This window comes from Suncus etruscus, chromosome 3 (genome assembly GCF_024139225.1).
Source record: "Suncus etruscus isolate mSunEtr1 chromosome 3, mSunEtr1.pri.cur, whole genome shotgun sequence".
Taxonomy (NCBI): domain Eukaryota; kingdom Metazoa; phylum Chordata; class Mammalia; order Eulipotyphla; family Soricidae; genus Suncus; species Suncus etruscus.
In genome coordinates this window covers 159,526,856-159,598,944 of record NC_064850.1, presented here as the reverse complement: position 1 = coordinate 159,598,944, position 72,089 = coordinate 159,526,856, and the positions used below count along the sequence as shown (strand labels likewise).

Below are 72,089 nucleotides of genomic sequence, written 5' to 3'. Positions count from 1 at the left end.
TATCTAACAATATATAGTTTGGGGGCAACAACCAGCAGTGCTCAGGAGTTACTCCTGGCTCTGCACTCAGAAATAGCTCCTGGCAGGCTTGGGGAACCGTATGGGATGCTGAAAGTTGAACATGAGTCTGTCCTGGGTTGGCTGCATGCAAGGCAAATGCCCTACTGCTGTACTATCTCTCTGGTCCCTGTATCTATCAATATTATTTCAATAAACTTTTAAATAATTTGAAACTATCAATATTATTGCAAGAATTTTTCATTTTTACTCATTTGACTTGTATTAGGATGGTTTATATATGACTCAAAATATAAGTATTTTCAAGCATCCAAAAATAAAGTACACGAAAATAGCATATGGACTGAATAACAATCATAATTATATTTTGGGTTAATTCTTAAGACTTCACTTGTAATGTTTACTGTAATGCTGTGTATATTGTATCATTATTCATCATTAGTCTTACTGATGAAGCCTTTTCTAGTTTCAATGTCTACAGTCAAATGTCTGAGTCATAAGCAAATGGGTAAAGCATTTCTGGAGTTTGCTGAATGCCATATTTTATGCCTCATGTGAAGATATGAAAAGCATGTTTTATGGCCACAGATGTTTTTGAATGGAGTGTAAATTGTGACATATATGGAAAAATCCCTACAGAGAGCTACCTGCATTTTTAGTCTATAATTATTTTTTGTGTACCCAATGTAAGATCATAAATTGAAATAGGAACCAAACAAAAGCATCAAATGAAAATAAGCACATATTTTATTTTTTTTCTTCTTTATTTGAACATCTTGATTACATAAGTGATTGTGATTAGGTTTCAGTCATGTAAAGAACACCCCCTTCACCAGTGCAACATTCCCACCACCAATGTCCCAAATCTCCCTCCATCCCACCCCACCCCTTCCTGTACTCTAGACAGGCTTTCCAGTTCTGTCATTCATTCACATGATTATGGTAGTTTTCTGTGTAGTTATTTCTATAAATGCACTCACCACTCTTTGTGGTGAGCTTCATGGAGTGAGCTGGTGTTCCAGCCCTCCTCTCATTGTCTCTGAGGATTGTTACAAAAATGACTTTTATTTTTCTTAAAACCCATAGATGAGTGAGACTATTCTGCGTCTCTCTCTCTCCCTCTGACTTATTTCACTCAGCATGATAGATTCTATGTACATCCATGTATAGAAAAATTTCATGACTTCATCTCTCCTGATGGCTGCATAATATTCTATTGTGTATATGTACCATAGTTTCTTTAGCCATTCGTCTGTTGAAGGGCCTCTTGGTTGTTTCCTGAGCCTGGCTATTGTGAATAGTGCTGCAATAAATATAGGTGTGAGGAAGGGGTTTTTGTATTGTATTCTTGTGTTCTTAGGGTATAACCCTAGGAGTAGAATAGCTGGTTCGAATGGGAGCTCAATTTCCAGATTTTTTTTTTTTTTTTTTTTTTTTTGGTTTTTGGGCCACACCCTGTGACGCTCAGGGGTTACTCCTGGCTATGCGCTCAGAAGTTGCTCCTGGCTTCTTGGGGGACCATATGGGACACCGGGGGATCGAACCGTGGTCTGTCCTAGGCTAGCGCAGGCACCTTACCTCCAGCGCCACCGCCCGGCCCCTTTTTTTTTTTTTGGTTTTTGGGCCACACCCTGTGACGCTCAGGGGTTACTCCTAGCTATGCGCTCAGAAGTTGCTCCTGGCTTCTTGGGGGACCATATGGGACACCGGGGGATCGAACCGCGGTCCGTCCTAGGCTAGCACAGGCAAGGCAGGCACCTTACCTCCAGCGCCACCGCCCGGCCCCAATTTCCAGATTTTTAAGGAATCTCCATATCGCTTTCCATAGAGGCTCTACTAGACGGCATTCCCACCAGCAGTGGATAAGAGTTCCTTTCTCTCCACATCCCTGCCAGCACTGAATTGTTCTCATTCTTTGTGATGTGCGCCAATCTCTGCGGTGATAAGCACATATTTTCTTTGAACGGATATGCATATATTACATACTTATATGTACATACTATGTGTACACACGTAAATAAATATATAAAACAGGGACCTGAGGGATAGCACAACGGTAAGGCATTTGCTTTTTGCACACAGCCGATCCAGGACAGATGGTGGTTCTAATTCCGGCATCCCATGTGGTCCCCTGTGCCTGCCAGAAGCGATTTCTAAGCACAGAACCAGAAGTTAACCCCAGAGCGCTGCCAGGTTAGACCCCCAAACCAATAAATAAATAAATAAATAAACAAAACACCATGCAGAAACAAGCAGAATAGATTATATTTTTCATTAGAAGTTCAGAAAAGAAAAAAAATAAATGAAGCTCTGTTTTCTTGTTAATATAGGGTGCAGTATCAGAATGAATGATGTAGATTGAAAAAGAGGAATAAGACCTTTTCAATAATCAGGGCCTTATTGAAGTGGAAGCCTCCCACACAATGCCTGATTAAATGACTGACATTTTCCTATTTTTTTTTCACATGTTATAAGGAATTCAGAGACTTGCCCAATTTTATGTAGTAAATTGGAAGGTGTATTCTTATGTTTTATTGAGATCAAGATGAAAAATTTGACCCTATCATTGAGCTCCTACTTACTATCTGCAGAGTGCATGTGCCATCGGGCATCTTGTTTAGGAGGAAATGAGTTCTTGTCTTCTTACCTTACATTCCTTGAAAAAGGATTGTTTGGGACAGTGAGTTTTTGGAGAATTTAAAATTTGTTGTGTTACCAAGGACTCTGTTAGGTGAAGAATATGCTTAAAGCCCTTTATCTTTTGGAAGAAAAGAATCCATCTTAGAATTTTCTTAATATCACCCTGAAAACATTGGTGGAAAGAGGTTAACATTGGTGATGGAATTGGCCCTGATTCATTGTAAACTTGAAACCCAACCATGAAGGACTTTGTAAATCAAAATGGTTTCAATAAAAGAAAAGAAAAGACACAATTTTTATAACATAATAAAGGGAAAAGGAAATAAAAGGGTCATAATTTCCAGGGTTTGTGTGTATGGCTAAAGATGCATATGGGCAGGTAATTTATAGATATGAGTCAAATTATTTTCAAAATAGCACCCTCATAAGAGTACCATTATTATCTATGTTCATGACAAACTAAAGGCATACAAAATTGAGGACACCCAAAACAGCATTTACTCTTCATCCATACAGCTTTCAGCTTTCTTTCTCTTTCTCTCTTCCTTCCTTCCTTCCTTCCTTCCTTCCTTCCTTCCTTCCTTCCTTCCTTCCTTCCTTCCTTCCTTCCTTCCTTCCTTCCTTCCTTCCTTCCTTCCTTCCTTCCTTCTTCCTTCCTTCCTTCCTTCCTTCCTTCCTTCCTTCCTTCCTTCCTTCCTTCCTTCCTTTCTTCTTCTTTCTTTCTTTCTTACTTTCTTCTTTCCTTCCTTTCTTTCTTTCTTCTTTCTTTCTTTCTTTCTTTCTTTCTTTTTTCTTTCTTTCTTTCTTTCTTTCTTTCTTTATTTCTTTCTTTCTTTCTTTATTTATTTATTTATTTCTTTATTTATTTATTTCTTTCTTTTCTTTCAAGGTCATTATGTATAGAACTATGTACCTAAGTACAGGCGAATTTGGTGATTCTTTCCTGTTCCTAAGCACTTTTGCCATTGATAAAAATCAATGTTCCAATAATTTTCCTAACAGAAGGTATAGTTTGAAACAATCTGGAAAACCTAGACTTCTGGTATTATAATTTAAGGTTACTCCTAAGTCATCAGAAGATCCTAGCTAAAAGCACTGCTGTTATTTCACATGAATCTTTGGTTTCTAACTCTCATGGTCTCAGTCACTATGCACAGTATGAGAAAAAAACTTCTTATATCAACATCCAGAAGTTAACTTTTTGGCACATGTTTTTCCTGGGTATGTGGTGCCTGAGCACACGTGGCCTGCAACTTCCCCCTTGAGATGTCTACTTTCATCTTGAGGTGTGTACTGGGACTTTCTCCACCTTTGAAGAAGTCTGTGTTCTCTCTTAAGCATGTTACTCTCTTCCTCCCTTTCTTCAGAAATTCAAATAAAACCAGTTTTTACTTCAAAAATAAAAATTGGGTTTTCTTATTTCAAATACTTGGGTTTTTGCGAGGAATATGTAAAGACAGTTGAATGCCTAGGAAAAATATGAACACAATAAAACCTCTATATTTCTCAACATAATAGTTGAGCATAATTCAGTTCCCAATGGCACAAACTTACAGCTGTAAGGACAGCACACTTGGGGCCTCCAACATGCTCACTCAGCTTCTCAAGTGTTGAACAGGTTGGAGCTGTTCTTCAACTTTTTACTCAACCTTGTGCAATTGCTACCTTCCATATCTCAGGAAAATGTAAAATTGGTGTTTGCAGAATCCCTTAAAGATCCCTGATAAAAGATGTTACTCTAATAAACTGGTTCTGGATTATTTGGCCTCTTTGGTGTCATGAATTGCATTCTCTAAATGCAGTGTACGATGAGATGAGGTTTAACTTATGTTTGGTAGTATCTTCAATGAGTTTCTTTATTTGGAATCAGCAAATGTTTAGTCAATTCATAGTGAGAAATGTCCTATGTGATTGTTACTTAACAAGAAACTAAAACTTGTTCTACTTGTACAAAGACTGAATCATATTTTAAGTAGGGATAAGCACCACTAATACATGCCAAAGCTTGTTCAATTGGAAGAGACTTGGAAGAGACAACCACACATAGAGAAGATTAAATCTATCAGCTCATCCAAAATCATTCATCAGCCAATTTAGTAGAAACTTTGGTTTTATTTTACTTTCTTAAATCTTGCAAATGCTATAAAAATTTGTGTCATTTTAAAATTTAAAAAACACGAGAAACTAACATTTCTATTTAGATTTTATTAAATTTGTTATTATTAAAAGAGAATAATATTATTAAAATAATATAGAGAATAATTTGGCTGATATATCTCTATTTTTCAATCTCCTTTAGTTTTCTGACTGGGTCATTTTTCTTTTGACTCAGTTATACTTTGGATGATTTTAAGTAAACTGGTAGCACAGTAACTAGAATATCACAGTATATTATTTAATTTAGCAAAATTTATTTATACTTGTGGATTTTCTATAATTATATTTAAAAATATAAACTAGAAAACCTATCTCAAATTGGAAATGATTATACTAATTTATAGCAAGATATTTACACAAATATTATAGCTAGGAATATCAGTATGAGTATAAAAGCAAAATTTTCAGTTTGTTAAATTTTCTATTGAGGTTTGATTAGTGATACCAATTTGGGAGGGCACCTAGTAGTTTTCAGGACTTACTCCTGACTGTGATCAAGGATCATTCTTAGCAGTAGTTTAGGGACTGTATATAATTTCGGGACTGAATTAGGGTTAGGCTGCATGTGAGGCAAGTTTCTTAATCCCTGCACTATCTGTATGGTCTAAACTACACCAATATTTTTGAGTTATATAATTTTGAGTCATTTCTTTTGCAGAAAGAGGTATTTTTCTTTTCTTTTTGTTTTGTTGTGCTATTTTGTTTTTATTTGAAATTTTTCACCTGTTTTTGTCACATGAAAGAAAACATTTGGCTCAAAGATAAACTCATTGTTTATATCAGCATAATGGTACCTCTTATTAGATCATTTCAGTAATAAGAACATTTTGTAACTATTTTAATACTGCTAGCTCCCCACATACAACAGTTACAAAAATCGCAAAATATCAGTTTGAAAACTTCAGTGTACAGAAATTCTACTTGTTTGTCAAACACATAGTTTTTATTTGAATTCTTATCTTCCCAGATCCCAAGACAGATTTATCTGAGATCCAGAAAGTCAGGTTTATCAAGCACCTGGTGTTTCTTAATGTTTTAAAACAGACACTACGCTGAGAACATTTCTTCATTATACAAAGATAGTGCATACTGAAAATTCAGGTGTGGAAAAAGGAGCAATAGAATGATTCTTATAGATTGTTCCAGAGTGATAGAAAGCCATAGATATATTGGACCAACATTGCATGCTTTAATCTTCTGCCATTTCACTTTCTTAGCAAGTCCTCAACTTTTCCACTACTCTATATGTCCATCACCTTAGATCCAGTTTCTCTGTCTTTCTAGGATGACAAATGATAAGAGTTTAAGTTCCTTTCAGAAGGGATAACAGGGTACTTTTGTAATGTATTCATCATCAATTGCTCACCTATTGGTCAGAGAAGAATAGCATACTAATTAAAGTCAGTCTACTTTAATTCAAATCCTGCGTCTAGCATGTGCTAGCTATGCACCCTCAGGTAGTCACTTCAAATTTTCTTTATAATAGTTTCTATGTCATAGGCATGTTGTGAAGAGTAAATAAATTAACAAGTGCAAAACAGCATGAGTAAATCGTCTGAGCATGAGATCAGCATGAGGAAAATGGCTAACTTAAATACAAGTTTGTTTGGGGGGCGGTTCATTGGGCCACACCTAATATTGCTCATGGCTAACTCCTTGCTCTGAGCTCAGGGATCATTCAGGAACTGTATAGGCAGCATCAGGGATGAAACCTGGTCAGCTGCATTCAAAGCAGCTGTATTATCTCTCCATCCATAAATTTAAAATGGGATTCTTTGTTATATTTGTTTAAGCTATTAGATATCTGTGTAAGGCTTTGAATCTTGAATTTAAGGATGAGTGGAATCTTTTCTTGAATCTTCAGGAGCCCTTTGGTGTCCCTATATAAACATAAATGCACAGCTAACATAAGTAATCAATTTAAAGAAGATGAGAGAACATTGTGAATGGAGGACATGAGGTAATTTGAACGAGACAAAGTTTTTTTTTATCAATGTGTAAAATGTACTAAAAATAGTTTCAGAGAATGAAGTGATAGTACAACTGGTAGCATACTTATCTTGCATGCAGTTGACTCAGATTTGATCACCAGGACCCAACATGGTTTTCTGCTTATGCCAGGTGTGATCCCTAAGAACCAAGAATAAGCCTTGAGCACTGCCCTAAAACACAAAAATTGGTTTTTGCAGTTATAAAATTGTCTTGGTAGCTAATCCTAAAATATTTTTGTTTTGTTTTGACCTAAGAAGAGAAGAACATTGTTTTAACATTCAATATTCTTCTCATTCTATAAGGCAAGCTCATATTTGTCTCATTAACTGGTCAACATCCTTACAGGTGGTTGCTTATAATGATGTTATCTGTGCATCTGGCACCTAAGCTTTGCCTTAGGAGAGAAATACCTTGAAAACCTGTAAGTGAATTTAAGGTGTGGGCCTCAAACAACAAAAAAAAAATAATGAAACAAATAAAAATAGATAAATAATTCTACCTTAGCAAGGAGCATGCATTTTAGAGGAGAAAAAAGAGAAAAGAAGAAGGGGAGAAATGAAATTTAAGTGGGTAAATGTAAGACAAACTTTTTTTTGTCTTTTTGTTTATTTGTTTTGGGGCCACACCCGGTGATGCTCAGGGGTTACTCCTGGCTCTGTGCTCAGAAATCACTCCTGGCTTGGGGGACCATATGGGACGCTGGGAATCAAACCCAGGTCCATCCTGGATTAGCCTCACGTATGGTGAATACCCTATCTGTGCTATCGCTTCAGCCCCAGGACAAAGTTTTGAGAAAGACAAATAATACTAAGACATTTGTGCCACATGATTGAATAAATTATGACTTTTTAGTGCTTTTACTAGCTTCTGTAAGAATGTTTGATTTTGTTGTCTTTGCTTCAGATTCTATAACTCAGTCATCTCTAAACCTCCTATAATGCATGTTGTATCCATATACATATTTCTACAAAGTAGTATATTCACGAAGGGTTGGGACTCTAGAAGCAATTGTGACCACCCGCACAGTGGCACACAGAAAGTGGTCAAGGAACTTCACATGGTGGTTTCAGGGAAGGGCATGGAAGGCTCTGGCAAAGCAGAATAGGTTAGAACACTGGAGCCCGGTGATCCTAGCTCCCATCCCAATTTAGTAATTCATGTGAGCATGAAAGTGCAAACACACACACACACATACACACATGCATATAATTAACATTAAATAAGAGGATTAAAAACCTATTCTTCAGAGTTAGGTTCAAAACTGCTTAGAAGAAAGCAGAGTTCCGACTAATTACATACATTAAGATAACCCACCAACTCTCATTCTTATTTTGGTTTTGAGTTAATATATAATAAAACAGGCAAGATTCTTAAATATTTATAATATAGAGGAACAAAGCCCTTGTTTATTTTATTTTGTTTGTTGTTTTGGGCCATACCCATCATGCTCAGGGGCTACTCCTGGCTATGTGCTCAGAAATCTTTCCTGGGTTGGGGGACCATATGGGATGCTAAGATCAAACCCAGGTTCATCCTGGGCAGCTGCATACAAGGAAAATGCCCTACCACTCTGCTATTGCTCCAAAAGTGGAATACATTCTTTTTATTATTTATTATTTATTTTTAAAAGTATTCTTATGTTTGTTTGGTTGGTTTACTGGGGGCCACACCCAGCGGTGCTGGGTGGTTACTCCTGGCTCTGCTCTCAGAAGTCACTCCTGGCAGGCTCAGGGGACTATATAAGATGCTGGGGATCGAACCCAGGTCTATCCTGGGTTGACAGCATGCAAGGCAAAAGCCCTATCACTGTGCTATTGCTCTGCCCCCCCCCAGAAGTGGAATACATTCTAGGTACAATGGAGTGCAAATTAAGAGACAAACTCATTTAAGGGGCACAGAAGAAAATCTGAGGCAAAATGTACTTTCCTTGCATGACTGAGGCCACAACTTTGATTCCCAGTTCTTCTGCTCACACGCAATGAGAGTGGTGATGGCAATTCTGGTAAAATTCTGGTATGCAATATCCAAAGCATCACGACAAGGTGTTAGCGAGTATTGCAACCAAATTGTGTTTGCCTTCAGGAACATCTTCAGGAACCATCACCTTCAGGAACACCTAAAGTAAAAGATGAACAAGTGTTACAGAGAAGAACAAAACCCAAGCAGGCATGTGTGTGATCACAGCTAGAGTGCACAAACACTGATCATCACAATAACAAGAGCAACAAAAAAAGGGAAACAAAGGCGGGAAAATAAATTAATTAACTTTAAGCACATCATAAGAATATTCTTTCAAGGGGAGGTATTGTTGTTATATGACAGATCTGGTCGTCTCATGTATGCCCAGCACAGAGCCACATTGTACATGCACAAACTGCAGGACTTTCCCAGTCTGACAGCTAAAATGTTTTTTGTTTATTTTTCTTTATGGTGATAACTCAAGATCTGTTTTTTGTTTGTTTGTTTTGTTTTTGTTTTTGGGCCACACTTAGCAGTGCTCAGTGATTACTCCTGGCTCTACACTCAGAAATCGCTCCTGGCAGGCTCAGGGGACCATCTAGATTTCTGGGGATTGAATCCAGTTCGTTCCAGATCAACAGTGTGTAAGGCAAATGCCCTACCACTATGCTATCACTCTGGCCCAACTCAAGAACTTTAAATATTCACATGCTCTATATTCAATCTTATTATATAAACAAACTTGTCTGTGTGTGTTTGTATGTAAGAGTGCAAGACAGAATAAGCATAAAAATGTCATATGTTAAGTGTATACTCTTACACGTATTATGACTTAAATCTCCCAAGAACTTACCAAGTATAGATATCAGTTTGATTTCCATATAAACCAGAATGCTGCAGCACCATTAAGTTAATTCTGTTGCTCAGGATCATATACCTAGTAACTAGAGGGGATGGATATGGTAAAAATATTACCAATGCTAATGCACAGTGTAACATTCCATTCCTCACCCTGGCAGATGCCAAAATGTCCTCCTGTTTGACTTTGGAAATGGGAAGATGGTATTGGGTTTTTTGTATGACAGCACTAAAGTTAAATGTTCACTAGGAAGACCAGGGAGTAGGAACCTAAATAATAGGCATAGAAAGAATGTCTCATCTGAGTGCTTAGAACTAGTGATAGTAAACAGCAAAACAAATGTTTGTGCTCCAGAGTGTTAGAGTCAGGGCTTTTATTCATAGGACTTAGTTGCTATCTACAGTATTTGTTTCAAGCTTAGATCCATTTAAAGCATTTGGAAATAGAATAGAAAAACCTTAAGGATGAAATGTGGTAGTTCTACTTTAATTCACATACAAAAAATGCTTATTAGTACTGCTATAACTTTATTCTAGTAAGTGCAGTTATATTTACAATAGGAAAACAGACAGAATTTCAATAAGGATTGGAAGGAGTAAAGGAAAGTTGTTCTTTCTGAAGATAATATGATCACCTACAGAGTAAGGGGCATGGAATAATAATTTAATAAATAAAGAGGTTTTTTTACTTGTACTTCAAAGGCAGCTTTGTAAAAAAATTTTTATAATTATAAATTTTTGTGCCTTCTTTACATGTTTTGAGTATGAACCTCAAGTTTTTATATGTTCTAATAATATAAATTGAACAAATAAAAATGGATTTCCATCAATTATAGTGCACAGCATGCTAGGGGCAGAAATACTTATTATGAACAAGTGGCTAGATTTTAGCTATAAAAAAGAATAATTAAATTTTTGGTCTGTTAAAATGGCATAGAGGAAATTAAATATTTATAAATAATATATTACCAGACTAGAGTATTTTTCTTTTTATATCTCTTCTTCCCTTATTTTTGTTCTTCTTTTTCCTCTTTCTCACTCATATACACTTAGAAAGAGGTACATAAACATACATACACAAAGTATATGGGTCCAGGAAGTAATTTTATGTGAAAAAAAAACAAGAGGATTTCTTTCTGAGGGACATAGCCTCACTCTAGGCCACTCAGAGGACTATGCTAGAAGACTATGGTAGATTTTATCTTCACCTACCTTTGCCCTAGCACCTGACTCAAGACACAATCCAAATAAACACGTATAGTATATTTGTAGCAAACAGCTTATTATCTAAAGCAATTCCAATAGCACCTAAAATAGGAAACAATAAATTTAGAGTCATAGTTTGTGTCTAAGCTAAAAGATAAATTTTTTTTAAATGTAAGACCTATTCATATAATATTAACAGACTTTAAATACTGTATTATGTAAAGCCAGAGTGATAGCGCAGTCCTAGGGTGTTTGCCTTGCAGGCGGCTGACCCAAGATGGACAACAGTTCGATCTCTGGCATCCCATACGGTCCCCCAAGCCAGGAGCGATTTCTGAGTCCATAGCCAGGAGCAGCCCCCGAATGTGACCAAAAAAATCACACACATGAAATAAATACTGTATTATGCAATGGACACTGGGAATGTGGAACTTAGGTCAGTAAGCTCAGTGTATGATATTCTTCCTTTGTCCCCTCCTCCTTCTTCCCACTCCCCCTCCCTCCCTCCCTCCCTCCCTCCCTCCCTCCCTCCCTCCCTCCCTCCCTCCCTCCCTCCCTTTCCTTCCTTCCCCTTCCTTTTCCTTCCTTCCTTCCTTCCTTCCTTCCTTCCTTCCTTCCTTCCTTCCTTCCTTCCTTCCTTCCTTCCTTCCTTCCTTCCTTCCTTCCTCCCTTCTTTCTTGCTTTCTTCCTCCTCTTGCTTTCCTCCTTCCTTCCTCTTACTTTCTTCATATATTTAAATCCATATCTAGTCAAAGGTTAGCTGCTCATATATTGAAGGGCCAGTATTTGGGCTTTCAATCCTATTCCATTGATCTGAGAGATTGTCTTTCTACCGTTTCACATCATCTTGATTACTAATGACTTGACAGTATGATTTAACGTTGGACAAAGAAAGACTCAGAGATTACAACAATTAAGGGTGTTTGACTTACACTTGGCTATCCTGGATCCAATTCCTGGTGCCCCACGGAGTCCTGCAATAGTGATCCCTGTATACAGAGCCAGTAGTAATTTAAGTGTGGTCCAAAACCCAAAACAAAACAAAAATATAATAAAATAAATATTAAAAAGTTGGGGAGAAAAACCTTCCAAATTCTCTTTCCTCCTTTACAGGATTGCCTTGGCTATTTAAGATGATTAATTTCTGCACATACATTTTACAGCAATTAATTTATGTCCTTGAAAAATAATATAGTAATTTTTATGAGGAATATATTGAATCTGTATAATGCTTTGAGTAGAATAGTTGTTTTAACAATGTTAGTATTTCCAATACATGACTGGGGGTTGTATTTTCATTTCATAAAGCCTTCATCTATCTCATTTAGTAACCATAATGTTGTCTTTGTATAAGTCATTTACTTCCTTTATTGAGTCATTGACAAGATTTAGGTAGGGGGTACAATTATGAACAAGCTTTTTTTTTTTTTTTTTGGTTTTTGGGTCACACCTGGGAGTGCTCAGGGGTTACTCCTGGCTCCATGCTCAGAAATCGCTCCTGGTAGCTTGGGGGACTATATGGGATGCAGGGATTCAAACCAATGACCTTCTGCATGAAAGAAAAATGCCTCACCTCCATGCTATCTCTCCGGCTCCCAAGATTTCTTTTATTTTTCTCTCTTCAGCTTCCTTATTAGTAGACACAAAATGTCACAAACTTCTGCATGTGATTTTTAGGCTGCTACTGTATTGTACGAATGTACTGATTTTAGTTGTTTTTCTGTAGTTTTCAGAATTCAAAGTTAGAATGTTATATTCAAGTAATGATAGTTGGACTTCTTTTCCAATATGAAAAATGAACCTTAATATTTATTTCTTATGCAAAAGTTCACTCAGAATGGATTAAAGTCTTCATTGCTAGACCCTAGAAAATAAATTACCACAAGGAAGGCATTGATAGAAAACTACATGATAGGGGCTGGAGAATAGTGCATGCGGTTGACCCGGACAGATCATGGTTCCATCCCCCAGCATCCCATAAGATCCCCAAGCCAGAAGCAATTTCTCATTGTGTAGTCAGGAGTAACTCCTGAGCATCACCAGGTGTGGTCCAAAAAGAAACACACACACACACACACACACACACACACAAAACCTACTTGATATTGCTATAGAAAAATAGAAACAAAAATAAACAAGTGGAACTACCATACATCAAATTATAAAATTTCTGCACTGCAAAAAATTTATGACTGGAATAGAAAGATTTTCCATAGTCTGTGGAGTTGGAATATTGTATGCCTGAAACTTTATTACTAACAGTATTGTAAATAATGGTGACTTGGTAAAAATTAAAAAAAAAAAAGAAAAAATATCACTAATTGTAAATTTATTGACCACAGCACAACTGCATAGTAATAAATGTCCTGTTTGGCTCTTCAATTTTGTATATACTATATTGCATTGTAAATAGAAACAATTTTGTAAATAAATTAGTGGGAAGAGATCTGTAAGGTAAAAAATTTATCTTAAATGGACCGAGACTTTTAAAATATTGAGATGGAAGTAAAATTAACAAGAAGCTGAAACTAGATTGTTTTCACCACAATTATCATCATTACCATTCTTTTTATTTGTGTTTTTGTTTGTTTATTTGCTTTTTGACTTATTCAGCAGTGGTCAGAGACTACTCTTGACTCTATGGTCAGGATTCCTTTGGCTGTGCCTTGGAGATCATATATGGAGTTGGGGAGTGAATCTGAATCAGGTGAATACAAGGTTAACACTTAACCCCTGGTCTATCTTTTCTGGCCCCACCATCATCATTCTCTATTGCAAATTTCCTCATTCTTCTAACCAAGAAGCTTAGCCATTCATTTCTTTTTTTTTTTTTAATTTTTTTTTATTTAAACACCTTGATTACATACATGATTGTGTTTGGGTTTCAGTCATAAAAGGAACACCACCCATCACCAGTGCAACATTCCCATCACCCAAGTCCCAAATCTCCCTCCTCCCCCCCCAACCCCCGCCTGTACCCTAAACAGGCTCTACATTTCCCTCATACATTCTCAATATTAGGACAGTTCAAAATGTAGTTATTTCTCTAACTAAACTCATCACTCTTTGTGGTGAGCTTCCTGAGGTGAGCTGGAACTTCCAGCTCTTTTCTCTTTTGTGTCTGAAAATTATTATTACAAGGGTGTCTTTCATTTTTCTTAAAACCCATAGATGAGTGAGACCATTCTGCGTTTTTCTCTCTCTCTCTGACTTATTTCACTCAGCATAATAGATTCCATGTACATCCATGTATAGGAAAATTTCATGACTTCATCTCTCCTGACAGCTGCATAATATTCCATTGTGTATATGTACCACAGTTTCTTTAGCCATTCATCTGTTGAAGGGCATCTTGGTTGTTTCCAGAGTCTTGCTATGGTAAATAGAGCTGCAATGAATATAGGTGTAAGGAAGGGGTTTTTGTATTGTATTTTTGTGTTCCTAGGGTATATTCCTAGGAGTGGTATAGCTGGATCGTATGGGAGCTCGATTTCCAGTTTTTGGAGGAATCTCCATATCGCTTTCCATAAAGGTTGAACTAGACAGCATTCCCACCAGCAGTGGATAAGAGTTCCTTTCTCTCCACATCCCCGCCAACACTGTTTATTCTCATTCTTTGTGATGTGTGCCATTCTCTGGGGTGTGAGATGGTATCTCATCGTTGTTTTGATTTGCATCTCCCTGATGATTAGTGATGTGGAACATTTTTTCATGTGTCTTTTGGCCATGCGTATTTCTTCTTTGTCAAAGTGTCTGTTCATTTCTTCTCCCCATTTTTTGATGGGGTTAGATGTTTTTTTCTTGTAAAGTTCTGTCAGTGCCTTGTATATTTTGGAGATTAGCCCCTTATCTGATGGGTATTGGGTGAATAGTTTCTCCCACTCAGTGGGTGGCTCTTGTATCCTGGGCACTATTTCCTTTGAGGTGCAGAAGCTTCTCAGCTTAATATATTCCCATCTGTTAATCTCTGCTTTCACTTGCTTGGAGAGTGCAGTTTCCTCCTTGAAGATGCCTGTCATGTCCTGGATTGTTTTGCCTATGTGCTGTTCTATATATCTTATGGTTTTGGGGCTGATATCGAGGTCTTTAATCCATTTGGATTTTACCTTTTCCAATATATATATATATATATATATATATATATATATATATATATATATATATATATATATATATATATTTCAAATAATGTCTTTCTTTATACAAAGTGAATCACCAAATGTGCTGCTCTTAGTTTTAACCACTGGAAAAATATTCTTTTTTTTTTTTTTTTTTGGTTTTTGGGCCACACCCGGTAACGCTCAGGGGTTACTCCTGGCTATGCGCTCAGAAGTCGCTCCTGACTTGGGGGACCATATGGGACGCCGGGGGATCGAACCGCGGTCCGTCTCCTAGGCTAGCGCAGGTAAGGCAGGCACCTTACCTCCAGCGCCACCGCCCGGCCCCGAAAAAATATTCTTTTAGCATCCAGACAAACCCTGAATGGGACTGAAATATGGTATCAGGCTTTGGCATACTGGAATGACTCATAAGTCAGGAGCAGGTTTTATTCTTTGTTTTTGTTTTTGTTTCCCCAACTTCATCAGTTGATCATAATTATCCCCCATAATGTTATATTGAGGGAAGAGACATATAGCTGGGTAAGATATACAAAACAAATAGCTGCTACAAAATATGGGCTATCTGATTCTATAATATAAAGTGTTTACACTTGTGCTCGAAGTGAGTCACTTTTAAATGAGAACTACAAATGATGGTTGTGGTCCTTTCAGGGGACCACTGTTGTTTTCACTGTTGTTTTCCACAGGTCACACTTGATGGTAGTGGCATTAGACATTCTTTTGGGGTAGGGGATTTCAGACAATACCCAAAATTTCTCTTTCCTTGGATTCTATTATTCAGGGATCACTCCTAGTAGGGTAAATGGGACCACTTACTACTTATCGGGATAAATGGGATCAAACCCAGGTCAGCTCTCTGCAAAACATGCATCTTATCTTCTTTGTTTATAATATAATTTTGTTTTTATTCACTAGATTTTAAGTAAAGCATATTTACTGTCATATGGGGGTTGGATTTTTCCAAAATTTAAATAAATAAATCTTAGTTACTAAGAACAAAGATTTTCTGAAGGTGGTGAATTCTTGAGATTAAAATATATGACTCTAAGATTCTAGACCTCCACAATTATAACTTTAAGTTATATCAGCTCTTACCTGCATTTCCAGATTTCCATCTTGTCCTATAATTGCTAACTTGCTGACTTCAATGAACACATAGGCTTCTTCCTAAAAATTAATCTCTCTTGTTGTGCATACATACACACAATCATGTGGCCATGCACAAAAACACAAATTGTTGGAGATAAATTGATTCTATTCATTTTGGTTTAGACCCAAGCTTTATTTTAGACCTAGAAATAAGGTAAGGAGATCTATTTCTTAAAACAAGACACAATTTTTCAGTAAGGAACATTCATTCAGAGGATATTTATTCTAGAATTTCTTCCTATACTTCCAATTGATAGCCTAGACTCACCCAGAAATAAGACTAAGAAGTGAAGAAAAGGGAAGAAAAAAATGATGCATAAAAGGTCAGTGTAAGGTCCTTCACTTAGTCATCACTACAGGTACTGATTCTCCATTTTAGGTCAATGTCTAAGAAACCTCATAAAATGTCTTAAGGAATACTTGGGCAAGAGGATAAAAGGAAGACTCATCAATCTATCATTTCATGCCTTAATGGTCAAAGGTTATACTATATATTGTCCAAGATTGTACTATATATGGTGCACACATGGATATTATGTGGATTTAAATTTTTATAAAGAATTTTAAAACTTGCCTCCTAACAACTTGTTAAATATGTAATAATAGGGGCTGGAGAGATAGCATGGAGGTAAGGCATTTGCCTTTCATGCAGAAGGTCATTGGTTCCAATCCTGGCATCCCATATGGTCCCCTGAGCCTGCCGGGAATGATTTCTGAGCTTGGAGCTAGGAGTAACCCCTGAGTGCAGCCAGGTGTGACTCAAAAACCAAAAAAAAAAAAATGTAATGATAACTCAAAAATTTTATCTATTGAGCTTAGTCAACCTCCATAATCCATACCTTTTTTACCACACATTTTTACTTCAAATAATTTTTATTTAGTCACCTGACTTGAAAATTAATAATTGAGTTTATGACATTAAAATTTAAATTATCAACTCCTAATTTTTAATTACTATATTTTATTCACTTAACAGTGCCATGCTACTTTTATATTAGCTCAAATTCTGTCTTCATTCCTTACTAGCTTCATGGTCTTAAAGAAGTTTTTTAAATTACCCAAGCCTAAGTTTTCATGTCTATAAAAAATAAAGATTTATAGACTTGTGATAATACTCGATATTCAAATAAAATATTTAACTGTATTGATACACATAAACTATCCAATAAATGATATCTTACAGGTATGATGGTGAGTGCAATAATTACAAGCATATTTGTCCAAGGTCAGGTAATACAGTTAATCACTTTATCACCTTTCTTAACTTTGACTTAGATTCCTATAGTTCCTGTCCCTGAAACTTCAAACCTCAATTTAAAATCTCCTTACCATAGTTCAACTTATTTATAGGTAGCTAAGGAATAGTATCCCCAAAAGAGAAAATTTAGATAATGCTTACTCACATTTCTAGCTTTATATAAAATATCCCTTTTTTTTCACATAGTGATTATTTCACAGGCTTACCATTTACCACTAATTACTTACATCCCTTTTGTGGAATGATGCTATTATTTTCTCTGAGTAAAAATCGAAAATAAGATAAAGTGTCAAAATTACCCTTTTTTGCTTTTAGCAAATATTCATGGGTTATTCATCATTCACAAAATCAGCTAACATAAATCAATTAATATTGATGTACTACTTTGCTTCATATCTGTACTGAATATATATATTTATTTTCTTAAAGTATTTCCTAAGCAATAAAATATAAATATAAAAATATTTTATATTTAGCCTACCTGGCTCAAGAGGAGGGGTTTGGGTAGGGACTTTGAACCTCCGGCCTCCCCGTTCTTGAAGGGTCTTTCCTTCCTGGGAGCTGGGAGGTTCTGCCGGCATGGGGTTTGGCTGGCATCCGCCATGCCAAAGGCGTCTTTAACCAAGCATAGGAGGGGTGCGGGACTTGGAAGACCCCAGCACCCTTCTATCTCCGTCCTCCGGAACTCCAGGGCTTCCCCCTAGGCCACATACGTGGGCAAGCCAGCGAGGTGGGTCCCTTGGAGAAGCTTAAAGGTTTCCCTAGGCCTTCCCCATTTCCCACCCGGCTCAAGAGGAGGGGTTTAGGTGGGGACTTTGAACCTCCGGCCTCCCAGCTCTTGAAAGTTCTTTCCTTCCTGGGAGCCGGGAGGTTCTTTAGGAAGTTCCAGGCAATTCTCCTTACTAAACCTCCCCATCCTGAAATCGCATGAGGACTAGCACCTCTGCGTGGAACTTATAGACAAATATTTGGATATCATTGTGTTTAATCTTTTTGTCATATTTAGAATACTGTCCAGAAGCTCTTTTTATTCCTTTATTCCCTCACTCCCACCTACTATTACTACACAGTTAACCATTTTTTTAGTACTAATGACTTCTGTTTTGGCCAAGGTGAATTACATATCACAGTAATGTTCAGGAGGGTATTTGAAGCTTCAGCAGGTAACATGGGGATGAAGGCTCCACACAGTAGGCATTTTGCCAAGCTTAGGGGCAGATACAGCCCGGCTGCACCCCCCCACCAGCCTTCTCTCCACTTCCTCCTGGTCCCCAGGGTTACCCCTGGCTGCCTGCTCAGGGTCCCAGCAAGTGGGTTCTGGAGATGAGCAGTTTAAAGGAAGCCCCTGGCTTTCCCGTTCCCGCAGGGGGTGGAGAGGGGGCTGGTGAACTTCCTACTTCCCGCAATTAGGAAGCAAACACCTCTGGGGGAGTCGGAAGCTTCAGCAGGCAACACAGGGATGATATGGCTCCATCTATTCTTTGCTTAGCAAAATCACAGACCAAAGTGGTGTCTCAAAAACAACACCCTCCCTCTTGACTATTTCTAAAATATAAAAGAGACACATGTATCTCCTTTGTATATCTCAGATGTATTCCCTTTATATCTATAACTCTTTTTGAATATCCTCATATAGTGACAATTTTGTCCACTGGTTTTGTTATTTGATTGTTTGCTTTCCCCCCTATGAGTTCTGTTTTATAAGCAATACTGGTAGAAGAGTATCTCTGTATAGAATGCATGTTTGAACAAGTTACGGGGAATGTTGGACTTTATTCATCGGTCCCCAGATGCACCAACAATATCTTGTGGCATTGTTTCTATTTTGCATAGGCACATTAAAATGGGAAAATAATACATATGCAAACAAGTTCTTATCTAATAGAGATGGAACACAAATTTGGTAATGCAGTTAGGCCTTATACCCCAAATATTGGCATAATGATTTGGCTTACGCCTCAGAAGAATTGGCATCGCACATACACACCTGAAAAATGGATACCATCTATGGAAATAACCACAATTGTCTTCAACATTACCAGGATCCAAACCTCTACCAGGGAAGACTACTCTGGCATTGACTTACTCTAAAGAGTGCTCTCAACACCCAGACGATTCAGCAACAGCCTGCTGGCAGGGGAGATCACTCCACATCTAATGGTGTGCTGAAACTAGAGGTTGCTCCACATCAGCCTGACTTCGATGAAAGAAATGCATAGAATCCAGAATCTTTAAATATAGGAACCTGATACCAACAACACCTAAAATGTGAAAAAGTTTCACTGGGACCCAGAGAATGACTTGGGTTTGGGCAGAGTGGTTTGCCTGGTGCCCAGAGTTGGTCTTATGCCAATAAACCTCAGGGGTGAGGTCTTTTCGTAATCAGGCCAACGATATTTGTTTCTGTTTACCCCATATTTTTCTGGGCCCATGCAAACAACAGAGTTTGCCACTGTCACACTTTTACTACTTTTTCTTTAACGCTTATCCTTTAAGAAAAAACAACAATTTACTGAACTTAAAAACAACTGAGTCGCGTGCAAAAAATAAATAAATAAATAAATAAATAAATAAATAAATAACTGTAGTAGAATGTCTGTCTCGAATACAGGCAGGAATTGGGAGGGGGAATGTTACACTGGTGAAGGGGCAGGTGATCTGTTTGTGACTGTAACCCAACTATAACCATGTTACTTAAATAAAATATTAATTAAAAAATAAAAATAATAAAATAATAAAAAATAATTTTATTAAAAAAAGAACCATTAAGGTGGTACCGAACTGAATTTAGCCACTTAGAATAATAAAGTACCATGCTGTTTACTAAAAAAAAATTTATATTCATTTATATATAAATAAATTTATATAAATATACATATTTGTATAAATACATAAATAAAATATATAGATATAAATATATAAATAAAATATAAAACAATATAAAGATATGTATGTGACATTTACATTATTTTTGCATTATAATCTAAAATCTAAAATGCTTTAAATTATATGATAAAGTCTTCATAAGATATATGCAAATACTGTGACATGTCACATAAGAAATGTTACCATTCCTGGCCTATCCCAGTTGATAGGGGAAGTAAGTAAATCTCTTTTAACCTCTCTCCCTTATGTTTTGGAAGATAATTCATACAATTGCCCAAATCCATAAATTTAAAATTTATACTTATCTCATTAGACCAATAAATTTATTGTTATGTAGAAATTCTAGTCAGTTTGACTCTATCATAATATATCTAAAAAGACAAGAATAGCAAATTTTTAAATTGGTCACCAAATTTCTTGACATAACCTCTTTCACAACAGAAATGATGTTTAAAATTTTTATCAGAATGATTGTGAAGATAAATTAATGTATGTAATTCTTCTCTCCTTTTACTTTCTTTATAGAGATGATACACTGAGAAACTTTGTAGGGAGACAAAAAAGGTGATTTTTTTTCTTATTTTTGGTGTTACCTCATGGAGCCTTTTACACTTTACTTTTATATTCCAGACATTAGGCAGGTTGGATTGACAATAAGTCCTGAATTAATTACTGATTAGAAATGTTCCTTTAATTTGTGATGTTGGAAACATACTTACAGGGCTCCTGGGATTGAACCTGGATCAGCCATGGGCAATGCAAACAAGCACCTTTCCTACTGTACTATTGCTTCAGTCCACCAGTTCTTTATAAGGATCATTATACTAAGTAAATAATTATCCTAAGAATACTATTTAACACTGTTTATTAATGTTATTGTTCTGTATTTAAACTACAACTATAGTAAATAATATATTTATTATAAATAAATATGCTTAATAAAATATGGAGGTAGAATAATTTCTACTATAATATTCATGTTTTACAAATAAAAATTAAAACAAGACCTCTCTACCTTATCTTGGGATGTGTAAGATGTGAACCATACTTATTTTTATAATAATTTATTATTAGTTTCTGAATATATCAATATGGAGTGTGTGTCTGTATTTAATGAAGTTTGTTCATCTTATTATTTTGGATGGAGGGCCACATCTGGTGATGTTCAGGGATTGCTTCTGGCAGTGCCATGGTATCATATGAGATGTGGGGTTTGAAACCAGGCCAGCTTCATTTAAAGCATGTGCCCTACCTGCTGTACTATCACTCTGGCCTCAGAAAGGATTTATTTTACTTAGTTTTGGTAGCTTTCCAACAGTGCTCAGGGTGCTTAGCACCATTCCTGTTATTTGTCAGAATATGGGGCTGGACAGTTCAATGTTGAAGGATAGCAATTTGGTTCAACTCAGGCCTGGAGTGCCACATATGTTGATGAGAGGATATGTCATCTTGGGAGTGAACTCGGGTTGCAATGCATGCCAAGATCTCTCTTGAACTCCTTTTCTTTTAAATTCAATTTAAATGTACAAATGAGCAGTGCAAATAGTACAGAGGTATCATTATCTCATACCCAGCTTTTCCATTATTACCAAGAATTTTTCTTGGATAATAATATTAACTTACTAATAAAAATAGTTTATTTTGTTTGTGGGCTAGGGGTTGCAGATTTCTTTGCTAATACGCTTTTTTTTTTCTATTTTTTTCTTCTATATTCCCTTATTCCCTTGAACTGGCCTATTCCTCCAATGAGCAAGTCTGGATCTTTCATTACCTTAATGTTTTGGGATAGATGTGGTCAATTACATTGTTAAATGTCCCTCAGTTTTGCTTTCTCTGATGTCTTCCCATGATTAATTTAAAGATCTTTATTTTATAAAGAATGCCAGAGATGTGATATTTCCCTCTTGGTGCATTATATAAAATGTAGTCTGTGTTAATATATAATACTATGCATGATTAAAACAGTCATTGATTATCAACTATAAGGCCATAATTTTCCTTTTATTATTAAAAATTAAAAGAGATATTTTAAGGCCTTACAGATATGCATAAACTTTCATCTATATATTTTAACATTCATGGGTATATTTTACCTGTGGAAATTGCTATTGTGATATTCTAAACTGAAACTTTATTTACCTCTTTTACTATTTATTTATTAATTGAAGTTCATATTTAAAAATAATTTTTAATTCCAACTTATATATATAAATTATATAATATATAGTTTATAATCTGTTATAAGATTTATTTAAATTGGGTTATAGTTTAATGATATGTAAGTTATAGTTTAATGATATAAAAGTAGTTTGTTGGTCAATCTATTATCTTTGGCTTCTGGAAATTCTTTCAGATTGTCTCTGTGTGCTCTGCCATGCTTCTGTGTCTTTCCTCTTTTAACTTCCTTTCATAATTTTCTTAATTCTATCATTATAAAACAGTATAGCTCATAATTTTCCCTTCCCTATATCTACTATCAATCTGTGTCCAAAGATTTGGATTTTTAAATTGTAAATTTAGAAACCAAACTCTAGACCTTTGATGTAATTATTGCTAGTGAGGTATCAGAATTTCCAGGGGGGAAAAATAAGAAAAACTTCCCATGCTGAATAGAAGAGAAGCTTAGGGACACTTGTCTGCAAGACATAGTGGTCAATAGGACTAGCATAGAGGAAAAAAAATCAGAATAAATATATTCAGGACACGGATAGGATATACAGAATTATGGTGGAAGAAAATACAAGAGAGCAAAGAAGTTATTTTCTGTAGAACATAAAAATGACTATGTTTTTTTTTTAAATTTCAGTTTCTGTACAGCACTTTATTTGTACAGATAAGTATGAACAAATAACAAAAGAGATTGTTTAAAAGTTATGTAATTGTTTTGAAGGACTGAGAACTGGGATTTGAAGAAGTCTAAAAACAAACCACTATCTTTAACTGTGTATTTTTTATTTATAGATCTATTTGTGAAAAAAAAAACTTAAAGTGGAAAAAGCATACAAAATTTACGATAAATGTTAATGGAGATACACTGTTTCAAGAAAAACAAACTTATGAAACGCAGAAAAAATATATTGGCAAAGTTTTTTCACTTAGGGTAAAAATAATCCTAAAAAAGTTTAGGCAGAAATATCTAGATTAGGGGCCGGAGTGGTGGTGCAAGCGGTAAAGCATCTGCCTTGTCCGCACTAGCCTAGGACTGACCCAGGTTTGATTCCCCAGTGTCCCATATGGTCCCAAATCAGGAGTGATTTCCTTAGCCAGGAGTAACCTCTGAGCATCACCGGGTGTGCCCCAAGAAAGAAATATATAGACTAACAAAAACCTTAAAAATAAATTTGAGGGAAAAAATAAGTGAAAGCAGCAGCCTCTATATCATACCCTAACGATTTGTCAAGCTTGTGTAAAATTAATGAAAACTTCATTTCAAATTGAAAACATATGTGTATACTTTGAAAAGAAATGATTTTATTGTATCCAATTGGCAGCAAATCTCATAGGTCACATGATTAATTTGCATAAGAAATTAAAAACAGTTTTTTCCTTCAAGTACATAAATTTCAAAGTGGAAATCAGCCTGCAAATTAGAGTGAAGTTACCAATGATATTAGATGGGGACACTATGACAGAAGTTGGACAAGATCCCCTCATTCTTCTCTTCTTCCTTTACATTTATTGATTGTCTCTATCTGTTACCTGTCTGCTTGTCTTTCTACTTATTTGTGTTTGTTTTTCTGTTACTTGATATAAAAAAAACTAACTACTCAGTAACATTTTTTGCCTTATTTATTCTAGTCCTTCTATTCATTTTCTACACACAGTGCATACATAAAATACAAGGTATAGTCTCACCTTTTTATAGATACCAAAAATATTTTGAAAGGCCCAAATTTGCTAAACTTTTAATTTTCTAAAGATATTCATGTTATATAAAATGTAATTTCTCATTGTGATTGAATTGATTCTGTTTTAGAATAGTATTCTCTGAGCTTATTATTTTGATGGATCACTGCTTCTCATTTTTGCTGAACTTAAAATCACTAGGAAGTGTTTTTTAAATGTCAAAGTTATTTTTATTTCTTTTTTACTTTAAGAAAATGTTTTATAGTTTTATATAGTTGACATAATCGACCATGACACAGTTGTTTCCTGATAAGTGAAAGCAAACTTATTTAAAAAAGAATAGAAAGGAAATTTAAAAGAAAAAAGAAAGTTAAAAAAGAAGAAAAAAGTATAGTAGTAAGCACATTTGTGAAAATTACAGTATCTCCAATGAAGTCATTGATACAATGAAAAAGATTTAATGCAATGCTGAAGCTTTAGCAAGCTCTTGTTACTAGCTCTTGTTAGTAAGCTCCTTCAGTTCATTTTGTTAAATTGGTCTATTTCTATAGGGATGGCAGCATCAAACAAATGAATTTGTCCAGAATTTCAAAGCACTATTACTGACACTGCGGCTTTTACGAGTGTATTCGCAGCTGTCGAACATCCAGAAAAAGGAGGATTTGGGGAGAGGATGCCTGCACTCGTTCCCAAAAGCTCTGATGATATCAGTTCAAATACTTCAAGTATACTTGAAGTTTGGTCAGATTGGTGTTCTCAAGGAGAATCATAAAGGGCTGGTGAGGCAAGGCTATTGGCAAAATGGTGATTCTGGGACATGGATGCAGAAAATATGGCTTTGGCAAGGCAAGGGCTTTCAATATATTTTGAGAAAAGAGTGAAGCTATGGAGGTGTCCCAGTGCAAACATGGCGACTGCATTTGTGGTATGATTGCAGCTGCCAGGCTTCCCTAAAGAAGAAAGATATATGGGGTAGGTTGCCCACACTCACACCATAAATCCCTGGTGATATCAGCTTAAATACCAGCATACCTGAAGACTGATCAGATTGGTGTCCAGTAAGAGGACACCAATTCTCTTCAGAGAATTGTACATGAGTGGTGAGGCGGGCTCATTAACAAAATCACATGACCCGTGAGCCAGGGATGTGACTCATTGTAAAAGTTATGAGGTATTGCTTAAATAAGGAAATAATTGTAAAAAAACTGTATATAAAAATTATATATGAATATATATTGTATATTTATATATCATATAATATATTACAATATAATAATAAAATTAATCAATAATCATTTAATATCATTAATCAACATAATCAACACCAACATCATAGTTAATGATATGATTCACAAGTATTAATAATTAAAATTAATATTAGTAGTTAACGATTTATTAATATTAATATTGACAATATTAATAATATAACAATATTATAATATTATATTAAATATATGGCCCTAATGCTGAATTCATACGGGTTCTTTTATAATAGGTCAGGATGGATTTTAGACATCATCATTCTTTTGAATGATATCAACTCAATAAAAGGAAACTCTTTGGGGGCCGGAGAGATAGCACAGCAATAAGGTGTTAATAAGGTGTTTGTTTACCTTGCATACTGAAGGATGGTGGTTTGAATCCTGACATCCCATATGGTCCCCCATGCCTTCCAGGGGTAGAGCCAGGAATAAAGGAATAATCCCTGAGTGATGCCGGGTGTGACCCAAAAAACAAAACCTAAGAACCAAAAAAAGAAAAAAAAAAAAAAAAGGAAACTGTTTGATTGAAACATCAAGCCATAGTTCAGAACTAAAAAAATACAGATTTCGATGCCTCTCCCTCAAGAATTTATATTTTTATCTGGAAAATTTGTTGTGGGGAGATAGAGGGGTTATTAGACAACACCCCTCAGTTCTCAGAGAGAATTCCTTCCTTGTGCTCAGAAGTGACTTCAGGTGGTGTCAGGAGACCATATTTGGTGCTTGGGTTCTGAACCAAGATTGGCACATGCAAAGCAATCCCTTACTTCCTGTATTGTTTCTCTGGCATCTTGAGTGCTTCTAAGAATCAACCATTTGAGATATATTTGGGGCATGTAAGAAAAATGCAAATTAAGATAGACCAGTCTATGATTACATTATTATGACACAATTTCCTCAATATTGTCTTATTTTCTCTTATTAGAAAATTTTTCTTTTACATTTTCTGCTTATATTTGTATGTGTTTATGTAGGATGTATATATTTAATCATACCACTCCCTCTCAGAGCATCCAATTTTAAATATTTGTTTTCTAGAAACAGATATACATATGTGCATAATATAATCAGTAAACTTAATAATAGTAACACATTTGTAAATATTTCACTCTAAAAACAAATTTCCCATTTGAAATATATTTTCTTTGTAGAGCATGTGCTTCTTTACAATCAGATGTTACTTTCCTCATGAATTCGGAAACAATATGCTCTATTCAAATTAATCTGAGATTCTTAAAATAATGTTCTTAGTGTCTGACAGACTGGAGTTAGAATAAATAAAACTAAGTACATTTACTTCAGTTTCCTTGTGCTCATCTGTGTTTGGAAGATAAAACTACTGAGAATGGGAAGGGAGTTCCATTCCGTTGACCAGTCTTTTCAAAGACTTTTCCCAATGAGTCTACATATTTGCTTCTTGTTTGACTGGTGTATTTCAAACAAGGATCAAATTGCAACAACTATCAAGCCTACGTGGGTGGTGTAAGAATGAATACATGCCTTTTGGAATTTCATAATTTTAATATCATTTGCCGCATTCTAATGTATAGCATCACTTATGCACCTTTGAACTCACTTTAGTATGGTTTTATAAATACATATTTCACTTAACGCTTTACAACATATTTAGGAAATAAATCCCAAGTTTTTGTTTTATATTTAGTGCATTTCTACATTTTTAAGCAAACAAAAATAAATTAAAAAGCATCAAAAATTTTGAATATATAAACATTATAATTATAAAATATAACATATTATATATTATAAATATTATATATAATTATATTATGTTATATAATTATATATCATATATAATTATAAAATAAGATATATTTATAATATATAAATATATAGGTATTTATAAATAAATATGTATATATTATATATTTTATATGTTTATTATTTATAAACATCACATATATTATATATGTATATTTATATAAATGAATTATACATTTCATATAATTTATTATATACTTATATTTTCTATACATATTCATATTTATCATCTATTATATAATTATATATTTGAATTATTAAATATATAAATGTATTTATATTTTTATATCTAAATATAACTATTACATAATTATAAGTATATAAAAGTATACTTACTAGCTTTTTAACAGCCAGTTCTCCAGGAAATTAAGTATAAGAATACTTATAAAATACTTATATAAAATTCTTCATTTAGTACATGTGATGAAGGTCACGGTATAATATAATGACAAAGAAACACATTTCAAGTTGTCAGCATATATTTATTAATACATAATTTGGAAGACATGTACATAGTATGTTTTATAGAACCAGGACAATTTTAGCATGGTTTAATAAACTTGAATTAGAATAAATTAAAATAAGTACATTTACTTCAGGTTTTGCACTCAACCATGTTTGGAAAATAAAATTACTGTCTGATAATAAATAAATAAATATTTTAATAAATTTGGTGAATAGCTAATTTGAAATGATATGGATAAGAAACTAAATCTAAACTCAAGATAAATGGGTTTGACTCATGGCTTAGATGATTACAAGACATGAATATTCAAGCAAACTTCATTTTCTCTGATCCCGAATTTTATAAACAATATATTAAAATGATTTTTTAAATTACAACTTTTCCAGTGTTTATTTCTTACTACATTTGAAAATAAATATATCTGGTTAATAATTTGGTGCCTTAATCAAATGCGATAAAATGGCATTTCATTCCCATTTAGCCCTAAGAAAATTATCAGAAAAATCCCAATAGAATACAAAGTACTTGATCAATTATAATTAAAACTGTCAAGGTTACCGTAAACAAGGACATACTGAAAGAATGTTAGCAAACCGAAGTTTACAAGAATTACTCAATTTAATGTGATCTTTTTGCTGGAATACTAGAACAAAAAGAGCATTAGGTAAAATGTAAAGAAATATAACAATTATATAACTAAATTACTTCACATGTACTAATGTTTTTTTAATTAATTCCAACTGTACCACATCAATGTAAGTTATGGATAATAGGGGCAGTATATGTAAGGGAACTCTGCAGTATTCAATATTTCTGTAAAATGAAACTTTCCTAAAACATAGCAACAAAATATGTCTGCACTTTACATGTCATTTTTCTGTGTATCCGAAACTCCTAAAACATAAGAACAAAAATAAGTGATAAAAATATATATATAAAAAAAAGGCATCATAGATGGTTATGTCTAAATTTCCTCCCCTAATTTCTTTGTTCTTTACACAATTTCAGGTTCTACTTCTGTTCTTTTAGTTTCTGATAATTTCTAGAACAAGCATTTTCTTCTGACTTGGGGGTTTGATTGTAACACTCTATGGAGAATATTTCTACTTTGTACCCTTTTTTAAAATGATCATCTATCAAGATCTAATAAAATAATACTTTCTCATTGGTGACAAGTCTAATCAGATTGCTTTTTCTTAGTCAACACATAGAATGGCTTTCTTGTACTCATATGGCTTTTATACATAGCTTTTGTTACTTCATGCTGTGTGCAAATTATGTTCTTTTTTTATTTTTTACACTGATAAGGGTAGTGGTGTATGTATCCTAAAAACAGATCACACATGATTTAGAAGGGTCATACTTAAAAAAAGTGTGATAAAGTTTTCTTAACGTTTCTTATTTGTATTTTAAAACATTTTAAATATCTTCATAAAATATTAAAATGCTAATTAGAATATAATATGAAACTTTCAAATGCATTACCTCATTTGACTCTCTGTTCCCAAGTAAGAAAATTCAGAAAAAAGAAAATTGTTTAGGGTTATACTACTGTTAGCTAGAGTTAATTTAAGCCTTTTGTCTGGGTAAATCTATAGATATACTTTACTACTGGGTACATCAATTAAAAATATTTAAAAATCAAAATTGTGACATAAGGTCTTATTTATTCATCACTGTAACTTCTAGAATTAAATATTAGATTTTTGTGACCACAGCAAAAGTATCAAATTAACAAATTTCTAGATTTTGCAAACCCTAGGAATATCATTTTAAATAAGTGGCAAAGATTAAGTAGACCTAACATTTTAAGTTGTATTAATCAATAAGTACACAAAACAAAAATGAGAATGAGAATTAGTTTTCCTTAGACATCTCTATATCTATTTTTATTAACAATAAAGACATTTGGGGCCAGAGAGATAGCATGGACGTAAGGCGTTTGCCTTGCATGTAGAAGGATGGTGGTTTGAATCCCAGCCTCCCAGATGGTCTCCCGAGTCTGCCAGGAGAAATTTCTGAGCACCACCGGATGTGACCCCCCCCAAATACAAAAACAAAACCAAAAAAATAATAAAGACATTTAACTTTCTTTTTTTTTTTTTTTTTAACTTTTTTTTTTTTTTTTTTTGGTTTTTTGGGCCACACCCGGTGACGCTCAGGGGTTACTCCTGGCTATGCGCTCAGAAGTCGCTCCTGGCTTGGGGGACCATATGGGACGCCGGGGGATCGAACCGCAGTCCGTCCGAGGCTAGCGCAGTCAAGGCAGGCACCTTACCTTTAGCGCCACCGCCCGGCCCCAAGACATTTAACTTTCAGATTCAACATAAAATGTATAAAAAATAGAAATGTATAAAAATTATTATGGGATGAAGAACAGGAGCTATTCTGAATATTTATAAACTGAAATATATTAAGTATATTTCCACACTTGACAGTATTAACTGTGCTTTCCTTTATGTAAATGGATTAAGAGTGATTAACATTAAACAAAAGAAACTACACCCTATAAAGCATACTCCCTTTGTGAAATAACCTCTATTAGTCACTGGGCGCAAATTGTCACTGCATTCTGGGTACTTCTGCAATCAATTGGTAAGAGACAAATTCTCTGCAGTAGAATAATTTAGGGAAAACAAGTTTGGATAGTGCTGAAGTTAGTACACCTTAGATGTCATTAGCAGAATTTGGATTCAGGCAGAAATAGTTGCAATATTTTGCCAGGCACTCAGTTTTAATCTATAATATGTGCATTAATCTTTAATAATTATATTATGATTTCTGTAATAACATAATGTAATAAAAGCAACATAGGGAGAACAATTATGCTGTAAGGTGATGGCAGTATTGATAAATAGACAAAATGTATAAATATAGGGACTAGACAAAGAAAAATGTTATTACATGTTATATAATAGTGCAAAATTTAGTTCCCTTTATTCAGTAAATGTTTATAAAGTATTTAGTTATCTATACAGGAGAGTGGTTTGCTTGATTATGCTTGCTAAAAATATTTCTCTTCCCATTGTTTATTTTCTATTTTTCTTTTGAATTTAAGAAATAACATTGGTCTATAGCAATCAACATAACAACCACTAGTATAAACCCTTATCTTCTTCACCTTTTCTGCAAAGAAGTTACAAGTACTATTGAGATGGCAATTTGTTCAATCAACCTTAAATAAAAATCAGTTATTTCTTTTTGTTTTTGTGGGTTCAGGCTTAATGCCTGGCTTTGTTTTCAGCAGTCACTTTGGGCAGTGCTCAAAGAACCAATATATAGTACTGGGAATGGAACCAGGGTTGGTTCAGGACATTACCTGCTAATCTGTCTTTCTAGGTCCAAGTAAAATCAATTCTTAAGGAAAAGTTTATTGAACACTGTTCAGAAACATTAACTCAATAAACATTTATTTTTTTATATTCAACATAAATAAAAGAACTTTGGAGAATTTTATTTGTTTGTTTTGATTTTAGGCCACATGTGGCTAATAAATAAATAAATAAAATAATTGTTATTAGGCCAAAGCGATAGCACAGCAGTAGTCTGATCTGTGGTCCCCGAAGCCAGGACCTATTTCTGAGAGTATAGCCAGGAATAACCCCTGAGTGTCACAGGGTGTGGCCTAAAAAGCAAAAAAAAAAATGTTAGCATATTTTTTTAATTTTAAAAATATATTTCATTATAATTCCAAATACCTATTAATAAAGAGTGCAGTGGCATGCCAGCTAATGCCCAATATTAGGCTTATAATTCAAATTATAAACTTTTCTTATAAAATAAGTTTTATAATCAACATTACTTTAATAAACATTACAAAAAATAAAAATAATACGATTTGGAAGGTATATTCATACAGTTTTGGAGTCTCTTGGTGATCTCAGAGATTACTCCTAGTATATTTGGCCCAGTTATACATGACTGACAGTTTCATATTTAACCTGGTGATGTAGCAATGTGCCTGGACTCAGTGGTGATAGGGGCCAGGCGGGTCACACTGCTGATTCTCAGTTCATGAGATGTTAGGAATTGAATTTTGTGTTTTAAGCATGCAAGGCATGTACTCCAGGTCTCCTAAGATAACAAGATTCATAAATAAAATAGCAGTCAATTCTAACTGATGAACTTATAGTTTACCTTTCACTATTACTAATAATTTACATTAATACCCTGATTTTGATATGTATTATATGCCAACAGTTACTGAATCTCATGTCTTTTTTCCTGTAATCTCCTCTTCTCAGATTCATTCATAGTAATGCATTATTCATAAAGGTATTATAGAAATAAAACTTTGAGAAAACTGAAATGCCAAATATTAGATAGTGACAAAGTCAATTGTAAAACATTTATTTGTTGGAATTTAATATAACTACAAACATTATGAAAATAGTACTTGTTGGGGTCGGCGAGGTGGCGCTAGAGGTAAGGTGTCTGCCTTGCAAGCGCTAGCCAAGGAAAGGACCACGGTTCGATCCCCCGGTGTCCCATATGGTCCCCCCAAGCCAGGGGCAATTTCTGAGCGCATAGCCAGGAGTAACCCCTGAGCAACTAACGGGTGTGGCCGAAAAACCAAAAAAAAAAAAAAAAAAGAAAGAAAATAGTACTTGTTTTGGAAATGTCTTCTTTTTATCATTACAAGGTAAATACATAGTGTAAAATAACATTTGTAGTTCCATTATAACAATGTGAAAACAAAATAAGAAACTAGAGTAAAATATATACACCAGGTGCATACCTCATATGATACTTCCTAACAAACTGTAAGTAATAAGTGAATATTCTTAAGCTTCTTATAAAAACATATAGCAATGTGATTACTTAGTTGTTTGGGGGCTACACTCAGAAGATGCTCAATTGTTATTCCTGGCAATGCACTCAGCATCCACTCCTAGTGGTACTTTAGGGACCATATGGGATGCTGGGGGTAGAAAACTGGTCTTTCGCATGCAAGGTTAGTGCCCTACCTACTTTACTGTCTCTCTAGCCCAACAATGTGATTTTTAATATATAAAAAAGTAATTCACTTCATTTATCCATCATAATTTTCTCAAGCACTTAACAGAGACTATCAAAAAATAGTAATTAAAAGAAGTATCAGGAAGTTTATTCAAGTTTAAAATATTCATTTTTCTTATTTCAGTAGGACTTTATTTTTTAGAATTATGACAAATACTTTAATACAGTTCAAAATGTGAAATAGATTGTAACTTCCATGAGGAGCTTTGTATGTTCAGTACTGTGACTAGTGCTACATGTATAGAAGATAGTCATTAATAATCAATAGATTATTTACCAATAATATTGAAATAGCAGTAAGAAAAGGTCAGGTTCATATATACTTATCAACTTGTTTTTATAACTACATTTTTTCCTTTTCTGGTTGTATTAGAAAAGGACCTCACCACTACCTTTTCTTTTTTTTTTTTTTTTTTTTTTTTTGTGGTTTTTGGGTCACACCCGGCAGTGCTCAGGGGTTATTCCTGGCTCCATGCTCAGAAATTGCTCCTGGCAGGCACGGGGGACCATATGGGACGCCGGGATTCGAACCGATGACCTTCTGCATGAAAGGCAAACGCCTTACCTCCATGCTATCTCTCCGGCCCCACCACTACCTTTTCTGCCCATGTGGTATGCTCAGTTTTATGACAAGTAGGAGAATGTTTTGATTAAATGACTGGAAACAAGCATGCTCTTTCAAGCATGGATTCCTAAGCCAATATAGTATGACCTCAAAACTTCTGGTAATCATGCTTGATTTCACTCAGAAAAAAAACTGTAGAATAATAAACCAATGCAAAGAAACACAGAAACTGGATTTTTGTTGACACTACTTGACTTTTTTGGCTCAAGGCTTCAAGAAAGTGAGATATCCCTGGACTTTCCAGTTGTAGAACATAACAAAACCCTTTGATCTAAACAGTTTCTCTGTTTTATTTCTCTTAAGTCTCTTAAGTTAGGTCTATATGATAAGTAGAATTGTTCGAAGTGACATGAATGTATATGGGAACATTTTATTGGTCTACCACCAGTTTTGGTAATAAAAGGGAGTGGTCTTTGAATGTTAAATTAATCAGTATTTTATATAAACAATCTTAAAGAAGTCATTGCTGATAATTGCCAGGATCTTTGATCAACTTTTAATTTTTATTATCCTTTATCCCAGAAACAAGTCTATGAATCTAATAGCATTGCTGAGGGTTTTCTGTGCAGTTCATTAAATTCATGCAAGATATGATGCAAGTTATTTTAACACAAAGTTCCTTGTGAGAGTTTCAACAAAGTATAAAGCATTTGCACTAATTCAGAATATTATAGATTAAGCGAGTCCAGCAGGCAGATATATTCATTCTATCATTAAATGACTATTTTAAACTCATAACCAGAATTTTCTGCATTATCTAAGCATATGCATATCTTATAAAATGTATATTGCATAGCTACAGAAAGACCCTAAGAAATTCATAGGGAATTATGTTTTGTTGACACTTTAAGCTAAAACTTAAATAAAATTGTAAAGTGGGCATTGATTTAAAATCTTTCTCTGTTTGATATACATCTGTGGTGGAAACAGATTATTACTACTGTATTTTCCGGCATATAAGACGACTTTTGAAACAAAAAAAAAGTCAACCGAAAATCGGGGGTCGTCTAATACGCTGAGTATATCCGCTAAACGAAAATTGTCTGAATATTGCCACAAAAGGAATTTTCCAACTCGATCCTGCAACAATCACTGCCAGGCTGCTCAGACCGCCTCTCTAACTCAGCCAATCCAAGCAGGCTTTTGATGCATGCAAATGAGACAGACAATGTTCTGGACCGAATCTACACTGTCAAAAACCTGCTCAGATGGGCCAGAGTCAGAGAGGAAGTCTGTTACAGTAGAACCTTTGAACCTTTGCTTGTTGTGATTGGCTCACTGTGGAAGATACAGTTGCAACACAGGAGCATTCTGTCTTATACAGCAAATATAGGCCTAAACCTATATTTTAACTGCAAAAATAGGGGATTGTCTTATACGCTCAGTTGTCTTATATGCCAGCAAATACAGTATTTACTTTAAAATATCTTTTCTAGTTTTGGGGCCACACCCCAATGTGCTCAGGGGTACTCCTGGCTCTGCACTCAGGGACCATTCCTGGAGGTGCGTGGGAGATGATATGAGATGCCAGGGATCAAACCTAGTATGACCACATGTAAGGCAAACAATTTACCCACTATGCTATTACTCTGGTTCCATAAAATAAATTTTTATATAAAAGTATATTCATTAAGAATTTAATATTGTCAGTTTTAATTGTATTCAATGGAATGATATTTAATAGTTGCTACAATATCTTTTTCACCCTACTTAAAATGAAAAAAATATATTACAAAAGTTATGTTTGTACAAATAAAAGATTATTTTCTCATTTTATTTTATACGTGATGTGAAGATAACACCAGAATCTAGAACCATAAATGTGTTTGTTTAATGGATGACTTTGTTTTTTATAATCTTCTATAAATCAATAGCTATTATTTATTTATTTGTGAGATTCCTAAAATATACTTAGGAGACCTTAGGGGTCAATCTTGACAGCTCTCAGTCTATGGGGCAGTAGTTTAATGCTAAAATGGATTACACCTCTCTAAGCTCTGTAGTACTGGTGATTATCTGATTCACCCCAGCAGGGCATAGGGACATTCTACTACAGAGACTGTGGTGCTTTGGGATCAGACCTGGGTTAGCTACATACCAGATAATGTCTTACCCTCTGAACTATCTTTCTATCCCAGAAACTATTATTATGCTCATTTTATAGATAAATTTGACTGAGGTAATGAAAGGTTAAGTGATTTACCTAAAGTTATATTGATAATAAGTAGTTAAGTCAGGATTTGAGCCTGAACAGTCTTATTCCAGACCATACTTATACAGCCATTGTACTACACTATCAACAACTGAGTTATTCTATTAAATTTTATATAAATTAAAACAAACAAAATAAGGTACTGGATAAATAGTACAATGGCTATAAAACAAACAAAATAAGGGACTGGATAAATAGTACATTTGATAGAGAACTACCCTGCATGCATCAAACCCAAGTTCTATAACTGGTACTCCTTTTGGTCCCCAAGCCCTTCCAGTAGAAATCTGTGTAAAAAAGCAAGAGAAAGTCCTGAGCAGAGCCAGGTGTGGTTCAAAATCTAAAAAATGAAACAAAACAACTCAAAAACCAAATAACCATATATATAAGAAGTAAAAAATAATGTGGAAAAGTTAAATGGCAAGTAACATGGATGAAGTAAAGTTTATTTGCATTTAATTTGACTTAAAGGTAGGTTCAATATTTTTTATACTTTTACACTTTTGCCTATAAAGTTCAATTTTATAATGAAATATTTGTGTGCAAATTAGTAAATATGCTAAAATAATTTGAAGTTAACTTTCATATATTTTCATAGCTTCTGTGAAAAAGTAATTTTAAAAAAGCAGCAGGTAAGTCAATAGAAAAAGGATTAAACAAATATCCCACACTATGGAGAGTATCATGGATTCACTTTAGCTTAGCAATATCTTGCATTTCTTCAGTATAACAATACATACACTTTTCCAAAGCTACCGAATAAATTTTTTAATTTTTAATTCTTTCTTATTTTAATGAAAACTTCCATAATATAGGAATATGTAATGATTACTTCATTAGCTGAAAAGTGTATATCCACTGTTCAAGACTGGAAAACTTTGAATTTTTAAAGCTCTACATATATGTATACATGTATAGTGATATTTAAAGAGATATATGTACTTACATCTGTACACATATGCTAGATCATTATTATTTCTATATATAATCTCGACTCTTTTCTCTAAAAATATAAAATACAAAAATATCCAATTAAACTAATATTGCTTACTTACTGAGAAATAAAATTCCAGTTCAGACACAAAATTTATCTTATGTCTATATTACATTCTTTTTTTTTTTTGGTTTTTGGTTTTTGGGTCACACCCGGCAGCGCTCAGGGGTTACTCCTGGCTCTATGCTCAGAAATCGCCCATGGCAGGCACGGGGGGCCATATGGGATCCCAGGATTCGAACCACCGTCTTTCTGCATGAAAGCCAAACGCCTTACCTCCATGCTATCTCTCTGGTCCGTCTATATTACATTCTATTCCAGAGTCTTTTATTTATCAAATTTTCTTGACCTTTATGACAAAAAGGTTTTATTATTTCTACTCTAACATACATTAAGTAACTGTTTTCATTGTCAATAATAAGCGAAAAAAGAGCTACCATTTTTTTTTCTTTCCCAGTGGCTTAGAAGTTGGATTCTTTTAGGTAAAAATAAAATAGAAGTTGAAGTGCCAAGGTCGAGAAAAATAACTTTACATATAAAATTATAAGTGGTAGTCTAATACTCATATTACTTAAATATAAAATGAGATAAAAATAAAATCTATGTCTTCTAGAATTAATATTAATAATAATTGTAAGTTTAAACAATTTCTGAAAACATTGTACTAATTTCAAATTGGCTTCAGAAAATCATAATTTTCACAAAACTGATCATTATTTTCAGCTTCCTTTAAAATTATATGTGTAGGAGCTGGAGAGATAGCATGGAGGTAAGGTGTTTTCCTTGCATGGTCCCTGGAGCCTGCCAGGAGCGATGTCTGAGTGTAGAGCCAGGAGTAACCCCTGATCGCTGCTGGGTGCGACTCAAAAACCAAAAAACAAAAAAAAAAAAAAAAAAAAAAAAAACCAACAAAAGAAAAAAAAAACAAATAAATTATTTGTGTACTTATTTATCCCAGAAAAAGCATGCGGGGAAGGGAATCACCACTTTGTAGCAGATAGCCAAGGGCTGAAATGATCATGTCAAGGAGAGCCTTCATGGAGCCACTGAGAAAATTCAATAAAATGTTTTTCAGGATTCCACCTTCTTAGTTGTAGCTTGGTTCTGTAAAAATAAGCTTTAGTTCTAGTTTCTTGATCCTAGAATAAGCACTTACAGTTTGAAACTTTCAGCCTTCTATCACTAACTTCCTTCTTCAGGCACCCTTGTGTGCGATTGAAATCATTGAACTCACTTAGTTGGGATAGGAGAAATGATGCTGTGGTCCACGTGGAAAGAATCACTAGTGTTAATAACTTAAACCTGATATAATTATTGCACTTGTACATTATATACCCTCATGCACAATGCATACAATATTTGGAGGAGTGAAATGTTTTTAGTTTGTTACTTATTTTAGCTCCATCTGGCAGTGCACAGGGGCTAAAATGGAAAGTTTGTGGAGAGTTGGTCTTCTTAGATTGCAGTTGTTCTCACACAAAATTTTGCCAGGGAAAAATAATGAGTGACACAAAAGAATTCAATTAAAAATTATTTCCCAATGATTTCTTTATTCTCTGGCTTTTATGAGGTTTATATATTCTGGTACATTCCTTTAGACATCTATACAGTATTTAGAGCAGGCAGACATCTCAAAGTTGGGAGTAGGCACAATGCATCTATGAATCTGCTGCTCTCGACTGAGTGCCAAGTCCGGGACAGACCTGGAGTCTTGTATGTGACAGACTACACCTAAATGCTTAGATAGCGAGATAACGCTGATGGGTGTGATTACACAGGTACACATCCCCTGATTTGCCTACGGCAGAAGCGCAGGCATCACTTCCTTGCATGGAGTTTGTGCACAGTTTATGCTTATACCCAGGGGCAACACAGGTTAATAAGGCCAAGAAGGAGGGGACGACGTGGGAGTGGGTAATAACTGGGAAGGCCTTCAGAGCATCAACCTGGGGGGAAAGGGAGGAGGGCCGAGCACGGAGGGTGTTTCTACTTACTTCTGCCTATGTGCCAAGTGGCAGGAGAAATTTTGAAAGCTTCAGTGAGGAGGAGCTAGTGACTGGGTTTTGGGGTGTTTTGTACCCACCCACCCCACTTGTAGGAAAGCCTCTCTACTTTCAGAGGTAATTGAACTGGAAAGAGGAAGACAGTGAGGAAAAGGAGGAAAGTTATACTCCGGCTCCTCCTGTCTTTCATCACTTGCTCGCTGATTCTCCTCCAAACTAAGATCGCCTGTGCCAAGGTGGCAGCAGAATATTCTGCATGAGTGCCACCCATTGGGAATCTGGTTAGCCGCCGTGTGCATCCATCCCCAGCTGCCCTGTTATCCAGGCTCCATTCCTGACCACTGGGACCGCTTCTGATGGCTGAGGCCTGCGCTGCCCCAGGGAGCATCTTCTATAAGCAGTTCCTTTTCTCTCTCCTGGTGAGTAACAGCCAAAGGATTAAGGAATTCAAGCATGTTACTGCGGCTTTGCCCTCTAGTTTGGGCTTGAACAGAGTAGTGCTGGAAGTGGAAGGCAGGAGTGTACTCAAATAAAAACAGATCCGAGAAGTGTTCAAGGAATGGTTGTGACCTAGGATGTCAGCTGTTTTGTTTACTCTTCAAGAGCCCACTGCCAGGATGGAATGTTTTTCAAGGAAATTCCCTGTTCAATCTTGCTGTGGTACTACTGTTGGTTTTATTCCCCCCCCCCCCAAGGAGCCGTGTAATGAGTTCATTCCCCAGGCATTTGGCCCAGAAAGTTCTTGAGGTTTGTTTTTGCTACTAGTCATTAAACAAACCATAGTTATTTAACATGCTTTATTCCACTGAACTGAAAGAGGAAATGGTGAAGGCGTGAATTATATAGGACGTTAAATTTTATTTTTTAATAAGATATAAATGTTTATTGAAAAGTAGAAGAGAGAGACTAGAGAACCTAGATTAGAACTTAAGTTTAGGACTATACTTTTTTTTTTAACCCAGAAAAATTGAGAGAATAGCAAAGCTCAGATCAAGCAACGGATTCAACCTGAGAAAATAAAGAAAAATAAATGTCATAGATAGGTTTGAACATCAATATGGTTTTTACTTAGATTTATAGTCACTTTTCAACTGTGATCTTAAGTGCTGCTTCTCTTTGGTGGGGAGTGGGCTACAGAGGAATTGCTCTCTATCTCCAACTTGCATTTGTTTGTAAGCTATTGTTTTCCCATTTTTCCTCTTTCATTTTAGCAAAAGATTTTAGCTTCAGCGTTCTATATTTTAGGATTTAAAGATCTTACTGTATAGGGATAAATACTATTGAATGTAAATATTACACAATAAAGACTTGATAGTCTTGCTCTCATCTTGTAAGAAGGACCAGTATACTAGGTAATCTGCAGCATAGTTTTTGAAGGAATTCACTCAGATATCTTTTGTTTTTGGTCAGTCAAAGTTCTGTTTAATGGCCTTTGCTTCATCCCCAGCATATTCATCTATGATTCAAAACTGAATCAACTTGGATAAATTGGGGAAATGACAGCACCTGTCAAATCACTAAGCTGATCATTTCTCATAGGCTGGAATAGATAGTACTTCTGGAGACTGCCACTGTCTCTGCTTATAGAGGATAACCAACAAATGGAAGTTCGGAGCAGAGATTGGAGTGGGGAGGGAATATGGGTTTACCTGAGGCTTCAAACGTACTTACATACGCGTATGTGTAAGCAACGAGATTTGGCATGCTGGTTTCCTCATCAGTCCTGCAAAAATTAAGTTAAAATAAGAAAGCTTTATCATCACCAAATGTTCATTCTACACTATATAGTTAGAGATTAGTAATCGAATTCTGTGTGCTCATTTTTCAACTAAAGCTGAATACAAATGTGATTTTTTTACTTCTAATTTCTGGATTATCTGCCTCACAAAATTCTTTTATAAAATTAGGAATACGTAATGAGAATGATATGACATAGCCAGTGGTCTTGAGTAAGAAGAGTGCACCCTTGTAAGAATGATAATGCCCTCATTTTTTTCCTCAAATCATGGCTTTCCTAACTGGAAATGTCTGTAGAGAAAAATTAATCATAAGATGTATTGATTTTTAGGAAATTCACCTCTTCTCTGCTCTAATTAAAATTAACTGAAAGTACTCACTTTGGTAAACAGACAAAGATACAAGTAAACATCCAAGAATAGGATGTGAAATAGGTTTATGAATTAATAGAATGATTATGATTATATTTTTAGATTATTTTTAGCTCTAAAACCTTTAAAATTACATGTTGAGTCTAATAAAAACATTAACCTCATTGAAGTTAGTTTCTATATTTTTAATATATATCTTTTTTGTTTGCTTTTGCTCCACGCCTGGTGGCACTTAGGGGTTACCCCTTGCTCTGTGCTCAGAAATTCTCCTAGAAAGTTCAGGGGCTGGTGAGAAAACCACCTGGGATGATGGGTATCGAATATGGGTCAGCCACGTGGAAGGCAAATACTATGCTATCACTTTGGCACCTAATGTATATCTTTTATACCATTTTTGTGATTTTAAATTATTTGATTTCAAAGTTTATGCCAAACCAATTTAAGGAGTAATTTGAAAACAATGAAATTTTGGATTTATGGGTTTCAAAATTATTTGTGTACAAATTATAATTATATTCCATAACTAATTATATTTTATGCTAACCATAAGCAGGGCATTTCTGAATGGTAATAAAGAAAGTAACATCTATGTAAAATTAGTAGAGATTTTATTCAAGAAAGACATTTTCTTGAAATATCTAGTTTATTTAGAACCTAAGAACCATTGTTAAATTTATTTTTTATTAATATTAAATGAGTGATATATCCCTAAGGCTATAATTTTATATTTGTTGTTATTTCCCATAAGATGAGGAGAAAATATGCTAGGTTAAATGGCTTAATTTTTTATTAAAATGATAATTTTATCAATAAGTCTATTCTCTACTATGAAATTTTGTGTCCATGTATAATTTCTGATATTTTTTTCTCTTAAGGTTTTAGTATTATGGTGCGATGCTTGTCAGAAAATTTCTCTTCAGGTTCCTTATCATCTTCCATCTGGCACACTTGTAGGCAAAGGTAAGAATCACTGTTATGGATTTCATATTTTTCACAGTCACAATTAGATTCAAACTGTCCTTGTAAAATTGGGATAAAAGGCATATAGTACCTATTTGACATTAAAATGAAACCCAGAAAAAAATGAAAGATGGCGGACTTATTTTATTAGTAATTTAATGTACTTGAAGTACCATCTAGTTACATATTTAGTTTTTCAGAAAGATTAGCAAATAACAGAGAACTAACTAATTTATTTAAAAGAAAGCAAAGCATTAAAACCAAAACCATTTCAAATACATATTGATTAATCTGATGTCAAAATCCTGAAGTCAAGCTTCTTTAATTGATTAGATATAAATGTAAATGCTCTAAAATAAATTTACTTTGGGTTGAATATAATAAATGACAAAAATTTATGTCTTCTATTCCATAGACTAGCCTGCAAAAGACAAATAAAATTTCTACTACTACTACTACCACCACCACCACCACCACTACTACTATTATCACCCCTACTAAAATGACTGTCATAGCTATTTCTGATGAATAAGTTAGTATTTTGAGTTCAAAGATAACACACCTTTCATCAATGTTTTTCACTGGTCTTAAGTTTTATATTTAGAAAACTGAATATAAAAGTGAATAAACTTGAATATAAAAGTGATACCCTCTACAAGATTAATGTTGTATTGGCCAAAGCTTTGAGGGTTTAAATTAATTCCTGTGTTTTCTAAAGGAATTTAATGTAGTCTTTTTAAAGACATATAGTAAACATACTAAGTGAAAGAATAAAGTAAATATACTAAGTGAATATTAAATATAAATTTTAAAGGAAACATTTATAGAATAACCATTATGAAACCTACAAAAGCTATTATACTATAAAATAATTTGGGGGTATATTATTGAGAGATATTACTAATGATTAGAGCAGATTTCCAGCATTTTGTCTTAACAATCAATGATTATTACATGCAAATTTAAAACTCACTAAAACCATATAGATTAATGAGCAAATATGTATGTATTCAAGCATATATTTAAAACAAGAGTTAAAGTGGAAACAATAAATCTAGTGACAACAGAAAATATTTTATATCTATTATACATTAATTTATGGTGCAAATAATGGAAGCTGTGACTCTATTAATTTAATTATTTAATTTTTATTCTCCTTAAATTTTGAGCTAACTAGTAGTCAACACATCTTAAATGTAACCTCCCATTCTGCTTTCCATACATTAATTTGCAGTTGTCATTCTTGTAAAACTTGTTCTGTTTCATTTTATAAATGTCAGTAAAATTTTCCCCTTGCAGTGAATCTGAAGAAGTGCCTCCCATCAGTCAGCCTCATCCAATCCAGTGATCCTGACTTCAGCATTAAGGAAGATGGCTCAATCTTTACCACACAGGACATCAGTTTATCTTCTGAAAGGAAGAGTTTCTCTATTTTTCTTTCAGACAGTCAAACACTAGAACCAAAAATGATGGAAGTTACACTGATAAAAAGAAGAAAGGAGGTATCTTACGCAGAGTTAAACACATGAATCTGCTTATAAGACTTTTTTTCATACATAAAAATTAAGATTTTATGTGTTAAAATTCTTTCTATTCACATAAAAATCTTGAAATTTCACTTGTAGATTCCATGGATATTTAATGCATGTAAAGTCTCATGCTTTAAGGGAGTGGTTGAGTTATTTCCAAAATAGTATGAAAATGAATAACTTTATCGCTATGGAACTAAGTCATAGTAACAAAGTTTTCAGATAGTGTTAGAGATGTAGCAATAAGAACAAAGCAACCTGAAGAACAAGGCAAGGGTGGGGCTGCCGACTTGGTGAAAGCTGATTCAGACTGCTGTGTACTCCACCCTGTGTGGCTCTTTCCTGAGAATCAAAGGGTTGAGTGTCTCTTTGAAAAGAACAGATTGTTTAAAGCTGACTTCTTTAATAATTAAAATTTCTCGGGGCCGGAGAGGTGGCACAGCGGTAGGGCATTTGCCTTGCATGCGGCAGACCTAGAACGGACCACGGTTCCATCCCTGGCATCCCAATATGGTCCTCCAAGCCAGGAGCGATTTCTGAGCGCATAGCTAGGAGTAACACCTGAGCGCCACCGAGTATGGCCTCAAAACCAAAAAAAAAACAATCAAAAAATTAATTAAAATTTCTCTGAGTACTGCTAGTTTTTTTAATTGAATCACTGTGAATTTCAAAGTTACAAAATTATTCATAATTGAGTCTCAGTCATACAATGTTCCAACACCATTCTCTTCACAGTGACCTTTCCCACCAATATCCCTTGTTTCTCTTTTGCTCACTAATCTGCCTGGGATGGCACGCTTTCCATGCCTACTTTTAGCTTTCTGTCTCCTCTAGAATGCAATAAAAATTTCCCTCCACCAATGTTGAATTGTACCTATTCTTCATTTTATCCCCAACTGGCAACTTCCTACTGTGAAACATCTCACTCTATCCATATATTCTTTATATTTAGCACAAGAGCAATATAATTTTGCATCTGCCTCTCTCCCTCTGATTTAATTCCTCTAATCTCCCTCTAATTTAAGTCCTCATATTTCTAGATACATTGTCTTTGCAGCAAATTGCATGATTGCATTTTTTCATATGGCTGAGTAGTGTTCTATTATATATACATTCAATAATTTTTTTGTTACCAGTGATCTACTCTTAAAAACTTGGGTTTTTAACTTAAAAACTTTGGCTATTGTGAATAGTGCTGCAATTAACAAAGGAGTTCAGATATCTTTTCTGTATTGAACTTTGGGGCTTTTGTGGATATATATTTTATTTAAACACCTTGATTACATACATGATTGTGTTTGGGTTTCAGTCATGTAAAGAACACCATCCATTACAAAGTGTGGTGCTACTGGGTCGAGGAATGTCTATATTGTTTCCAAAAAGGCTAAAGTAGTCAGCATTCAAAGCAGCAGTCAAATAAGATTCCTTATTTCCTGCATCCATTTTCTTTATAATGTGTATCAATTTCTCTGGAGTGAAGTGTAATTTCACTGATGTTTTTATTTGCATTTCCTTGATGACTAATGATGCTGAACACATTTTCATGTTCCTTTTGGTCATTTGAATTTTACCTATGATAAAATTTCTCTTCATCTCTTCTATCTATTTTTTAATATGGTTGGGTTTTTCTTTCTTGTAAAGTTCAGTTCTCAGTTATTAACCTCTTATCCAATAAATGCTGTGCAAATGGTTTCTCCCAGTCTGTGGTGTGTTTTGGTAGTCTAAGTATCATTTCCTTTGAGAAAAAGATGCTTCTTAACTTAATGTAGGACCATTTATAAATCTCTGCTTCCACTTGCTTGGCCAAGGGTGTTGCATCCTTAAAGACCTCTTGCTTCAATGTCATAGAAATTTCTGCCTATGTTTTTCTCTATACATCTTATAGGTTCAGATCTGATATCAAGAATTTTAATCCATTTAGATTTGACTTTTGGTATTGTTTTTGAACCACTCCTGGCTCTGCGCTCAGAAAGAGCTCCTGACAGACTTGGGGGATCTTATGGGATACCAGGGATCAAACTTGGCTCAGTCATGGGTCAACCAAGCAAGGCAAACAACCTACCTGCTGTACTATTGCTCAGCCCCCCTTGATTTGACTTTTGTGCATGGAGTTAGAAAGGGTCTGAGTTTATTTTATTTTTTAACCTGTGACTAACTGTTTTCTCAATAGCACTTGTTGAAGTCTTTTTTGCTCCATTTCATATAGTTTGAAGTTTTATCAAAAATCAGCTATCCATACATCTGAATATCTTTCTCTGAATTTTCAGTTCTATTCCATTAATCTGATGATTTGTTTTTATTCCAAAGTATACTGTTTTTATTACAACTACATTGAAATACACTTTGAAGTTGGGGGAAAGCAATGCCTCCCATCTTTTTTCAAAAGGATCATTTTGGCTATTCGTGTGTGTTTGTTTTGTTTTGTGTGTGTGTGTGTGTGTGTGTGTGTGTGTGTGTGAGAGAGAGAGAGAGAGAGAGAGAGAGAGAGAGAGAGAGAGAAAAAGAGAGTTTATTGTTCCATATGAATTTTAGGAGTATTTTAGTATATCATCAGCGAATCTGTATAATGCTTTGGGGAGTATTATCATTGTGAGGATATTGATCCTCCCAATCTATGAGTAGGAAGATACTTTCTTTTCTTTATGAGATGATGAAAAATTCTTACATTGAGTAGTGGAGCACAGGGAATGGAAAGAGAGAAGCCACAAGAATTCACATACATCTCACTTTAAACAAACTCTGTTTGGTGATTTTTGTTCTAAAGTATTTATTAAAATTTTATGAAATTTATGAGACTTTCTTAGATTCTCTTGGAGGACAGTAAGTTAATCATTAAATTCAGAAAATTGTCATTGTGTACAGAAGTATAAATTGTTTTATGTTCAAATTGGCAAAGACGCTTTATATTAAAAAAGAAAGTCTTGAACAAATGTTGACCAATGTCTTCATGTAAAGGCTTACAAAGATTTTGCACCATAGCTAGCATTTTAGCAAATTTTAGTTATACCTCTTCTAATGGAATAAAATCATGACTGAAATGCTGCCTTATCTATTTTCAGTGTATCAATTTTTCTCAAATGGTACCAGTTATCAAAGACATACAATTCTGGTTTGTTAGCTGATAGAATCAGGAAAGAAATTTGGGTTTAGCCATTTTATGGATATATAAAACATCCGCTATATGTAAATGCGCATACATAATCATTATTAATTTGATTTGTGTTGATGTGTATGGTATGTGAAAATTAGTTTCTAGACTGACAGGTGATGTTACATCTTTTCTTCATATTAAATGCAGGTTATGAAGAGGAGACACAGTAGAGCTGCAGAAAAAACGCTTAGGCGCAGCAAGAGACGATGGGCTCCTATACCGTGTTCACTGATGGAGAACTCATTAGGTCCATTTCCACAACATGTTCAGCAGGTATGTTTCTTCCTTCTTTTTATGTTTCCTCTTGTTTGACTTAGTATACACGTTTGTTCATTTTTTAATTTTTACTTTTGAATTGCACAGAATGAATTGGAACTTTAGCTTATTGGTTGGTTCTAAAAAGGATTTTAGGACTAGAATCAAGGTTTTTGTAGTACTTCAGAACAATGTATTACTTGCTTCCAGAAATCATATTTAACAATTAGAAGTAAGTTTTATTTGTTGAATTTTTAATGTCCTTGATTTATAGTATGATTTTCTAATACGCTACCACACTTTAGTTTTCATATCAGAAAATACGTAAGCAGATTTTGTATAATTTAACTTTTACTTTAACACTTACCCTTACAATAAAAGGCAAGTTTTTTATTTTGTTAAGAAGGTTGTAAAACTCTAGATAGGTAATAGGTAATTCTAGACTAGCTTTAAAATTATACCGTTTATGAAGAATTAATTGTGGGAAAATAGTTGCATTATATATACATTTTCCATTCCATTAAGTTCTACTGCAAGTAATTCAAAATAGCTTTAACTGTTTCTACACTTTATATAGAAATGAGAATAGTGAATGAGAACCATAAAATATATTCAGCTTCACATTTTTAACTTAAATATATAGTTAGGTCAAAAGACTTTGGGAAAAAAGATATGGAAGAATTTTTGGCTTTGCCTATTGCAGAATATGAATAAAACATGTAAACTTAGACTTTGTTGAAAATTAGAGAAATGAAGCATGTAAGAAGTAAGAAAACAAACATGATAAAAAATTTTATCAATATAGACTGAATATATTTTAATCCTACATTTTCACTTATTATTACAGGTTCAATCTGATGCTGCACAGAACTATACAATATTTTATTCCATAAGTGGACCAGGAGTAGACAAAACACCAACAAATTTGTTCTTCATAGACAAAGACAGTGGGGATATCTTTTGTACAAGAAGTATTGACCGCGAACAATATCAAGAGTTTCCAGTAAGATTATTAGATTGATTCTTTCTAATTAGATTACTCAATTGTTTATTTCTAATTATGCTATCCCACTGATTAAACATTTCAATGCTATTCGTTCCCATGTTTCAAATTTATTATATATTAACATCTAATTTCTTTTATTGACAAAATTGAAAAAATATAGCATTTTTAAAGTTGTTCCAGGAACTCCGCTTTTTTATATATGCCAAAATAAATAAAATAAGTAAAGAGTCTATATATGTATATATAAACAATGTATCACACCCCAATTTCTATTCATAAGGGAAGAAAATGTAGGGTTGGGTAGAAAATACTGATGAAAGGTTTGATATTGTTTTGTGTTTTGGGGCCACACCAAAACCCATTGGTACTTACTAGTTACTCCTGGCTCTGCATTCAAAGACTTGTTAAAACTTAGGGACCCTGTGAGGTTCTGGGGATTGAACCTGATCTACCACCTGTATGGAATGCACCCTACCCACTCTATTATTTCTTTAGAAAATGTTAGAAAAAATAAGTTTTGTTCTGTAGAGTCCTAGAACAAAGACATATTTTGTTGATCTTGAAGTTCCTTATAAAAAGATAATTTATTATCTACTTTGATTGTAGATTATAAATCATGAGAAAAGTATTTTTCTATAACTGATGTTTGGTTCATTCTTTGTTTTTCTGTTTCAGACTTCACATAATTCCTTAGGTTTTGCTACTAAATTAGACAAACAAGAGAAAAATTATGAGTCCTAGTAAATGCAACTCAAAACCGTGATTCCTTTAATTATTATAAGTTGGTAACTTTACTTGTTAAGGAAGGATATAAAAAGAAAATATCTTATACTGACAGAACTCAGAAAGCCTATGTTAGTGGAATTCAAAAAATAATAAGAATTCAGGACTTCTTAAAGGCAGCCAGGAAAGAATTAAAGTAAAGCAAAATTTGGGGAGCAGAGCAGTAGAAATAATGACTAGCTAAATCTTATCGGCAGAAAAAGAAAGATTCATTGACTAAAACAAAATATTTACCACTATCACCAGCAAAACCCTGGCTGGAGGCTGTTTGAAGTTAAGGAAGACTACAGACAAGAGTGACATAAAAAAGGTCACTCTGTTGGAACCTTATAATTCACCCTGCAAAGCCTTAAAAGGTGGAAACAATATAAAACAGCATTTCATTGTATGCAATTTATAATTAAATAAAATAATTAGGTTAAAGGCTAGAGCAGTGGCGCAAGCAGTAGGGTGTTTGCCTTGCATGCGCTCACCTAGACGGATGGTGGTTCGATTCCCCAGCATCCTATATGGTCCCCAAAGTTAGGAGCGATTTCTGAGAGCATAGCTAGAAGTAACCCCTGAGCATCACCAGGTGTGGCCAATAAAAAATTAGGTTAAAATACGTTTAATATTTCCATAAATAATATACAATTGCCTAAAATCATATAAAATCATTTTATATTGTTTGAAAGATCAATTAATTAATGTCGGTTCTGCTGTAATGGCTCCCAAGAAAAGGGATATATTTTTTCATCAAAAAACAAAGTAATTAACTAATCAACTAATGGATAAATATCTGCACATCTTCATTGATAACTATTCACATATATAGTGAAACATACCTTTATATATAATAAACATACACATGAACATGTAAGTCACTGCTATATTCAAAATTATTTAAAAAATAAAAAGGATATATTACTTACATTTATTCTTGTGGAGAAATAAAAGCTTAATCTGCATCTAATCATAATATTATTTATATTGATAAATTTTGTTTATGGAATTTTGAGGTTTTTAGCTGTTTTCCTGGTCAAACAGCTGTCTATCTTGCCTTCTTATAGAGCTGATTGGCAGAGAGAAGGGCTAGAACAAGTGTGAATTTTGACTTTTTTTTTTTTTATCTTTTGGCCACAATCACTGGTGCTCAGGAATTATCCCCATTCTGTGTTCAGGACTCACATTTGGTAGGATCAGTGCCAAATTGGATGCTTGATTTGAAACCCAGGCTGGCTGTGTGCAAGGCAAGCATCCTACCTGCAGTACTATCACTCCAGACCCTCTTTTTGGCATTTTAAAAATGACAATAAAATAGTTTGGAATTTATGTTCATTTGAGAACAAACTGATGGAATTTGTTGATTTTCAGATATATGCCTATGCAACCACTGCAGATGGCTATGCTCCAGAATACCCACTGCCTTTAGTATTCAAGGTTGAAGATGATAATGACAATGCCCCATATTTCGAAACAAAACTGACTGTTTTCAGTATCCCTGAAAATTGCAGGTCTGGTAAGTTCACATTTAGAAGACACTAAATTTTTGCAGAGTTGAAACCCTCATAATTTCAAATACAATAAAAAATATTTCAAAATGCTTGATTTTCAGAAATACTCTTCATAAAATATTATGATCTTAAAAGGTCATACACTCTTGGGGCCGGAGAGGTGGTGCAAGCAGTAAAGCATCTGCCTTGCCCGCGTTAGGCTAGGACGAACTTCGATTTGATCCCCTGGAATCCCATATGATCCCCCAAGCCAGGAGCGATTTCTGAGCGCATAGCCAGGAGTAACTCTTGAGTATCACCGGGTATGGGCCAAAAACCAAAAAAAAAAAAAAAAAAACAAAAAAACCCCATACAGGCTTTAAAGTAAGTTTTTTGTGTGTGTTCATTCGTCGAGCCCCAAAAGATGGCAGTTAACTGATATGTGAATTTACTAACTTTGTCACAATGAATATGAAAGTATTAATGACAAATGCTACTATATATTCTATTTTTTACATGTTATGAAGTATACTATATATATCTATAATATAATGCTACATGGTTATGAATTAATAGATATTTTGTTTCTTTGTAGTGCAGTGTCTGTTAAAGATTCAGAAATATCGTAACATTAAAAACTGATCTGATGTAAAATATGGTGAACATGATTACTTTGTATATTTTCAAATTGAAAAAAAATATGCTTGACAGTAGCTTGAGTCTATGGACAGCCAAAAACCAGATCAAAGCATAGAAGCATAAAAGATGGCCTGGTTTATTTTAAAAGGTCAAGAAATGTTAATTTTAATGCCTACCTCTTTCTGCTTCCATTATGAATGGTCTTCCCCAAGCAGTTTGCTGAAGAAACAAACATTCATATCACCTTAGATTTCAACTGGTATTTAGAAAGAGTGAGGGAATTGTGGGGGTTATGGAAGAGAAGAGAATGAAGATCAGACTAGTAGTTATTTTTAATCAGGAATAAAGACAAAGATGGAGTGTCATAAACATTAGTGTGGTGGTGGCATGCAATTACTTTGTGCATAAATACTATAAATGTAAGCATTATTATAACTTCATTATCTAAACTTAATAAAGATATTTTAAAGAAATATTTATTAGGCTACTAGCAAGATATCTGGATCCTACTCTGACCCAAATGATGTTGACACATAATATTTGTGTCTTGATTGTTATTATTTACTTTTTCCTATTACAACTCAGCATATTTAATATAATATAAATACATAAAATATTTGTTGTCAAGTTAGATTATTAGGAAACTATATATACAGAGGATGACCCATTTACAAATAACTTATAAACTGGGGTAGCGAGTTGCTAGGAAAAGTTTCAGAATAACTGTTAGCAAATGTAGGATTGATGATCTCTTAGATGTAGAATAAAAATATTATTATACAGAATGCAGACCTAATTAAAACTTACAAATAAATAGGGCTTGGAATTTGGCGAGCATTCACAGTACTCCATTGATCTGAAAAGTTTTACTTTTTGAACTAGGGATATGGTTCAGTAGTAAAACACCAAATTGGCATATTTGAAGATTTTGGGTATGATACTCAGCACCACAAAAATGATAACAATAAGTGAAAAATAATTATTTGAAGTTTCAGGAAAATATGCATTAGCAATTTCTTTATTTTTATTATAACTCAATTATGTTGTTATTTCATAGCAAAACTAATGTTTAATTTATCTAAACAGGAACTTCAGTGGGAAAAGTGACTGCCATTGACCTTGATGAGCCTGACACTCTACATACTCGTCTAAGATACAAAATCTTACAGCAAATTCCAGATCATCCAAAGCATTTCTCCATACATCCAGATACAGGTGTCATCACGACCACCACATCTTTGCTGGATAGAGAAGTAATGCACTGATCATTTTTTCCAGTCACTAAATTATTTGATTATAAAACTCCCAATGAAACTATAGTCATTTAGGCTGTGGCTGCTTCTACAGACTTGCTTCCACACAAACAGTAGATTGGATTTTTCAAAATATTTCTTTGTACTTGTAGAGATTTGAGGAATATACAAGTGTTAGAAGTGGCATCATTTGAGAACATTGAAATCATTTTATGGTATATCCTAAAACACAGTTAACACAGTGGTATTAAACACATAAAACTTTACAGTTTACTAATTGACCAATATCTCTAGCATTTTATATTTGGTGTTTTTATATAAACATATTTATGTATATACACTTATATGTATATATTTATATGTATGCTTAGATATATACAATTTCTATTTATAAGTAAGCAGAGCTTAATCAATGATTATAAGGATTAAAAATTATTTAAATCAATGCTTATTAATCTATCTCTTCTCTTTATTTTAGAAATGTGATACTTACCAGTTAATAATGGAAGTACGAGACATGGGAGGCCAACCATTTGGTTTATTTAATACAGGAACAATTACTATTTCTCTAGAAGATGAAAATGACAATTCACCATATTTTACAGAAACTTCTGTGAGTTATTTTTTGTTATTAGATTAATTTGCTTTCTATTTTATTTGTAATTTAGTTTTGTTTATTGGCCACGATAACAATTCTCAAAGAATGTTTTGACATTGTGTTCAGGGAGTTGTTCTTTTCAAGAATTGAAGGACCATGTGGTGCCATATGCAAAGCATGGCTAGTCCCATTGAATTATCTTTCTAGTCCGAGATTCGCCTACTTTATAGAAAAACAAGCATGGAATGTAGTTAACTCTGTAATACTACCCATTTTTATTTTAATGGCTACCTCTTACAAAAACATTATGCAATACCAATGAAGATAAAAGAAGCATTATTTATTCCTATATACTAAAGAAAGAAATACTCTTCTGATTATTTAAGCACTTTTTAATTCTTAAAAATGTTCATATATGCTTTTATATTCATAAAAGTGTCAGTATCAAGTTGTCAAATTCTTTCAACCCAAACACTTTTTATATGGTGTCAGAAAAGATAATCTCTATTTGGTGTTCTTTAAGCTTTATATTCTAGTTTTTTGGTTTGGAGGTAGGAATTGTTGGGCCATGCCTGACAGATCTAGGCTAACTCCTGACTCTGTTCAAGAATCATTCTTGGTGCTCCAGACAGTGTGTGATGTGCCGAGATCAAATCTGAGTCAGTTGTGTGCAAAGCAAAAACCTTAATCCCAATACTCTCTTTATGCTTTATAGTCTTTTTTTTTTTAAAAGGACTAGTTTTATAGTCACAATTTAATAGCCCTTCTAGGGGTCTGTATTATAGTAGGACAGTGCTACTCTCTAGGACACAAACTATTCTGAATAGTATGTGAGGAAACTTACCCTTAGAAAGCATACACTACAAGGTTTTATATGTAAAACTATAAAGTTATGATTTTATAATAATTATAGGAACATTTTTATTTCTCATACTATCAGTATTCTTAATTTTATTTCATAAATATATACCAGAGAAAAGTCAAACATGAGAAAAATCTATAGTCAAAATTAAAGGAAATTTCCTACAAATTTGTAATAAATCCCTCAACTTCTAAAATTAGATTTGAACCTACATTACATTTGAAAAAATAGTATTTAGGAAATAAATCACAGTTCTGATCACATAATTATTGCCCTTGTATGAGGAAAAACTGGGATTATAATTATTTACATACATGCTTCAACACTACCAGCGTATTGTCTTTCTGTGAATTTAACATATATGTTTAGAAGACATGGATTTACTATCTTCTAAAGTTTTCAATATCTTAAGTTTTCAAACCTTATTAAAGAGTGTGAACAAGGTTTGGATAAATATAATTTATTTATTAATAAAAGAAAAATTTTTTCATAAAGTGCCTTCTAGTGACTACAAATTAATAATTTTTAAATATTGGCATTAAACTTCATCCAGACTAAAAAATCTGAATAGGTAATATTATCTATACATCAATATCTGTAGGGTTTAATATATCAATATAAAACCTTATATTAAGGGATATGGGTTTCAATTAGAACATTATAGATGTTCAGAATTAAGACAAATCTGAGGGTTTGAATTATTTTAAAATATTGACTTTGTGTAGAAATAAAAAAATGGTCAGACTTAAACACCAAACCCAAAGTCAATGACAACAGAATTGATACCCAATCTTCAACAAGCTATATACAGAGGGAACCAGTTATATTAACAGTCTGGGGGGTATAGAAGGGAAAGGCTGGGAACAGGGTTGGAGGGAGGACAACATTGGTGGTGGGAATAGCCCTGATTCAATGTCACTATGTGCCTTAAATATTACTGTGAAAGACTTGTAATTCACGTTGATCACAATGAAAACTATTTAAAAAATTGACTCGGTGAAGTTGAAAAGTTAAAAATGTAACTCTCTGGTGTTGGAGAAATAGTATAAGGATTAATACACTTGCCCCATACTTTGCTGAGCCTGGTTCGATGCCAGGAGGTTCCTTCTCCCCAACACCACCACCAGGAATGTTCCCTGAACCTAGAACCAGGAGTAAGGCCTAGGCAAAAAACAAATTATAAGTCCTGAGCAGTGCTGAGTATAGCCCAAAAGAAAAAGGATAAAAGAAAAGAAAGTAAGTCTTTGAAGAACAGATACAATTTTTAAAATTAATTTATTGAGGAAAAAGACATTCTATGAATATAATTTTAGTTCTTGAATACATTTATAAATTACCTATTTCTATATGTTTTATTTTATTTAAATATAAATTTAGAGGACAATTACTTGGATTAACTGTACATTTATAATTATAAACTGTAATTATTTCAGTATGTTACAGAAGTGGAAGAAAACAGAATTGACGTTGAGATTTTACGAATGATGGTACATGATCAAGATTTGGCAAACACTCCTCACTCAAAGGCAGTATACAAGATCCTGCATGGAAATGAAAATGGAAACTTCAAAATTAGCACAGACCCAAATACAAATGAAGCTGTCTTGTGTGTTGTCAAGGTAAACCAAAATAATAGTTAAGAAATTCATTACAATTTCAAACTTATTTTAGTCATAACTATAAATTTATGCATATTTATGGTTCAAATATTGCAAGCAATTCTAAAATAATTTACATTGTTTCACACAAATATTTTTTCTTACATTTTCTTTCTTACAGGAAGGTCTGCTAGTTAAAACTTTAAACAAAAGAGAAATCAAATAAATTAAGTTAGCAACCAGTTATAAGTTCTAGAAGGATTCTTCTAAATATCAAGTTGCTCTGTTCTATGACATCTCTTATTAGATTGATTGCAAAACAGAGACATAGGAGAATCACTTTTGAACATTGAATATCTTAAATTTTCATTTCTTTATATGATGAAATGTAATACTATCTAATTAATTTATTTTTAATTGTTTTTTGTACAATGCCTGTGCTCAGGACTTTCTCCTGGCTCTGTGCTTACAGATCATTTCTGGTGGGTTTAAGAGACTAGTTATGGTGGTGGGGATTGAACCTGGATCAGTCTTTTGGAAGTCAACAGCACCCTACCTTATCAACTTTTATTGATTTGACTTCATAAACTATATTTTCTCAATGTGTTTTTAATACATTATATTATGTAAGTCATCATAAAATACTTTTGTAGCAAAATGGGAAAAAGTAATTAAATTTAAATCAGCTGAATTAAATTATTTTGTGGACATTGTTTTTCTTTTAAAATAGACTCAGTTCACATAAGTTGCATTTATTAACTAATTGTTCTAAGGGCCAAAAAGAAATAGTGAGATAGGTCAGGCACTTTTCATGTGCCCAATCACAGTAGCTACTTATCTGATCCCCTGATTGTAAGAGAGCCAGGAGTAACTGATCCTGGGCATCAATGAGTGTGACACCAAACCAAAATCAAATAAATACTTTTGTTAAAAAATAATTTTTATTGTGACCAAAGTGGATTACAAATCTTTCATTAATATTTTAGGTACATAGCGGCATTGAATCCAGGGCATTCCCACCACCAGTGTTGTCCTCCCTCCAATCCTGTTCTCAGGATGCATTAAATACTTTTTAAAATAGTAATGATAAAAAAGTTTCGGTGAACTTATCCTAGATCTAGATTACATAATAGTAGGTATGAATATTTTTAATTTAATAGCTAAAATTTCAATCTATTCATAGTAAGATGCCATATTTCAAAGTATCTTCAGAGATATTTCCTACATGTAGGAAAATGAAAATCTTACTGATCCACTGTTAATTAGGTTATTTCCTAGCCATGAATATGGAATATCAGAATTTTTTCACACTGGTGTTTCCTCTTGAACAAAGTATCATGTATTCATCACCATACCAAAATTGCATACATACCATTCCTGATACAAGGAACCATATTCATATTTAATTTTTATTTATTTATTTTTTATTATGGAGGTTATCACTAACATTAAGCACAATTATTTTTTCTTAACTAATTTGGATATTTTAGACAACATATTCCTTATTGATTTATTCTCTATAATTTTAAAGATTTTTTTATATTGAGGCTATTCAAATTGCAGATTTTCTGGGTAGAAAGACACAATTCCCTCTGAGACCAAGAACGAGGATCTAAGGCATTAGATTGTTTTCCACTGGAAACTTTTATGGTCATTCCTCAGCAGTAACAACAATAAATAGCCTGAAGACTGGAGAACAAAAATTACAATTGATTTTTTAATTTTTTCTTTGAATAAAAATCTTTGTTTAAGCACCATGCTTACAAACATGTTCATAGGTTGGGTTTCAGTCATAGAAAGAACACCCCCCTCACCAGTGCAATATTTCCAACACCATTGCCCCTCATCTCCCTCCTACTTCTATATTGAGACAGGCATTCTAGTTCTCTCACTAACATTTTCATGATAATTGTTAGTGTAGTGGTGAGCTTCATATTGTGAACCGGTCCTTCCAACCCTCATATTTGTTGTCTCTGGGCCTCAATACAAAAATCACAATTGTGAATGAAAAATTTTCAGATATTGACAACTTTATTCTACAAAGTTACATAGACCAATGTATATAATGAAGATGAAAGCTAATCTATATGTGGTAAAATAGACCTAAACGATGCCACCATAAAGAAAAAAGAATTACTAGAAATGCAGTAGGGGTCTTTCAGAGATGACAAGACTTCAGTATAAATGATAAAGTTTATTGTGAATACAGGAAAACAATACCACTAAAAAAATTACCAGTGAAAAGGATAAAGGACAATAAACTGACAATGAGTTTAAACCAGGCATTTCGAAGCTCTCCTTCGTTCTATAATTTTCTGTAGCCTCTCCACTCGAGCATATATGATAATATAGTAGGGCCACTTATCCATGACATTAACTGGACAATAAAAGGAATCTCTTGATAGATGTGAGTCTTTAAAAAATAATTATAGTTTAGTGTATTCATCTCACTTGTTAAGCCTTGTATTTGATCATGGGGATAATAAAAGAAAAAGAAACACCTTAAGATGAAATAAAAGCAAAAATTACCAAACTTTTTCAGAAAGAGGAAATTAATGTTTTATTGGCAAATGTCATCTGATCACATTACTGGGTAGATGTATGCTATAAGAAATTAATAATGTGTAGCATAGAGTACCAAATCCATCTAAATCTCTACAGCACGTTAGTAGCAGAGGCAGCACTACTAAACTCTACAATTTTCTCCCTCCATTCTTAGATAATAGTTTTCCTTTCTGATATATTTTAACATCTATATTGAATTTAACTCATATATTGAGTTATTCAATATTTTTGGATTTAAAAATTCACTTGCAATTGCTTTATAGGAATATCTAATTGAACCAGGTTCTATTTCTAGTCTGGCAAATTGGTAAATTGCTATCAATAACCTCTAAATTTCACATTAATGTTTTGGAGACAATGTGTGTTATAGACAATGTTTTAGAGGTAGCTATATGTATACACTGCTTTTCATGAATAGGATTTAGAAAATGTCCTTTAATTATTATATTGACTACTCTTTCACTCTCCTTTAGTTTATATCTTTCAGCTTCTAGATTATTTTATCATACTTTGGTTCTTTTTTTGATAGTATTTTATTTCTTTCTTCTTTTTTTTTCTTTTTCTTGTTTTGGTCATACCCGGCAACACTTAGGAGTTACTCCTGGCTCTGTTCTCAGAAATCACTCCTGGCAGGCTCAGGGGATCATATGTGATGCCAGGGTCCGTTCGGGTTGGCCGCTGTGCTATCTCTCTGGCCCTGGCATCACATATGGTCCCCTGAGCCTGCCAGGAGAGATTTCTGAACAAATATTCTAAAGTATATAAATGAAAAGTTGTAGATATGGGGCCGGAGAGATAGTATGGAGGTAAGGCGTTTGCTTTGCACGCAGAAGGAGGGTGGTTCGAATCCCAGGCATCCCATATGGTCCCCCGAGCCTGCTAGGAGCGATTTCTGAGCATAGAGCCAGGAGTAACCCCTGAGCGCTGCCGGGTGTAACCCAAAAACCAAAAAAAAAAAAAAAAAAAAAAGCTGTAGATCTAACACTATCTTTTCAAAGCAATAATATTTTATTATATTTGTGTTTTCATATAAAACATTAGAATATGACAATAATAGTTGAAATTAAAAATATATCTAATATTTCAGTTCTAGTACTCTAATACTTAGTATTTGCTCTAATATTCAGCCAAATATCAGGTCCTACTTGTCTCTAGAATTGTTTTTATATACTTACCACGAATGAAAATATGTTTTTTAGTTATTACAACTACTATAGTTAGTTAGAAATCAATGAGTAAAAGTATTCTACTTACATATATTTAAAAGCACATTCTGAATTTCTATAATAATTTAAATATGTAGCAAAAAGGAAAGGCAGAACCTTTCCAACGAAAAGTGTAAGAACATATTGTTTAATCATAAAGTTTTGGGGACCAGAGAGATAACACAGCAGTAGCGCATTGCCTTGCTTGCGACCAACCAGGACTGAGGATGGTTTGATTCCCAGCATCCCATATGTTTCCTGGAGGCTGCCAGCAGCGATTTCTGAGCACAGAGCTAGTAGTAACCTCTGAACGCCACTTGTGTAACCTCGCCAAAAGCCAAAACCAACCAACCAAACAAAATCCCCCAGCAGTTTTGCATTTAATACTTTTTACCACTAAGGCATGTTTCATATGTTTTCAACTATATTGATATACATTTTGTTACATTTTATATTTCAAAATGATCGGTTTTATCGCTTTATCCTAGAATTGTACGTCTTCTAGACATAGTATTTTGTATTGACTGATTAAATTTGTTTTATTGAACAGGCATTAAATTTCGAATCCAGTAAAGAAGTTGTTTTGCAAATTGGTGTACTCAATGAAGCACAGTTCTCTAAATTAACCAACTCTCAAAGTCCTACTATGTGTACTACTACCGTCACTGTCAAAGTTAAAGATGCTGATGAGGGTCCTGAGTGCCAACCTCCAGTCAGAGTTCTTCAGAGTAGAGATGGTCTCCCCGCTGGCCAATCTCTTCAGGGATACAAAGCATTGGATCCAGAAACTCGCAGTGGCAAAGGCTTAAAGTAATACATATTTTAAAATATTTTTATGGTTTTTAATGTGGTATACATTTGATTACAAACTTAGTAAACTCTGTATTTTCAAAATGAAATTTTAGCATAATACATTTAAACATAACATATACTTGTTGGTTTGATCATTTGCATTTTTTAAATTAGGTATAAGAAAGTAGTTGATGAAGGTAATTGGTTTGAAATTGACGAAGACACTGGTGATTTGAAAACTATAAAGATACTCGATAGAGAATCAAAATTTGTAAAGAATGACCAATATAATATTTCTGTGATGGCAATGGATGCAGGTGAGTAAATTTTTTAAAAATCAAAAGCCTGATTTAATATTTAGGAAATATTAGATATGCGTCATCCCTTTGCTGTTTGAGACTTCCATAAATCACCTACCTGGTCCACCTGGTTCTGACCAAGATCTTTGCAAATTCCAGCTGAGTAACTGTAACTTGAAGCAATTAGTTTTAATGTAGAAAATTGAGTTCAAAGTGCACAAGCTGCTTAAAAACATTTAGTTGTAAAAAATCTTCTTAGCATAGGAGTCATCAGGTGGGAGAGACAAACATTATGGGTCTGTAGTTTAATGGGAAACATAAATTGTTGGGTACTTGGATGCATGTTGTAAGCAGACAAGACTGAAATATTTCTAATAATGAACTGAACTAAAGGAACTGAAGGTGAGCTCCATGTTGTAGGCTGATTCCTGAAATCTTCCAGTAACAAGGGGAAATTTTCTTTTCAGTCTCCATTATTGAAACATTTTAAGTTTCGACTTTAGGAAACCTCAGATATTCCTAGAAAATGCGAAATTGTGATAGTTATCACTAATACATGGATTGATTAGTTGCTTAAAGTTAGTTCAGAGATAGAAAAATATTTTTGCACAATGACCATTTTTACTTAGCTGTTAATCATATATTCTTGGCTTTATTTCCTAGAAGTATGTTGACAATGTACTGTCAGGTTTTTGTACTTTTTATTAATAATATTTTTATTTAAGCACCATGATTACAAACATGTTTGTAGTTGGGTTTCAGTTATAAAAAAGAACACCCCACTTCACCAATGGAACATTCCCACCACCAATGTCCCATCTCTCCTTCCCCATCCCCTCTGCCTGCCTGTATTTTTGAGATAAATTCAACATATGTGCCTCAAAATTTAGATGAGTCTTTAAAACAAGAGAAATTTAATATTTTTCCTAGACATTTTAATTTTTCAAATTGTATCAAATGTATTGAATAAGTTTATCAAAATTAGTAACATATTTTACATTTTTATTTACTTAATTTTCTTTAAAAACAAGTAATGTGCACTATTTTACTTGAAAACATCTATTTAGGAACAGGCCAATAAAAGTGGTGCATAGTTAAGCCAAAATTTCTAATGCCAAGGACATTGAACTTAGATGATAGTATACATTTATTTTTATGGGTAATAATTTTATGGTAGTGTCATATAAACATAAAAATGTAATTAAATTATATTCTGTATTTTAGTGTTAAGGTACAGTTCAGACAAGTAATATATGGCAGTTCAATAGGTTCTCAAAATAAATAATGCTTAATTCTGAGGATTAACATGTTTGCAGTTCAGTATGTAAGCCAATTATAAACCACTTGCTCTGAAAAATCAAAGGATGCTATCTATGATGACAATTAGCTGTAGAAGTTATATCAAATTTCACATGGAGTGAAAAGTATTTGAAAATTGGCTACATAATATGACAAGTCAACAGGAAGCAAGTGCTTCATGAGACACAATAAAGTTATAGTAAAGAAGCAAAAACAAATGGTCAGAGAAAGACAAAGGAGAGATATAGAGCTACATCTTTGTTTGGGTACATTAAATCAATCCTTGAATAACTATAATTTTGCAATTTAAATATTAGTATGTGTGCTTCATAAAGAATTATGCCAGATTGGGGCATTCGTGGTATTGGGATTAGCGTGGTAGCACAGGGGTAGGGTGTTTGACTTGCATGCAGCTGACCCAGGAAGAACATGGGTTCGATCCCCGGAATCCCATATGGTCCCTGAACCAGGAGTGATTTCTGAGCACAGAGCCAGGAGTAACCCCTGAACACTGCCAGGTGTGGCCCCCCCTAAAAAAAAAAACTCAAAGAATTATGCCAGAGGAGCAGGGAGAAAGGTCAGGTAATGGAGCATATGCCAGATTTTGCTCCTACATAATAGTATCTTAGCATATGTAATAATATGTATATATGTTTTATAAATCAATGATGTTTTATATATAAAGTATATTTATAAATATATATATTTATATATATTTATATATATATATGTTTTATAAATCAATGATGTTTTATATATAAAGTATATTTATAAATATATATATTTATATATATTTATATATATATATTTATATATTTATAAATATATATAAATAAATAGATAATTATAGTACTATATAGTATATATTTACTAATGCTATATATTATTTATATTATATATTTATATCTGTATATATTATTTATATATAAATAAATTATATATGTATATTTATTTTATATAAGTATTTTTCATTTATATGTAAGATAAAAATTAGTTTTAACAGGTTATTACATATTGCTACTGCTCATTGTTTCATATATTTTGTCTAAAAAGAATGCCAAATACTGGGCTGGAGCAGTGGCACAGAGTGGTAAGGCACTAGCCTAGGATGGACCTTGGTTCGACTCCTCCAGCGTCCCATATGGTCCCCCAAGCCAGAAGCGATTTCCGAGTGCATAGCCAGAAGTAACCCTGAGCATCATCAGCTGTAGCCAAAAATAAATAAATAAATAAATAAATAAATAAATAAATAAATAAATAAATAAATAAACTCAATAAATAAATAAATAAATAAATAAAAGCCAAATATGGAACTGGAGTGATAGTGTGGAAGATACAGTGTTTTACCTTGCACACTGCTGATCTCAGTTCCATCATATGCATCTCATATTATACTGTAAGCCCTCCAGGAGACCAGGGTAAGCCTTGAGCATCACCTAGTGTGACCCCAAAACAACAACAACAAAAGCCAAATATATAAATATGTCTGGTACATCCACCTATATAGATGTCATGATTTTAAACTTGTAATAATGGAATTTGATTCAAATGCTTATCTATGAATTCAAGTTTTGACAGTTATCAATTGTTTGAATTTGGAATTATAAATAATTAGACTTATACGTAAAGAAATAACATTTAACTATTTTCTTTTCTAGATGGCAGATCTTGCACTGGAACATTAGTAGTTCGATTAGAAGACTTTAATGATCACCCTCCTCAGATTGCAAAAGAAGTGACACTTTGTCAGAATGATGTAGATTTTGCTGTTCTTAAACCAGAAGATCCAGATGGACCTGATAATGGCCCACCTTTTCAATTCTTTCTGGATAATTCTGCCAGTAGGCTTTGGACCCTAGAGCCAAGGAGTGACGGTAATATGCTCAATAGGTTGAAGATTTTTACTTGAACTTATAATAAATATTCTTAAGAAATTGTCTTAGGGCTGAGCGGTAGAGTAGCTATAAGACCTTTGTATGCCTTGCACGTGACTACGTGACTGTCCTACAATGGACTGTAGTTCAAACCCCCCCCCCCCGGCATTCCATATGGTACCCCAAGGAGCAATTTTTGAGCGCAGAACCAGGAGTAACTCTGAGCATCACAGTGTTACTAAAAAACAAAACAAAAACAAAAAAAAAAAACAACCAAAGAATTATGTCAGGGGAGCATAAAGTTAGGTCGGTTATGCCTGATTTTGCTCCTACATAATATCTTATCCTATGTAATAATATGGGCCACATCCAATTAAGAAATTGTCTTAATTAATGTCCAAAATATATTTAAAGTAATATATAACATATTTATCTTTTGAATATTCTTTCTAAATTTCTAATGAAAGTGTAAAATATATTTTAGGTAATATTTGAATAACATATTAAGCATGGATTAGTATATTAAGCTTAGAGCATTATCAATTAATTTTTAGTTCTTTAAGAATAAATTCAAGTTAGGGGAGAAGGAATAAAAAGAAAAAAAGAAAAATAAATAAAATAAAGTTAAACATCAACATTTTCCTTCTAAACAAAATTCCACAACCTGTATTTCAAGACTCCAACTTAGACTAATACTGCTATTGAAATGCTATCTCGATAATAATTCTTTCTATTTTTCCATAGGCAAAACTGCCATTATTCGTTTACGGCAAAATCTTGAAAGTAATTATTATAATGTGCCTATGCAAATAAAAGATAGACATGGTGTTTCTGCAAGACAAATGTTATCAGTTAAAGTATGTGACTGCTCAACTCCAAGCGACTGTAAAATGAATGCAAAACAGAGAGATGTCAATGTCAAGCCAAACGTAATCCTTGGAAAATGGGCTATTCTTGCTATGGTTCTGGGTTCTGCTTTGTTATTATGTAAGTATAATTATTTAAACTACCCACTGAAATTATATCTAGCATTTTAAAGATATCGCAGTTCTTTATAATTATAGTATTTATTGGCTTTGGTAAATGTTTCCTTTTCAAAATTTTGTGCATATAAATATTTGGGATTTTAAGTCATAAAAGAGGAACCAATAAAAGCGATGCAATTTAAATGAAATAAATAAAATAAATTAGATATATTGGATTATATTTTCAAATAATTATCTCATATGACATTAAGTAAATAATGTTTCCACATAAGTTTATTTTTCTTATAAGTGGGTAGATAGAATTACTATCTTATTATTTCTTCTCATATAGCATGTTATAATCTTTCAACCTTCCAGATTGGTATACTAAATGTTCTTAAAATAATTAGTTCCAAGATTTATTGGTATACTAAATGTTCTTAAAATAATTAGTTCCAAGATTTTACACTCTGCATACAGTGTTTTGGAAACAGGAAAAATAATAATAATAATAATTGTCACATTTAGCCTCCATCCTTTCAGGCTTCCTTCTTTTTCTTCCTTTCTCCTTTGCTTTTTTCTTTCCTCACTTCTTTCCCTCTCCTTTTCTCAGTCCTTTCTTCCCTTCCCACTCTCCTTTCTTCCACCCTTTCCTTCTCGCCCCTACTTTTTCTTTTCCCTTATCTTTTTCTTCTTTTTTCTTTCTTTCTTCATTATTTTTCACAATTAATTTGATGACCTATTTGTATGAGTTAATATTTTCTACAGAATTCACTGTGAAATGAAACACAGAACAAAACTTATGTTTTATTACTTTCTTTAAAATCAATAATCTTTATTTACCCTGTGGTATGCACACATTTTATAGGTCCTATATTTTTTAAATTTCAACAGTACTAGCTTAAATTTAAACTAAGCAAAATGAACATTTCAGTGTGGAAAAGTATGTAAGCATTTTTGTTAATTTAGGACCTGGGAAAAGAACTATTAGTACACTATGCTCATTTTACTCTTCTTGCACTTTTTACATTAATTTATTAATTAGGAATTAAGAAAAATTTAAAAGTTCCTTTAATATGATTCAGCAAAACAACTCCTAAGCATATACCCTAGGAACACAAAAACACAATACAAATGCCCTCTGCACATCTTTGTTCATTGTGGTGCTATTTAAAATAGCCAGAATCTGGAAACAACCCAGATGCCCCAAAACAGGTGAGTGACTAAAGAAACTGTGGTACAATGAAATAGTATGCAGCTATCAAGAAAAATGAAGTCATAAAAGTTTTCTATACCTGGATGGACATTGAAACTCATGCTTGAGTGAAATAAATCAGTGGGGAAGAGATGGACACACAATAGTCTCGCTCATCTTGGGATTTAAGAAAAACAAAAGTTAGTATGGTAATAATACACAGAGAAAATAGAGATCAGGTTTGAAACGACCAGGCCATGATATATAGCTTATCACAAAGATTGGTCAGTGCAGTTAGAGAAATGGTAGTGTGTGAGAGAAATAGAATGCCTGACTATAAGACAGGCAGGGTATTGGAGAGAAGGGAAATGGGAAGCATTGGTGGCAGAGTGTTGCACTGGTGAAGGGAAATGCTCTTTTTTATGACCGAAGCCCAGCTACAAACATGTTTGTAAACATGTGTTTAAATAAAGATAGAATAAAAAAGTATCAATTCTCACACTGTATGAAAGGACTTGACTAAATAATGACAATAAGAAATGCACTTTAGGGTCTGAAGTTGTGGCACAAGTGGTAGGACATTTGCCTTGCTTGTGCTAACCTAGGACAGACTGTCCCATATGGTCTCCCAAGCCAGGAGTGATATCTAAGTGCATAGCCAGGAGTAACCCCAGAGTGTCACCAGGTGTGGCCCAAAAAGCAAAAAAAAAAAAAAAAAGAAGAAAAAGAAGAAGAAAGAAATAGAAAGGAAGGAAGGAGGGAAGGAAGGAAGGAAGGAAGGAAGGAAGGACGGAAGAAAGAAAGAAAGAAAGAAAGAAAGAAAGAAAGAAAGAAAGAAAGAAAGAAAGAAAGAAAGAAAGAAAGAAAGAAAGAAAGAAAGAAAGAAAGAAAGAAAGAAAGAAAGAAAGGAAAGAAAGAAAGAAAGAGAAAGAAAAAGTGTACTTTAAATATAAGACAGAAGAAAATTAAAAATTAAAGGATAATAAATTATATTTCAGGTTAACATTAATTAAGGAAACTTGAAAAAAGTTTCAGTAATATAAAATTATTTTATATCAGTGATTTTTAAATATCTTTATATAGACAGCTACAGCTTATACATTTTAATGTATGATACATTTACTATATAGTCAAATGATTATGTTACATTTTTAATTATTAGAAATTTTATTTTACAAAGAGTGACAATTAAAGTCTGTGAAGTAAACATTGAACATTGTGATTCAAATGATTTAATATATCAGTATGAAAAATATTTACCTATATAATTTTGATTTTTAGGTATTATGTTTACATGCTTCTGTGTTACTGTTCAACGAAAAGTAAAGAAATGTTTTCCAGAAGATGTAGCTCAGCAAAATTTAATTGTATCAAATACTGAAGGACCTGGAGAAGAAGTTACGGTAAATCAGATTCTACTTTTCTTTGAATGTATGGTGATTTAAAGATGATCCTTTTGTTGCTGTCGTTGTAAGTCAGTATTAATAAAAAACAGTTTTATTTCATTTTTGTTTAAAGTTTTGGAATTATATCTGGCAACTTTCAGGAATCACTCCTGGAAGTGTTTGGGAAACCATATTGGATGTAAGGGATTGAACTTAGATTGGGTATATACAAGACAACTGCCCTGTCCACTATATTATCTTTCCAGTCCCATAGAAAGTTAATTAAGTACTTATTTTACCAAGCCTAATTCCATAATTATCCTGCAAGTGTTAAATGGTTTAAATTCCATGAGTTTATTATGTTGTTTTCCTTGGACTGCCATAAAAAAATGCTACAGAGTAATCTATTCAATAGAAATGTCTTGTCTTAGTACAGAAGGATAGAGCTTGCTAATTAAGGAATATCAGGACCATGTTCCCCTAAAGAAGGAGGGAATGATCTATTGAAGGATTCTTATAGCTTCTATAGAAGCTCAGCTCTTGGGAAGATAAATCACATAAAATTGTTGTAGTCTTCCAGTGTGCATGTCTGTGTCCAAATTTTCCCAATGAAAATCTTAACATTAGCTTAGGCCACTAGTTGAGAATGGCATCACCTTAACTAGTTATATTGATTATAACCTTGTATTTAAATAAGAGAATATTCTGAAGCATTTATGAAGATCAAATTTCAATATATAAACTTTCTGTGTATAGTGGTGAGGGTGGCATTTTTTTTTTATCTATGATACCTATGATAGGGTTCTAGTTATTTGGAGTGACGCATGGAGGACTGAAAGACATAGATGGTAATAGTCTGACTATTGTGGTAAAGCAGGGATTTTTTAATTCCATCTGATTTATTTATATAATTCTAATTTTATTTGCAGGAAGCAAATATTAGACTCCCCACACAGGCATCCAACATTTGTGACACAAGCATGTCTGTTGGCACTCTTGGTGGCCAGGGAATCAAGACTCAGCAAAGCTTTGAGATGCTCAAAGGTGGCTACACATTGGAATCCAACAAAGGCGGTGGACACCAGACCTTGGAATCGGTTAAGGGAGTAGGACAGGGAGGAATGGATGTTGGCAGATACACATACACTGATTGGCACAGCTTCACTCAACCTCGGCTTGGTGAAGTAAGTGCCAGTGTCTTTGATTTCTTATTGGATATAGCTAAATTATATTTATTCATCAATATTTCTCCTCAAACATCTAGAAAACAACATCTTTGTAAATCTCTGTTTTATAAATGATAAGAATATCAATTTTGAATCCAAATAGATAATTTTTTAGTTTAATTTTAAATAAGGCATTTGTATATGTGACTAAGATGTATAAAAATATGGATAGGTCACATCTTAAGTATTACTAGAAAATTATCAGAAATAAAATACTTAAAATGTTATTTAAAAAATTTAAAAAAATACTTGTTATAGAATAGAACACAAATGATAAATTATAAACATCTTTCATGGTTAAATGCTCCATAGGGGGTCCTGACCATCAAAATCAACCAAGTAGATTGTTAAGTTTTTATTTTAGTTAGTTCCTTATGTTTATTTATGATCATCTTAATCAATAGATTAATATTAGTGATTTTAATGGGTTACATGATTATAGCTAATGAGAGTAAAAATATAGGAATAATAATCTTAGCTGTAGAAATCATAGCCTCACATGTCACAAATATGTGAAGAAACTAGATAAGGATCAACTATTAATCTTTTGTTCAAATGAAAACTTATAAGTTGTTGTGTAATGTATATTTACCTTTACTTTTCATAAACGTTTTCACTAGAACCACTATTTATTTGCTATATTCTAAGAATTAATGATACAGACCAATTATGTGCATTTTTTATATGTAGGAATCCATTAGAGGACACACTCTGATTAAAAATTAAACAGTAAAAGGTAAATCAAAGACATTATTTTTATGCTAATATGCTTAGGTGTTTTTTAAAACAATAATAAAATGTGCTCTTTATTAATACAGAAGGTGTATATGTGTGGTCAAGATGAGGAGCATAAGCATTCTGAAGACTACGTTCGCTCTTATAACTACGAAGGAAAAGGGTCTATGGCCGGCTCAGTAGGCTGCTGCAGTGATCGACCAGAAGAAGAAGGACTTGAGTTTCTAGACCATCTGGAACCAAAATTTAGGACACTAGCAAAGACTTGTATAAAGAACTAAGTATACCTTTAATAGAGTACATCTATTAAATAAGATGCCTTTTAATAGAGTAACAAATGCATATGTAGGGTTTTTTTTTTGAAGTTGTAATGATAACAGCTTCTATCCCCAGAGGTGAACCCTTATCATGCATAAATAAGGGTGCTATAAGCACAAAAATTTCCTAAATTCTTCTTGTCTGATTTAGTTTTCTGGTTCTCTAAAAATAAGTATTTTCATTTTCTTTTATAGATATGTGTATATTGCTCTTTCCTAAAAGTTTATTTTTTATTTTTTATTTGAAAACATGTCACTTTGGATATTATGGAAGAGTATGTAGGAGAACTGGATATTATGTAAATTATGGAAAAATGAAATTTTATTTTAGATAAAAATCGAATATTCTTGACAAAATCTTTGGTGAGACTATCCTTTTAGAAATATGGCCTTCAGTGCCAGAAAATTGTTGCCTTTTCCCAACTGGCTTTAATTTGCATTATTTGCTAAATATTTCTTACTCTGCAGAGGGATACATAGCACTGCTTTCTTTGGGAACATTTTGAGCTTATCCTTGAATTTGCCCATATGAATGAGCTATTGTGCTCCCACAGCTTCTAGGAGGTTTGGAAAGACATGGAACAGCTAAGTGAATCACAGAGGTTGTATGAGGATCACATGCAAGACCTATGAAAAAGTACAACCTTGATGCCCATACATTAAGACTCACAAGTATATGTTGTTTAACAATGTTGAAGAAGTATTTCTTTTATAAAATATAAGTACCTTGGCAAGAGTGTGAATTCTCTACTTAACTCAAATACACTATCTTTAAGCAATCATTGAACTAGACTAGCAAGCATTAGTCTTATAACACTGATACACAGAGATTAGACCTAAGGGTAAACTAAATATCAACTGACAAATCCATAGGGGGACCATACAATTAGTATTCAGTATAAAATGATAATTACTTTTGAAGTGAATGGAAAATTAGAACTAAAGGTGGTTTCATGTGTGTTTAAAAATAAAATCTATTAAGGAAATACTAGTTTAACATTTGTTGATGATTGCTAAATGACCACATGGGTTAATAGATTATTCTGAAAGGCTGTGGATAAGGCTCAGTGATAAGGTAGACCATTTGCCATACATGTGTGAGATACCAGGTTTAAATTTTAGCAGAACCAAAATTAATTGTATTTCTCATTAAAATTATTTGTATCCTATGCAACTTATAGAATAGGATTTCATACTATAGTAGAAAGAAGCTATTATTTTAAGCAGTACTTTCTTTTATGTGTCAAATTCTATTAATCCGGCTTTAATTATATATACAATATGTTGATATTAATTTATTCAGATAAAACTTTAAAATTAACAAGGTTTGTGAGTCAGTATAATAGTGCTTGCCTTGTATGCTGTAGATCTGGGTTCAATATATTGCATTATGGTTTCCCAAGCTAGACCAGTATTGATCACTAAGTACAAAGCAAGAAATAAGGTCCAAAAACAGTCCAGTATGACCAAACCATGACCCTTTCAAATTATTAACTAGTTAAATATTCAAAGAATTTAGTGGTTTATTTGTTTTGTTTTGTTTTGGAACCATACCACACAGTTCTCAGGAATTACTCCTGGCAGGCTTAGGGACCATACAGGATGTCAAGGATTGAGCCCAGTTTGGCTGCATTGCAAGTACCCTACCCACTGTACTATCTCTTCACTACTCCAGCCCAAAGCTGCTATTATTTTTTTGATTAATCATCTATCAGTCATAGCTTCTACATAATGTTATTTCTTGATATAAAATTGGAAATTAGGACAGACAACTTTTATTAAGCAAGATTTTGTAAGGTGTTTATTTTGTGAGATTTTATAGCTACTTTGAGTAAAATAATTTAAGAACAAATGTACTTCCTGTTGTCCAGTGTATATATTACTCTAAAAATACCACTTTTGAAATTTAAAATATGTCATCATTTGAAAATATGATAACATGCTAAGTTATATTATTAAATGTAGGCATAGTGCATTTTTAGCAGTTAGAAATCACTCGCTAAACATGAACTTAAGTGTTTGTATATGCCTTCATATTTTATTTTCTGCTAAGTATAAAAGAAAACATTTCTGACTAAATATGAAGTATAATTAGCGGTCAAAGTTATATTTTGACCAGTAAAAGAAGGCACCCTGAAAACTTCTCCAAGATTATTAATAGTATGTAAAATAAATTTTTCTTAATCATTTGGATTGCTTAAATACATTTATATTACTAAAATGTATATCAAAGAGAAAGCTTATAGGTTGATTAGGACAGTTAATCATTTTCTTCTAAATCCACAATAAAATACTCATTTTATAATAATAAAATTATGCTCCACTGAATTATTTATATATTCATTGTTAAAACATTGCACTTCATGAAATATTTTATATTTTAACTGTCAGTTTTGGTGATTAAAAATTTAATTACTGAGTTGTTTTGTCTTAATTATGTCTATAATTAAGGACATAAACAATTTTCTTTATCTTAATTCAAATCTCACACTATTTCAGATGAAAACTTTACGTTTGAACAGTAAGCTAGATGAAAAAAATATAATTATAACAAAGGTGCTTCATAAGTTTTCCTGAACTTTACAGAGTTTTTAAGACCTCATGATTTCATTAAAAATAATTTATACAGCCCAAGAATATGGTTATGTTTACTTTGAGAAAATGTTTGTTATGCTAACTGGAAAATGTTCACAATAGGTATTTTCATGTTAAAGATTTTTATAATAATCGGAAATATAAACCAGTTCCTTTGTATGGTATATTTGTTATAAAACTCTTACTCTAGTTGAAAAACCTGAGTTAGTTTAGGTAATGAGACAAGACAAAGTTTGTATATTGCTATAATACTCTGCTCCTTTTTTTCTGCTTTTCTAATAAATCTGAAGGAACATCATGTATGGCCAGACATTGTGTTTGTCTTTTTACACAGGTAGATAGAAGAAAATATAACTATAGCCAAAACAGGATAACTAGTAATACTTTCCCATATATGTTTGTAGCAAGAATAGCTTTCAGAAAATCATTGAAAAGATTATGCTTTATAAGTAAAACCAAAACCACACAACCTCATATTCTTAATACTAACAAAAGAGTAAATCTTTCAACTATACAAATAACTTAAGTCTGTGAGAATTATAAGAATATGTTAAGATAATCTAAAATATACATTTTGTGAACTTGAATCTAATACTCTAAAATTTTCTACTTTAAGGTTTGCTTGGTTTGTTTTTTCCTCATCTGCCCTTTTTTTCTATTGCAGTGGTGAGGAACCATGGGCTTGGATATGTATTTGGAACATATGATTGGTTACCATGCTTTCCACATGCTTTGGCTGCAATGCTCCCTATAGATCTTGATGCTGCTTCAAAAGTAGTTTTCTGGGGCCACACTCCTAACTATAGTGCTTTCACATCTGTAGTTTCAGTTTACACACACAGCCACCAGAGATCCACACTGCTGTGGAGTGACTGGAGTGGAGTAGTGATTCTGGAACTTGACTTGGTGATTAAAAGAATCACTAGAAATGGAATTCACCCCTTCATCCTTGCAAAGTAGATTCTTCACAGTA

At 33.4% G+C, this 72,089-nt stretch overlaps 1 protein-coding gene across 1 annotated transcript; it reads left to right on the top strand.

Moving 5' to 3' along the window:
* Window positions 1-38,806: 38,806 nt before the first annotated feature.
* DSC1 (desmocollin 1) lies at window positions 38,807-68,195 on the top strand. The gene is made up of 16 exons (XM_049770210.1): window positions 38,807-38,869; window positions 41,434-41,518; window positions 42,818-43,020; window positions 46,346-46,471; window positions 47,301-47,456; window positions 49,596-49,740; window positions 51,440-51,606; window positions 52,085-52,219; window positions 54,500-54,685; window positions 58,985-59,244; window positions 59,401-59,543; window positions 62,483-62,698; window positions 63,443-63,685; window positions 66,140-66,261; window positions 67,173-67,427; window positions 68,160-68,195. Exons 1-16 carry the CDS (start codon window positions 38,807-38,809, stop codon window positions 68,193-68,195), a joined length of 2,541 nt encoding a protein of 846 aa, XP_049626167.1.
* The last annotated feature ends 3,894 nt before the right edge of the window (window positions 68,196-72,089 follow it).

Bases quoted from the DNA above. Each gene is read 5' to 3' on its own strand.
- DSC1 (XM_049770210.1), top strand. From the start codon at position 38,807: ATGGCTGAGGCCTGCGCTGCCCCAGGGAGCATCTTCTATAAGCAGTTC. The intron at 43,021-46,345 runs GTATCTTACGCA...TATTAAATGCAG, and splicing joins TGATAAAAAGAAGAAAGGAG to GTTATGAAGAGGAGACACAG. The intron at 49,741-51,439 runs GTAAGTTCACAT...TTATCTAAACAG, and splicing joins CCCTGAAAATTGCAGGTCTG to GAACTTCAGTGGGAAAAGTG.